The sequence below is a fragment of the Schistocerca gregaria genome, unplaced genomic scaffold, assembly GCF_023897955.1.
Source record: "Schistocerca gregaria isolate iqSchGreg1 unplaced genomic scaffold, iqSchGreg1.2 ptg000265l, whole genome shotgun sequence".
In the NCBI taxonomy this organism is placed as follows: Eukaryota; Metazoa; Arthropoda; class Insecta; order Orthoptera; family Acrididae; genus Schistocerca; species Schistocerca gregaria.
In genome coordinates this window covers 1,949,378-2,021,466 of record NW_026061767.1, presented here as the reverse complement: position 1 = coordinate 2,021,466, position 72,089 = coordinate 1,949,378, and positions in this window count along the sequence as shown.

Here is a 72,089-nt window from a genome sequence, read left to right as displayed (position 1 = left end):
AGTACAACCGTTTCAGAGAGAAGAGCGGCCAATGTGACGATCTGGCTTTAAGTCGATTCGATAACAAATGACGAAAACTTACAGGATTTCTCATGTTTTTACTACATATGAACACTTTTCTCATTCTCCCGTGCAACTCGGCTGCTAGTCCTCCGTTCATGCAGAATCTTAAGTTCCTAGCTCATGTCCAAGGCACCAAAAAAGGGTAAAAGTTCAATAATCGATAGCTTAAACTTCAATTTTACTACTTCTTACTGGCTATTACATCAACTTAGAAGCTTCATCTGTGTTCTACTATGGTGCTTTTAGTGTCTCCGCATACCGCAGCACGCGACATAGCCTTGCGGATGATAAGGACAACCGTTTCAGAAAGAAGAGCGGCCAATGTGACGAACTGGATTTAAGTCGATTCGATAACAAATTACGAAAACAAACAGATTTCTCATTTTTTTACTACATATGAACACTTTTCTCATTCTCCCGTGCAACTCGGCTGCTAGTCCTCCTTTCATGGAGAATCTTAAGGTCCTAGCTCATGTCCAAGGCACCAAAGCCAGCTAAAAAGTCAATAATCGATACTTAAAACTTGAATTGTACTACTTCTTAATGGCTATTACTTCAAATTAGAAGCTTCATCTGTGTTCTACTATGGTGCTTTTAGTGTCTCCGCAAACCGCAGCACGCGACATAGCATTGCGGACGATAAGTACAACCGTTTCAGAGAGAAGAGCGGCCAATGTGACGATCTGGCTTTAAGTCGATTCGATAACAAATGACGAAAACGGACAGGATTTCTCATGTTTTTACTACATATGAACACTTTTCACATTCTCCCATGCAACTCTCTTGCTAGTCCTCCTTTCATGCAGAATCTTAAGTTCCTAGCTCATGTCCAAGGCACCAAAGCCAGCTAAAACGTCAATAATCGATACCTAAAACTTGAATTTTACTACTTCTTTCTAGCTATTACATCAACTTAGATGCTTCATCTGTGTTCTACTATGGTGCTTTTAGTGTCTCCGCATACCGCAGCACGCGACATAGCCTGGCGGACGATAAGGACAACCGTTTCAGAGAGAAGAGCAGCCAATGTGACGATCTCGATTTAAGTCGATTTCATAACAAATGACGAAAACGGAAGGATTTCTCAGGTTTTTACTACATATGAACACTTTTCACATTCTCCCGAGCAACTCGGCTGCTAGTCCTCCTTTGATGCAGAATCTGAAGGTCCTAGCTCATGTCCAAGGCACCAAAGCCAGCTAAAAAGTCAATAATCGATACCTATAACTTGAATTGTTCTACTTCTTAATGGCTATTACATCAACTTAGAAGCTTCATCTGTGTTCTACTATGGTGCTTTTAGTGTCTCCGCATACCGCAGCACGCGACATAGCTTTGCGGACGATAAGTACAACCGTTTCAGGAGAAGAGCGGCGAATGTGACGATCTGGCTTTAAGTCGATTCGATAACAAATTACGAAAACGGACATATTTCTCATGTGTTTACTACATATGAACACTTTTCTCATTCTCCCGTGCAACTCGGCTGCTAGTCCTCCTTTCATGCAGAATCTTAAGGTCCTAGCTCATGGCCAAGGCACCAAAGCCAGCTAAAAAGTCAATAATCGATACCTAAAACTTGAATTGTACTACTTCCTAATGGCTATTACTTCAAATTAGAAGCTTCATCTGTGTTCTACTATGGTGCTTTTAGTGTCTCCGCATTCCGCAGCACGCGACATAGCCTTGCGGACGATAAGGACAACCGTTTCAGAGAGAAGAGCAGCCAATGTGACGATCTGAATTTAAGTCGATTTCATAACAAATGACGAAAACGGAAGGATTTCTCAGGTTTTTACTACATATGAACACTTTTCACATTCTCCCGAGCAACTCGGCTGTAGTCCTCCTTTGATGCAGAATCTGAAGGTCCTAGCTCATGTCCAAGGCACCAAAGCCAGCTAAAAAGTCAATAATCGATACCTAAAACTTGAATTGTACTACTACTTAATGGCTATTACGAAAACGGACATATTTCTCATGTGTTTACTACATATGAACACTTTTCTCATTCTCCCGTGCAACTCGGCTGCTAGTCCTCCTTTCATGCAGAATCTTAAGGTCCTAGCTCATGGCCAAGGCACCAAAGCCAGCTAAAAAGTCAATAATCGATACCTAAAACTTGAATTGTACTACTTCCTAATGGCTATTACTTCAACTTAGAAGCTTCATCTGTGTTCTACTATGGTGCTTTTAGTGTCTCCGCATATCGCAGCACGCGACATAGCTTTGCGGACGATAAGTACAACCGTTTCAGGAGAAGAGCGGCGAATGTGACGATCTGGCTTTAAGTCGATTCGATAACAAATTACGAAAACGGACAGATTTCTCAGGTGTTTACTACATATGAACACTTTTCTCATTCTCCCGTGCAACTCGGCTGCTTGTCCTCCTTTCATGCAGAATCTTAAGGTCCTAGCTCATGTCCAAGGCACCAAAGCCAGCTAAAACGTCAATCATCGATACCTAAAACTTGAATTGTACTACTTCTTAATGGCTATTACTTCAAATTAGAAGCTTCATCTGTGTTCTACTATGGTGCTTTTAGTGTCTCCGCATACCGCAGCACGCGACATAGCTTTGCGGACGATAAGTACAACCGTTTCAGAGAGAAGAGCGGCCAATGTGACGATCTGGGTTTAAGTCGATTCGATAACAAATAACGAAAACGGACGGATTTCTCAGGTTTTTACTACATATGAACACTTTTCACATTCTCCCATGCAACTCTGCTGCTAGTCCTCCTTTCATGCAGAGTCTTAAGCTCCTAGCTCATGTCCAAGTCACCAAAGCCAGCTAAAACGTCAATAATCGATACCTAAAACTTGAATTTTACTACTTCTTTCTAGCTATTACATCAACTTAAATGCTTCATCTGTGTTCTACTATGGTGCTTTTAGTGTCTCCGCGTACCGCACCACGCGACATAGCTTTGCAGACGATAAATGTAACCGTTTCAGTCAGAAGAGCGGCCAATGTGACGATCTGGGTTTAAGTCGATTCGATAACAAATGACGAAAACGGACGGATTTCTCAGGTTTTTACTACATATGATCACTTTTCACATTGTCCCATGCAACGCGGCTGCTAGTCCTCCTTTCATGCAAAATCTTTAGTTTCTAGCTCATGTCCAAGGCAACAAAGATGGGTAAAAAGTCAATAATCGATAACAGAACTTTAACTATACTACTTCATACTAACTATTATATCAACTTAGAAGCTTCATCTGTGTTCTACTACGGTGCCTTTTAGTGTCTCCGCATACCGCAGCACGCGACATAGCTTTGCAGACGATAAGTACAACCGTTTCAGAGAGAAGAGCGGCAAATGTGACGATCTGGCTTTAAGTCGATTCGATAACAAATGACGAAAACGGACGGATTTCTCAGGTTTTTACTACATATGAACACTTTTCACATTCTCCCGTGCAACGCGGCTGCTAGTCTTCCTTTCATGCAAAATCTTAAGGTCCTAGGTCATGTCCAAGCCACCAAAGCCGTCTAAAAAGTGAATAATCGACAACTAAAACTTGAATTGTACTACTGCTTACTGACTATTACATCAACTTATAAGCTTCATCTGTGTTCTACTATGGTGCTTTTAGTGTCTCTGCATACCGCAGCACGCGACATAGCTTTGCAGACGATAAGTAAAACCGTTTCAGAGAGAAGAGTGGCCAATGTGACGATCTGGCATTAAGTTGATTTGATAACTAATGACGAAAACGGACGGATTTCTCAGGTTTGTACTACATATGAACACTTTTCACATTCTCCCGTGCAACGCGGCTGCTAGTCCTCCTTTCATGAAGAAACTTAAGTTCCTAGCTCATGTCCAAAGCACCAAAGCCAGCTAAAAAGTCAATAATCGATACCTAAAACTTGAATTGTACTATTTCTTACTAGCTATTACATCAACTTAGATGCTTCATCTGTGTTCTACTATGGTGCTTTTAATGTCTCCGCATACCGCATTACGCGTCATAGTTTTGCAGACGATAAGTACAATCGTTTCAGAGAGAAGAGCGGCAAATGTGACGATCTGGCTTTAAGTCGATTCGATAACAAATGAAGAAAACGGACGGATTTCTCAGGTTTTTACTACATATGAACACTTTTTACATTCTCCCATGCACACGTGGCTGCTAGTCCTCCTTTCATGAAAAATCTTAATATCCTAACTCATGTCCAAGGCACCAAAGAAGGGTAAAAAGTCAATAATCGATACCTAAAACTTGAATTGTACTACTTCTTACTGGCTATTACATCAACTTAGAAGCTTCATCTGTGTTCTACTATGGTGCTTTTAGTGTCTCCGCATACCGCAGCACGCGACATAGCCTTGCGGACGATAAGGACAACCGTTTCAGAGAGAAGAGCAGCCAATGTGACGATCTCGATTTAAGTCGATTTCATAACAAATGACGAAAACGGAAGGATTTCTCAGGTTTTTACTACATATGAACACTTTTCACATTCTCCCGAGCAACTCGGCTGCTAGTCCTCCTTTGATGCAGAATCTGAAGGTCCTAGCTCATGTCCAAGGCACCAAAGCCAGCTAAAAAGTCAATAATCGATACCTATAACTTGAATTGTTCTACTTCTTAATGGCTATTACATCAACTTAGAAGCTTCATCTGTGTTCTACTATGGTGCTTTTAGTGACTCCGCATATCGCAGCACGCGACATAGCATTGCGGACGATAACTACAACCGTTTCAGGAGAAGAGCGGCGAATGTGACGATCTGGCTTTAAGTCGATTCGATAACAAATTACGAAAACGGACATATTTCTCATGTGTTTACTACATATGAACACTTTTCTCATTCTCCCGTGCAACTCGGCTGCTAGTCCTCCTTTCATGCAGAATCTTAAGGTCCTAGCTCATGGCCAAGGCACCAAAGCCAGCTAAAAAGTCAATAATCGATACCTAAAACTTGAATTGTACTACTTCCTAATGGCTATTACTTCAAATTAGAAGCTTCATCTGTGTTCTACTATGGTGCTTTTAGTGTCTCCGCATTCCGCAGCACGCGACATAGCCTTGCGGACGATAAGGACAACCGTTTCAGAGAGAAGAGCAGCCAATGTGGCGATCTGAATTTAAGTCGATTTCATAACAAATGACGAAAACGGAAGGATTTCTCAGGTTTTTACTACATATGAACACTTTTCACATTCTCCCGAGCAACTCGGCTGTAGTCCTCCTTTGATGCAGAATCTGAAGGTCCTAGCTCATGTCCAAGGCACCAAAGCCAGCTAAAAAGTCAATAATCGATACCTAAAACTTGAATTGTACTACTACTTAATGGCTATTACATCAACTTAGAAGCTTCATCTGTGTTCTACTATGGTGCTTTTAGTGTCTCCGCATATCGCAGCACGCGACATAGCTTTGCGGACGATAAGTGCAACCGTTTCAGGAGAAGAGCGGCGAATGTGACGATCTGGCTTTAAGTCGATTCGATAACAAATTACGAAAACGGACAGATTTCTCAGGTGTTTACTACATATGAACACTTTTCTCATTCTCCCGTGCAACTCGGCTGCTTGTCCTCCTTTCATGCAGAATCTTAAGGTCCTAGCTCATGTCCAAGGCACCAAAGCCAGCTAAAACGTCAATAATCGATACCTAAAACTTGAATTGTACTACTTCTTAATGGCTATTACTTCAAATTAGAAGCTTCATCTGTGTTCTACTATGGTGCTTTTAGTGTCTCCGCATACCGCAGCACGCGACATAGCTTTGCGGACGATAAGTACAACCGTTTCAGAGAGAAGAGCGGCCAATGTGACGATCTGGGTTTAAGTCGATTCGATAACAAATAACGAAAACGGACGGATTTCTCAGGTTTTTACTACATATGAACACTTTTCACATTCTCCCATGCAACTCTGCTGCTAGACCTCCTTTCATGCAGAGTCTTAAGCTCCTAGCTCATGTCCAAGTCACCAAAGCCAGCTAAAACGTCAATAATCGATACCTAAAACTTGAATTTTACTACTTTTTTCTAGCTATTACATCAACTTAAATGCTTCATCTGTGTTCTACTATGGTGCTTTTAGTGTCTCCGCGTACCGCACCACGCGACATAGCATTGCAGACGATAAATGTAACCGTTTCAGTCAGAAGAGCGGCCAATGTGACGATCTGGGTTTAAGTCGATTCGATAACAAATGACGAAAACGGACGGATTTCTCAGGTTTTTACTACATATGATCACTTTTCACATTGTCCCATGCAACGCGGCTGCTAGTCCTCCTTTCATGCAAAATCTTTAGTTTCTAGCTCATTTCCAAGGCAACAAAGATGGGTAAAAAGTCAATAATCGATAACAGAACTTGAATTATACTACTTCATACTAACTATTATATCAACTTAGAAGCTTCATCTGTGTTCTACTATGGTGCTTTTAGTGTCTCCGCATACCGCAGCACGCGACATAGCTTTGCAGACGATAAGTACAACCGTTTCAGAGAGAAGAGCGGCAAATGTGACGATCTGGCTTTAAGTTGATTCGATAACAAATGACGAAAACGGACGGATTTCTCAGGTTTTTACTACATATGAACACTTTTCACATTCTCCCGTGCAACGCGGCTGCTAGTCTTCCTTTCATGCAAAATCTTAGGGTCCTAGGTCATGTCCAAGCCACCAAAGCCGGCTAAAAAGTGAATAATCGACAACTAAAACTTGAATTGTACTACTTCTTACTGACTATTACATCAACTTAGAAGCTTCATCTGTGTTCTACTATGGTGCTTTTAGTGTCTCCGCATACCGCAGCACGCGACATAGCTTTGCAGACGATAAGTAAAACCGTTTCAGAGAGAAGAGTGGCCAATGTGACGATCTGGCTTTAAGTCGATTTCATAACAAATGACGAAAACGGAAGGATTTCTCAGGTTTTTACTACATATGAACACTTTTCACATTCTCCCGAGCAACTCGGCTGTAGTCCTCCTTTGATGCAGAATTTGAAGGTCCTAGCTCATGTCCAAGGCACAAAAGCCAGCTAAAAAGTCATTAATCGATACCTATAACTTGAATTGTACTACTACTTAATGGCTATTACATCAACTTAGAAGCTTCATCTGTGTTCTACTACGGTGCCTTTTAGTGTCTCCGCATACCGCAGCACGCGACATAGCTTTTCAGACGATAAGTACAACCGTTTCAGAGAGAAGAGCGGCAAATGTGACGATCTGGCTTTAAGTCGATTCGATAACAAATGACGAAAACGGACGGATTTCTCAGGTTTTTACTACATATGAACACTTTTCACATTCTCCCGTGCAACGCGGCTGCTAGTCTTCCTTTCATGCAAAATCTTAAGGTCCTAGGTCATGTCCAAGCCACCATAGCCGTCTAAAAAGTGAATAATCGACAACTAAAACTTGAATTGTACTACTTCTTACTGACTATTACATCAACTTAGAAGCTTCATCTGTGTTCTACTATGGTGCTTTTGGTGTCTCCGCATACCGCAGCACGCGACATAGCTTTGCAGACGATAAGTACAATCGTTTCAGAGAGAAGAGCGGCAAATGTGACGATCTGGCTTTAAGTCGATTCGATAACAAATGACGAAAACGGACGGATTTCTCAGGTTTTTACTACATATGAACACTTTTTACATTCTCCCATGCACACGTGGCTGCTAGTCCTCCTTTCATGAAAAATCTTAATATCTTAACTCATGTCCAAGGCACCAAAGAAGGGTAAAAATTCAATAATCGATACCTAAAACTTGAATTGTACTACTTCTTACTGGCTATTACATCAACTTAGAAACTTCATCCGTGTTCTACTATGGTGCTTTTAGGGTCTCCACATACCGCAGCACGCGACATAGCTTTGCAGACGATAAGTACTACCGTTTCAGAGAGAAGAGCGGCCAATGTGGCGATCTGGCTTTAAGTCGATTCGATAACAAATGACGAAAACGGACGGATTCTCAGGTTTTTACTACATATGAACACTTTTCACATTCTCCTGTGCAACTCGGCTACTAATCCTCCTTTCATGCAGAATCTTAAGGTCCTAGCTCATGTCCAAGGCACCAAAGAAGGGAAAAAGTCAATAATCGATAACTAAAACTTGAATTGTACTACTTCATACTGACTATTACATCAACTTAGAAGCTTCATCTGTGTTCTACTATGGTGCTTTTAGTGTCTCCGCATACCGCAGCACGCGACATAGCTTTGCAGACGATAAGTAAAACCGTTTCAGAGAGAAGAGCGGCCAATGTGACGATCTGGCTTTAAGTCGATTCGATAACAAATGACGAAATCGGACGGATTTCTCAGGTTTTTACTACATATGAACACTTTTCACATGCTCCCGTGCAACTCGGCTGCTAGTCCTCCTTTCATGCAGAATCTGAAGGTCCTAGCTCATGTCCAAGGCACCAAAGCCAGCTAAAAAGTCAATAATCGATACCAAAAACTTGAATTGTACTACTTCTTAATGGCTATTACTTCAAATTAGAAGCTTCATCTGTGTTCTACTATGGTGCTTTTAGTGTCTCCGCATACCGCAGCACGCAACATAGCTTTGCGGACTATAAGTACGACCGTTTCAGAGAGAAGAGCGGCCAATGTGACGATCTGGCTTTAAGTCGATTCGATAAGAAATGACGAAAACGGACGGATTTCTCAGGTTTTTACTACGTATGAACACTTTTCACATTCTCCTGTGCAACTCGGCTGCTAGTCCTCCTTTCATGCACAATCTTAAGTTCCTAGCTCATGTCCAAGGCACCAAAGAAGGGTAAAAAGTCAATAATCGATACCTAAAACTTGAATTGTACTACTTCTTACTGGCTATTACATCAACTTAGAACTTCATCTGTGTTCTACTATGGTGCTTTTAGTGTCTCCCCATACCGCAGCACGCGACATACTTCTGCAGATGATAAGTACAACCGTTTCAGAGAGAAGAGCGGCCAATGTGACGATCTGGCTTTAAGTCGATTCTATAACAAATGACGAAAACGGACGGATTTCTCAGGTTTTTACTACATATCAACACTCTTCACATTCTCCCGTGCAACTCGGCTGCTAGTCCTCCTTTCATGAAGAAACTTAAGTTCCTAGCTCATGTCCAAGGCACCAAAGCCAGCTAAAAAGTCAATAATCGATACCTAAAACTTGAATTGTACTACTACTTAATGGCTATTACATCAACTTAGAAGCTTCATCTGTGTTCTACTATGGTGCTTTTAGTGTCTCCGCATATCGCAGCACGCGACATAGCTTTGCGGACGATAAGTACAACCGTTTCAGGAGAAGAGCGGCGAATGTGACGATCTGGCTTTAAGTCGATTCGATAACAAATTACGAAAACGGACATATTTCTCATGTGTTTACTACATATGAACACTTTTCTCATTCTCCCGTGCAACTCGGCTGCTAGTCCTCCTTTCATGCAGAATCTTAAGGTCCTAGCTCATGGCCAAGGCACCAAAGCCAGCTAAAAAGTCAATAATCGATACCTAAAACTTGAATTGTACTACTTCCTAATGGCTATTACTTCAAATTAGAAGCTTCATCTGTGTTCTACTATGGTGCTTTTAGTGTCTCCGCATTCCGCAGCACGCGACATAGCCTTGCGGACGATAAGGACAACCGTTTCAGAGAGAAGAGCAGCCAATGTGGCGATCTGAATTTAAGTCGATTTCATAACAAATGACGAAAACGGAAGGATTTCTCAGGTTTTTACTACATATGAACACTTTTCACATTCTCCCGAGCAACTCGGCTGTAGTCCTCCTTTGATGCAGAATCTGAAGGTCCTAGCTCATGTCCAAGGCACCAAAGCCAGCTAAAAAGTCAATAATCGATACCTAAAACTTGAATTGTACTACTACTTAATGGCTATTACATCAACTTAGAAGCTTCATCTGTGTTCTACTATGGTGCTTTTAGTGTCTCCGCATATCGCAGCACGCGACATAGCTTTGCGGACGATAAGTACAACCGTTTCAGGAGAAGAGCGGCGAATGTGACGATCTGGCTTTAAGTCGATTCGATAACAAATTACGAAAACGGACAGATTTCTCAGGTGTTTACTACATATGAACACTTTTCTCATTCTCCCGTGCAACTCGGCTGCTTGTCCTCCTTTCATGCAGAATCTTAAGGTCCTAGCTCATGTCCAAGGCACCAAAGCCAGCTAAAACGTCAATAATCGATACCTAAAACTTGAATTGTACTACTTCTTAATGGCTATTACTTCAAATTAGAAGCTTCATCTGTGTTCTACCATGGTGCTTTTAGTGTCTCCGCATACCGCAGCACGCGACATAGCTTTGCGGACGATAAGTACAACCGTTTCAGAGAGAAGAGCGGCCAATGTGACGATCTGGGTTTAAGTCGATTCGATAACAAATAACGAAAACGGACGGATTTCTCAGGTTTTTACTACATATGAACACTTTTCACATTCTCCCATGCAACTCTGCTGCTAGACCTCCTTTCATGCAGAGTCTTAAGCTCCTAGCTCATGTCCAAGTCACCAAAGCCAGCTAAAACGTCAATAATCGATACCTAAAACTTGAATTTTACTACTTTTTTCTAGCTATTACATCAACTTAAATGCTTCATCTGTGTTCTACTATGGTGCTTTTAGTGTCTCCGCGTACCGCACCACGCGACATAGCATTGCAGACGATAAATGTAACCGTTTCAGTCAGAAGAGCGGCCAATGTGACGATCTGGGTTTAAGTCGATTCGATAACAAATGACGAAAACGGACGGATTTCTCAGGTTTTTACTACATATGATCACTTTTCACATTGTCCCATGCAACGCGGCTGCTAGTCCTCCTTTCATGCAAAATCTTTAGTTTCTAGCTCATTTCCAAGGCAACAAAGATGGGTAAAAAGTCAATAATCGATAACAGAACTTGAATTATACTACTTCATACTAACTATTATATCAACTTAGAAGCTTCATCTGTGTTCTACTATGGTGCTTTTAGTGTCTCCGCATACCGCAGCACGCGACATAGCTTTGCAGACGATAAGTACAACCGTTTCAGAGAGAAGAGCGGCAAATGTGACGATCTGGCTTTAAGTTGATTCGATAACAAATGACGAAAACGGACGGATTTCTCAGGTTTTTACTACATATGAACACTTTTCACATTCTCCCGTGCAACGCGGCTGCTAGTCTTCCTTTCATGCAAAATCTTAGGGTCCTAGGTCATGTCCAAGCCACCAAAGCCGGCTAAAAAGTGAATAATCGACAACTAAAACTTGAATTGTACTACTTCTTACTGACTATTACATCAACTTAGAAGCTTCATCTGTGTTCTACTATGGTGCTTTTAGTGTCTCCGCATACCGCAGCACGCGACATAGCTTTGCAGACGATAAGTAAAACCGTTTCAGAGAGAAGAGTGGCCAATGTGACGATCTGGCTTTAAGTCGATTTCATAACAAATGACGAAAACGGAAGGATTTCTCAGGTTTTTACTACATATGAACACTTTTCACATTCTCCCGAGCAACTCGGCTGTAGTCCTCCTTTGATGCAGAATTTGAAGGTCCTAGCTCATGTCCAAGGCACAAAAGCCAGCTAAAAAGTCATTAATCGATACCTATAACTTGAATTGTACTACTACTTAATGGCTATTACATCAACTTAGAAGCTTCATCTGTGTTCTACTACGGTGCCTTTTAGTGTCTCCGCATACCGCAGCACGCGACATAGCTTTTCAGACGATAAGTACAACCGTTTCAGAGAGAAGAGCGGCAAATGTGACGATCTGGCTTTAAGTCGATTCGATAACAAATGACGAAAACGGACGGATTTCTCAGGTTTTTACTACATATGAACACTTTTCACATTCTCCCGTGCAACGCGGCTGCTAGTCTTCCTTTCATGCAAAATCTTAAGGTCCTAGGTCATGTCCAAGCCACCATAGCCGTCTAAAAAGTGAATAATCGACAACTAAAACTTGAATTGTACTACTTCTTACTGACTATTACATCAACTTAGAAGCTTCATCTGTGTTCTACTATGGTGCTTTTGGTGTCTCCGCATACCGCAGCACGCGACATAGCTTTGCAGACGATAAGTACAATCGTTTCAGAGAGAAGAGCGGCAAATGTGACGATCTGGCTTTAAGTCGATTCGATAACAAATGACGAAAACGGACGGATTTCTCAGGTTTTTACTACATATGAACACTTTTTACATTCTCCCATGCACACGTGGCTGCTAGTCCTCCTTTCATGAAAAATCTTAATATCTTAACTCATGTCCAAGGCACCAAAGAAGGGTAAAAATTCAATAATCGATACCTAAAACTTGAATTGTACTACTTCTTACTGGCTATTACATCAACTTAGAAACTTCATCCGTGTTCTACTATGGTGCTTTTAGGGTCTCCACATACCGCAGCACGAGACATAGCTTTGCAGACGATAAGTACTACCGTTTCAGAGAGAAGAGCGGCCAATGTGGCGATCTGGCTTTAAGTCGATTCGATAACAAATGACGAAAACGGACGGATTCTCAGGTTTTTACTACATATGAACACTTTTCACATTCTCCTGTGCAACTCGGCTACTAATCCTCCTTTCATGCAGAATCTTAAGGTCCTAGCTCATGTCCAAGGCACCAAAGAAGGGAAAAAGTCAATAATCGATAACTAAAACTTGAATTGTACTACTTCATACTGACTATTACATCAACTTAGAAGCTTCATCTGTGTTCTACTATGGTGCTTTTAGTGTCTCCGCATACCGCAGCACGCGACATAGCTTTGCAGACGATAAGTAAAACCGTTTCAGAGAGAAGAGCGGCCAATGTGACGATCTGGCTTTAAGTCGATTCGATAACAAATGACGAAATCGGACGGATTTCTCAGGTTTTTACTACATATGAACACTTTTCACATGCTCCCGTGCAACTCGGCTGCTAGTCCTCCTTTCATGCAGAATCTGAAGGTCCTAGCTCATGTCCAAGGCACCAAAGCCAGCTAAAAAGTCAATAATCGATACCAAAAACTTGAATTGTACTACTTCTTAATGGCTATTACTTCAAATTAGAAGCTTCATCTGTGTTCTACTATGGTGCTTTTAGTGTCTCCGCATACCGCAGCACGCAACATAGCTTTGCGGACTATAAGTACAACCGTTTCAGAGAGAAGAGCGGCCAATGTGACGATCTGGCTTTAAGTCGATTCGATAAGAAATGACGAAAACGGACGGATTTCTCAGGTTTTTACTACGTATGAACACTTTTCACATTCTCCTGTGCAACTCGGCTGCTAGTCCTCCTTTCATGCACAATCTTAAGTTCCTAGCTCATGTCCAAGGCACCAAAGAAGGGTAAAAAGTCAATAATCGATACCTAAAACTTGAATTGTACTACTTCTTACTGGCTATTACATCAACTTAGAACTTCATCTGTGTTCTACTATGGTGCTTTTAGTGTCTCCCCATACCGCAGCACGCGACATACTTTTGCAGATGATAAGTACAACCGTTTCAGAGAGAAGAGCGGCCAATGTGACGATCTGGCTTTAAGTCGATTCTATAACAAATGACGAAAACGGACGGATTTCTCAGGTTTTTACTACATATCAACACTCTTCACATTCTCCCGTGCAACTCGGCTGCTAGTCCTCCTTTCATGAAGAAACTTAAGTTCCTAGCTCATGTCCAAGGCACCAAAGCCAGCTAAAAAGTCAATAATCGATACCTAAAACTTGAATTGTACTACTACTTAATGGCTATTACATCAACTTAGAAGCTTCATCTGTGTTCTACTATGGTGCTTTTAGTGTCTCCGCATATCGCAGCACGCGACATAGCTTTGCGGACGATAAGTACAACCGTTTCAGGAGAAGAGCGGCGAATGTGACGATCTGGCTTTAAGTCGATTCGATAACAAATTACGAAAACGGACAGATTTCTCAGGTGTTTACTACATATGAACACTTTTCTCATTCTCCCGTGCAACTCGGCTGCTAGTCCTCCTTCCATGCAGAATCTTAAGGTCCTAGCTCATGTCCAAGGCACCAAAGCCAGCTAAAAAATCAATAATCGATACATAAAACTTGAATTGTACTACTTCTTAATGGCTATTACTTCAAATTAGAAGCTTCATCTGTGTTCTACTATGGTGCTTTTAGTGTCTCCGCATACCGCAGCACGCGACATAGCTTTGCGGACGATAAGTACAACCGTTTCAGAGAGAAGAGCGGCCAATGTGACGATCTGGGTTTAAGTCGATTCGATAACAAATAACGAAAACGGACGGATTTCTCAGGATTTTACTACATATGAAGACTTTTCACATTTTCCCATGCAACTCTGCTGCTAGTCCTCCTTTCATGCAGAATCTTAAGCTCCTAGCTCATGTCCAAGACACCAAAGCCAGCTAAAACGTCAATAATCAATACCTAAAACTTGAATTTTACTACTTCTTTCTAGCTATTACATCAACTTAGATGCTTCATCTGTGTTCTACTATGGTGCTTTTAGTGTCTCCGCGTACCGCACCACGCGACATAGCTTTGCAGACGATAAATGTAACCGTTTCAGTCAGAAGAGCGGCCAATGTGACGATCTGGGTTTAAGTCGATTCGATAACAAATGACGAAAACGGACGGATTTCTCAGGTTTTTACTACATATGATCACTTTTCATATTGTCCCATGCAACGCGGCTGCTAGTCCTCCTTTCATGCAAAATCTTTAGTTTCTAGCTCATGTCCAAGGCACCAAAGATGGGTAAAAAGTCAACAATCGATAACAGAACTTGAATTATACTATTTCATACTAACTATTATATCAACTTAGAGGCTTCATCTGTGTTCTACTATGGTGCTTTTAGTGTCTCCGCATACCGCAGCACGCGACATAGCTTTGCAGACGATAAGTACAACCGTTTCAGAGAGAAGAGCGGCAAATGTGACGATCTGGCTTTAAGTCGATTCGATTACAAATGACGAAAACGGACGGATTTCTCAGGTTTTTACTACATATGAACACTTTTCACATTCGCCCGTGCAACGCGGCTGCTAGTCTTCCTTTCATGCAAAATCTTAAGGTCCTAGGTCATGTCCAAGCCACCAAAGCCGGCTAAAAAGTGAATAATCGACAACTAAAACTTGAATTGTACTACTTCTTACTGACTATTACATCAACTTAGAAGCTTCATCTGTGTTCTACTATTGTGCTTTTAGTGTCTCCGCATACCGCAGCACGCGACATAGCTTTGCAGACGATAAGTAAAACCGTTTCAGAGAGAAGAGTGGCCAATGTGACGATCTGGCTTTAAGTTGATTTGATAACTAATGACGAAAACGGACGGATTTCTCAGGTTTGTACTACATATGAACACTTTTCACATTCTCCCGTGCAACTCGGCTGCTAGTCCTCCTTTCATGAAGAAACTTAAGTTCCTAGCTCATGTCCAAAGCACCTAAGCCAGCTAAAAAGTCAATAATCGATACCTAAAACTTGAATTGTACTATTTCTTACTAGCTATTACATCAACTTAGATGCTTCATCTGTGTTCTACTATGGTGCTTTTAATGTCTCCGCATACCGCAGCACGCGTCATAGCTTTGCAGACGATAAGTACAATCGTTTCAGAGAGAAGAGCGGCAAATGTGACGACCTGGCTTTAAGTCGATTCGATAACAAATGACGAAAACGGACGGATTTCTCAGGTTTTTACTACATATGAACACTTTTTACATTCTCCCATGCACACGTGGCTGCTAGTCCTCCTTTCATGCAAAATCTTAATATCCTAACTCATGTCCAAGGCACCAAAGAAGGGTAAAAAGTCAATAATCGATACCTAAAACTTGAATTGTACTACTTCTTACTGGCTATTACATCAACTTATGAACTTCATCCGTGTTCTACTATGGTGCTTTTAGGGTCTCCACATACCGCAGCACGCGACATAGCTTTGCAGACGATAAGTACTACCGTTTCAGAGAGAAGAGCGGCCAATGTGGCGATCTGGCTTTAAGTCGATTCGATAACAAATGACGAAAACGGACGGATTCTCAGGTTTTTACTACATATGAACACTTTTCACATTCTCCTGTGCAACTCGGCTACTAATCCTCCTTTCATGCAGAATCTTAAGGTCCTAGCTCATGTCCAAGGCACCAAAGAAGGGAAAAAGTCAATAATCGATAACTAAAACTTGAATTGTACTACTTCATACTGACTATTACATCAACTTAGAAGCTTCATCTGTGTTCTACTATGGTGCTTTTAGTGTCTCCGCATACCGCAGCACGCGACATAGCTTTGCAGACGATAAGTAAAACCGTTTCAGAGAGAAGAGCGGCCAATGTGACGATCTGGCTTTAAGTCGATTCGATAACAAATGACGAAATCGGACGGATTTCTCAGGTTTTTACTACATATGAACACTTTTCACATGCTCCCGTGCAACTCGGCTGCTAGTCCTCCTTTCATGCAGAATCTGAAGGTCCTAGCTCATGTCCAAGGCACCAAAGCCAGCTAAAAAGTCAATAATCGATACCAAAAACTTGAATTGTACTACTTCTTAATGGCTATTACTTCAAATTAGAAGCTTCATCTGTGTTCTACTATGGTGCTTTTAGTGTCTCCGCATACCGCAGCACGCAACATAGCTTTGCGGACTATAAGTACAACCGTTTCAGAGAGAAGAGCGGCCAATGTGACGATCTGGCTTTAAGTCGATTCGATAAGAAATGACGAAAACGGACGGATTTCTCAGGTTTTTACTACGTATGAACACTTTTCACATTCTCCTGTGCAACTCGGCTGCTAGTCCTCCTTTCATGCACAATCTTAAGTTCCTAGCTCATGTCCAAGGCACCAAAGAAGGGTAAAAAGTCAATAATCGATACCTAAAACTTGAATTGTACTACTTCTTACTGGCTATTACATCAACTTAGAACTTCATCTGTGTTCTACTATGGTGCTTTTAGTGTCTCCCCATACCGCAGCACGCGACATACTTTTGCAGATGATAAGTACAACCGTTTCAGAGAGAAGAGCGGCCAATGTGACGATCTGGCTTTAAGTCGATTCTATAACAAATGACGAAAACGGACGGATTTCTCAGGTTTTTACTACATATCAACACTCTTCACATTCTCCCGTGCAACTCGGCTGCTAGTCCTCCTTTCATGAAGAAACTTAAGTTCCTAGCTCATGTCCAAGGCACCAAAGCCAGCTAAAAAGTCAATAATCGATACCTAAGACTTGAATTGTACTACTACTTAATGGCTATTACATCAACTTAGAAGCTTCATCTGTGTTCTACTATGGTGCTTTTAGTGTCTCCGCATATCGCAGCACGCGACATAGCTTTGCGGACGATAAGTACAACCGTTTCAGGAGAAGAGCGGCGAATGTGACGATCTGGCTTTAAGTCGATTCGATAACAAATTACGAAAACGGACAGATTTCTCAGGTGTTTACTACATATGAACACTTTTCTCATTCTCCCGTGCAACTCGGCTGCTAGTCCTCCTTCCATGCAGAATCTTAAGGTCCTAGCTCATGTCCAAGGCACCAAAGCCAGCTAAAAAATCAATAATCGATACATAAAACTTGAATTGTACTACTTCTTAATGGCTATTACTTCAAATTAGAAGCTTCATCTGTGTTCTACTATGGTGCTTTTAGTGTCTCCGCATACCGCAGCACGCGACATAGCTTTGCGGACGATAAGTACAACCGTTTCAGAGAGAAGAGCGGCCAATGTGACGATCTGGGTTTAAGTCGATTCGATAACAAATAACGAAAACGGACGGATTTCTCAGGATTTTACTACATATGAAGACTTTTCACATTTTCCCATGCAACTCTGCTGCTAGTCCTCCTTTCATGCAGAATCTTAAGCTCCTAGCTCATGTCCAAGACACCAAAGCCAGCTAAAACGTCAATAATCAATACCTAAAACTTGAATTTTACTACTTCTTTCTAGCTATTACATCAACTTAGATGCTTCATCTGTGTTCTACTATGGTGCTTTTAGTGTCTCCGCGTACCGCACCACGCGACATAGCTTTGCAGACGATAAATGTAACCGTTTCAGTCAGAAGAGCGGCCAATGTGACGATCTGGGTTTAAGTCGATTCGATAACAAATGACGAAAACGGACGGATTTCTCAGGTTTTTACTACATATGATCACTTTTCATATTGTCCCATGCAACGCGGCTGCTAGTCCTCCTTTCATGCAAAATCTTTAGTTTCTAGCTCATGTCCAAGGCACCAAAGATGGGTAAAAAGTCAACAATCGATAACAGAACTTGAATTATACTATTTCATACTAACTATTATATCAACTTAGAGGCTTCATCTGTGTTCTACTATGGTGCTTTTAGTGTCTCCGCATACCGCAGCACGCGACATAGCTTTGCAGACGATAAGTACAACCGTTTCAGAGAGAAGAGCGGCAAATGTGACGATCTGGCTTTAAGTCGATTCGATTACAAATGACGAAAACGGACGGATTTCTCAGGTTTTTACTACATATGAACACTTTTCACATTCGCCCGTGCAACGCGGCTGCTAGTCTTCCTTTCATGCAAAATCTTAAGGTCCTAGGTCATGTCCAAGCCACCAAAGCCGGCTAAAAAGTGAATAATCGACAACTAAAACTTGAATTGTACTACTTCTTACTGACTATTACATCAACTTAGAAGCTTCATCTGTGTTCTACTATTGTGCTTTTAGTGTCTCCGCATACCGCAGCACGCAACATAGCTTTGCGGACTATAAGTACAACCGTTTCAGAGAGAAGAGCGGCCAATGTGACGATCTGGCTTTAAGTCGATTCGATAAGAAATGACGAAAACGGACGGATTTCTCAGGTTTTTACTACGTATGAAAACTTTTCACATTCTCCTGTGCAACTCGGCTGCTAGTCCTCCTTTCATGCACAATCTTAAGTTCCTAGCTCATGTCCAAGGCACCAAAGAAGGGTAAAAAGTCAATAATCGATACCTAAAACTTGAATTGTACTACTTCTTACTGGCTATTACATCAACTTAGAACTTCATCTGTGTTCTACTATGGTGCTTTTAGTGTCTCCCCATACCGCAGCACGCGACATACTTTTGCAGATGATAAGTACAACCGTTTCAGAGAGAAGAGCGGCCAATGTGACGATCTGGCTTTAAGTCGATTCTATAACAAATGACGAAAACGGACGGATTTCTCAGGTTTTTACTACATATCAACACTCTTCACATTCTCCCGTGCAACTCGGCTGCTAGTCCTCCTTTCATGAAGAAACTTAAGTTCCTAGCTCATGTCCAAGGCACCAAAGCCAGCTAAAAAGTCAATAATCGATACCTAAAACTTGAATTGTACTACTACTTAATGGCTATTACATCAACTTAGAAGCTTCATCTGTGTTCTACTATGGTGCTTTTAGTGTCTCCGCATATCGCAGCACGCGACATAGCTTTGCGGACGATAAGTACAACCGTTTCAGGAGAAGAGCGGCGAATGTGACGATCTGGCTTTAAGTCGATTCGATAACAAATTACGAAAACGGACAGATTTCTCAGGTGTTTACTACATATGAACACTTTTCTCATTCTCCCGTGCAACTCGGCTGCTAGTCCTCCTTCCATGCAGAATCTTAAGGTCCTAGCTCATGTCCAAGGCACCAAAGCCAGCTAAAAAATCAATAATCGATACATAAAACTTGAATTGTACTACTTCTTAATGGCTATTACTTCAAATTAGAAGCTTCATCTGTGTTCTACTATGGTGCTTTTAGTGTCTCCGCATACCGCAGCACGCGACATAGCTTTGCGGACGATAAGTACAACCGTTTCAGAGAGAAGAGCGGCCAATGTGACGATCTGGGTTTAAGTCGATTCGATAACAAATAACGAAAACGGACGGATTTCTCAGGATTTTACTACATATGAAGACTTTTCACATTTTCCCATGCAACTCTGCTGCTAGTCCTCCTTTCATGCAGAATCTTAAGCTCCTAGCTCATGTCCAAGACACCAAAGCCAGCTAAAACGTCAATAATCAATACCTAAAACTTGAATTTTACTACTTCTTTCTAGCTATTACATCAACTTAGATGCTTCATCTGTGTTCTACTATGGTGCTTTTAGTGTCTCCGCGTACCGCACCACGCGACATAGCTTTGCAGACGATAAATGTAACCGTTTCAGTCAGAAGAGCGGCCAATGTGACGATCTGGGTTTAAGTCGATTCGATAACAAATGACGAAAACGGACGGATTTCTCAGGTTTTTACTACATATGATCACTTTTCATATTGTCCCATGCAACGCGGCTGCTAGTCCTCCTTTCATGCAAAATCTTTAGTTTCTAGCTCATGTCCAAGGCACCAAAGATGGGTAAAAAGTCAACAATCGATAACAGAACTTGAATTATACTATTTCATACTAACTATTATATCAACTTAGAGGCTTCATCTGTGTTCTACTATGGTGCTTTTAGTGTCTCCGCATACCGCAGCACGCGACATAGCTTTGCAGACGATAAGTACAACCGTTTCAGAGAGAAGAGCGGCAAATGTGACGATCTGGCTTTAAGTCGATTCGATTACAAATGACGAAAACGGACGGATTTCTCAGGTTTTTACTACATATGAACACTTTTCACATTCGCCCGTGCAACGCGGCTGCTAGTCTTCCTTTCATGCAAAATCTTAAGGTCCTAGGTCATGTCCAAGCCACCAAAGCCGGCTAAAAAGTGAATAATCGACAACTAAAACTTGAATTGTACTACTTCTTACTGACTATTACATCAACTTAGAAGCTTCATCTGTGTTCTACTATTGTGCTTTTAGTGTCTCCGCATACCGCAGCACGCGACATAGCTTTGCAGACGATAAGTAAAACCGTTTCAGAGAGAAGAGTGGCCAATGTGACGATCTGGCTTTAAGTTGATTTGATAACTAATGACGAAAACGGACGGATTTCTCAGGTTTGTACTACATATGAACACTTTTCACATTCTCCCGTGCAACTCGGCTGCTAGTCCTCCTTTCATGAAGAAACTTAAGTTCCTAGCTCATGTCCAAAGCACCTAAGCCAGCTAAAAAGTCAATAATCGATACCTAAAACTTGAATTGTACTATTTCTTACTAGCTATTACATCAACTTAGATGCTTCATCTGTGTTCTACTATGGTGCTTTTAATGTCTCCGCATACCGCAGCACGCGTCATAGCTTTGCAGACGATAAGTACAATCGTTTCAGAGAGAAGAGCGGCAAATGTGACGACCTGGCTTTAAGTCGATTCGATAACAAATGACGAAAACGGACGGATTTCTCAGGTTTTTACTACATATGAACACTTTTTACATTCTCCCATGCACACGTGGCTGCTAGTCCTCCTTTCATGCAAAATCTTAATATCCTAACTCATGTCCAAGGCACCAAAGAAGGGTAAAAAGTCAATAATCGATACCTAAAACTTGAATTGTACTACTTCTTACTGGCTATTACATCAACTTATGAACTTCATCCGTGTTCTACTATGGTGCTTTTAGGGTCTCCACATACCGCAGCACGCGACATAGCTTTGCAGACGATAAGTACAACCGTTTCAGAGAGAAGAGCGGCCAATGTGACGATCTGGCTTTAAGTCGATTCGATAACAAATGACGAAAACGGACGGATTCTCAGGTTTTTACTACATATGAACACTTTTCACATTCTCCTGTGCAACTCGGCTACTAATCCTCCTTTCATGCAGAATCTTAAGGTCCTAGCTCATGACCAAGGCACCAAAGAAGAGAAAAAGTCAATAATCGATAACAAAAACTTGAATTGTACTACTTCATACTGACTATTACATCAACTTGGAAGCTTCATCTGTGTTTTACTATGGTGCTTTTAGTGTCTCCGCATACCGCAGCACGCGACATAGCTTTGCAGACGATAAGTACAACCGTTCCAGAGAGAATAGCGGCAAATGTGACGATCTGGCTTTAAGTCGATTCGATAACAAATGACGAAAACGGACGGATTTCTCAGGTTTTTACTACATATGAACACTTTTCACATTCTCCCATGCACACGCGGCTGCTAGTCCTCCTTTCATGCAAAATCTTAATATCCTAACTCATGTCCAAGGCACAAAAGAAGGGTAAAAAGTCAATAATCGATACCTAAAACTTGAATTGTATTACTTCTTACTGGCTATTACATCAACTTAGAAACTTCATCCGTGTTCTACTATGGTGCTCTTAGGGTCACCACATACCGCAGCACGCGACATAGCTTTGCAGACGATAAGTACAACCGTTTCAGAGAGAAGAGCGGCCAATGTGACGATCTTGCTTTAAATCGATTCGATAACAAATGACGAAAACGGATGGATTTCTCAGGTTTTTACTACATATGAACATTTTTCACATTATCCCGTGCAACGCGGCTGCTAGTCTTCCTTTCATGCAAAATCTTAAGGTCCTAGGTCATGTCCAAGCCACCAAAGCCGGCTAAAAAGTTGATAATCGACAACTAAAACTTAAATAGTACTACCTCTTACTGGCTATTACTTCAACTTAGAAGCTTCTTCTGTGTTCTAATATGGTGCTTTTAGTGTCTCCGCATACCGCAGCACGCGACATAGCTTTGCAGACGATAAATCGTCTCAGAGAGAAAACCGGCCAATGTGACGATCTGGCTTTATGTCGATACGATAACAAATGACGAAAACCCACGGATTTCTCAGGTTTTTACTACATATGAATACTTTTCACATTCTCCCGTGCAACGCGGCTGCTAGTCCTCCTTTCATGTAAAATCTTAAGGTTCCACCTCATGTCCAAGCCACCAAAGCCGGCTAAAAAGTGAATAATCGATAAGTAAAACTTGAATTGTACTACTTCTTACTGGCTATTACTTCGACTTAGAAGCTTCTTCTCTGTTCTACTATGGTGCTTTTAGTGTCTCCGCATACCGCAGCACGCGACATAGCTTTGCAGACGATAAATGTAACCGTTTCAGAGAGAAGAGCGGCCATTGTGACGATCTGGCTTTAAATCGATTCGATAACAAATGACGAAAACGGACGGATTTCTCAGATTTTTACTACATATGAACACTTTTCACATTCTCCCGTGCAACGCGGCGCTAGTCTTCCTTTCATGCAAAATCTTAAGGTCCTAGGTCATGTCCAACCCACCAAAGCCAGCTAAAAAGTGATTAATCGACAACTAAAACTTGAATTGTACTACTTCTTACTGGCTATTACTTCAACTTAGAAGCTTCTTCTGTGTTCTAATATGGTGCTTTTAGTGTCTCCGCATACCGCAGCACGCGACATAGCTTTGCAGACGATAAATCGTCTCAGAGAGAAAAGCGGCCAATGTGATGATCTGGCTTTAAGTCGATACGATAACAAATGACGAAAACGGACGGATTTCTCAGGTTTTTACTACATATGAACACTTTTCACATTCTCCCGTGCAACGCGGCTGCTAGTCCTCCTTTCATGTAAAATCTTAAGGTCCACCTCATGTCCAAGCCACCAAAGCCGGCTAAAAAGTGAATAATCTATAATTAAAACTTGAATTGTACTACTTCTTACTGGCTATTACTTCAACATATAAGCTTCTTCTGTGTTCTAATATGGTGCTTTTAGAGTCTCCGCATACCGCAGCAAGCGACATAGCTTTGCAGACGATTAATGTAACCGTCTCAGAGAGAATGGGGCCAATATGACGATCTGGCTTTAAGTCGATTCGATAACAAATGCCGAAAAGGGACGGATTTCTCACGTTTTTACTACATATGAACACTTTTCACATTATCCCGTGCAACGCGGCTGCTAGTCCTCCTTTCATGCAAAATCTTAAGGTCCTAGGTCATGTCCAAGCCACCAAAACCGGCTAAAAAGTGAATAATCGACAACTAAAACTTGAAATGTACTACTTCTTACTGGCTATTACTTCAACTTAGAAGCTTCTTCTGGGTTCTACTATGGTGCTTTTAGTGTTTCCGCATACCGCAGCACGCGACATAGCTTTGCAGACGATAAATGTAACCGTTTCGGAGAGAAGAGCGGCCACTGTGACGATCTGGCTTTAAATCGATTCGATAACAAATGACGAAAACGGACGGATTTCTCAGGTTTTGACTACATATGAACACTTTTCACATTCTCCCGTGCAACGCGGCTGCTAGTCTTCCTTTCATGCAAAATCTTAATGTCCTAGGACCTGTCCAAGCCACCAAAGCCGGTTAAAAAGTGATTAATCGACAACTAAAACTTAAATAGTGCTACTTCTTACTGGCTATTACTTCAACTTAGAAGCATCTTCTGTGTTCTAATATGGTGCTTTTAGTGTCTCCGCATACCGCAGCACGCGACATAGCTTTGCAGACGATAAATGTAACCGTTTCAGAGAGAAGAGCGGCCATTGTGACGATCTGGCTTTAAATCGATTCGATAACAAATGACGAAAACGGACGGATTTCTCAGGTTTTTACTACATATGAAAACTTTTCACATTCTCCCGTGCAAAGCGGCTGCTAGTCTTATTTTCATGCAAAATCTTAAGGTCCTAGGACATGTCAAAGCCACCAAAGCCGGTTAAAAAGTGATTAAACGACAACTAAAACTTAAATATTACTACTTCTTACTGGCTATTACTTCAACTTAGAAGCTTCTTCTTTGTTCTACTATGGTGCTTTTAGTGTCTCCGCATACCGCAGCACGCGACATAGCTTTGCAGACGATTAATGTAACCGTCTCAGAGAGAAAAGCGGCCAATATGACGATCTGGCTTTAAGTCGATTCGATAAAAAATGACGAAAACGGACGGATTTCTCAGGTAATTACTACATATGAACACTTTTCACATTCTCCCGTGCAACACGGCTGCTAGTCTTCCTTTCATGCAAAATCTTAAGGTCCTAGGACAGGTCCAAGCCACCAAAGCCGGTTAAAAAGTGATTAATCGACAACTACAACTTGTATTGTACTACTTCTTACTGGCTATTACTTCAACATATAAGCTTCTTCTGTGTACTAATATGGTGCTTTTAGTGTCTCCGCATACCGCAGCACGCGACGTAGCTTTGCAGACGATAAATATAACCGTTTCAGAGAGAAGAGCGGCCAATGTGACGATCTGACTTTAAATCGATTCGATAACAAATGACGAAAACGGACGGATTTCTCAGGTTTTTACTACATATGAACACTTTTCACATTCTCCCGTGCAACGCGGCTGCTAGTCCTCCTTTCATGCAAATTCTTAAGGTCCTAGGTCATATCCAAGCCACCAAACCCGGCTAAAATGTGAATAATCTATAATTAAAACTTTAATTGTACTACTCCTTACTGGCTATTACTTCAACTTAGAAGCTTATTCTGAGTTCTACTGTGGTGCTTTTAGTGTTTCCGCATACCGCAGCACGCGACATAGCTTTGCAGACGATAAATGTAACCGTTTCAGATAGAAGAGCGGCCAATGTGACGATCTGGCTTTAAATCGATTCGATAACAAATGACGAAAACGGACGGATTTCTCAGGTTTTTACTACATATGAACACTTTTCACATTCTCCCGTGCAACGCGGCTGCTAGTCTTCCTTTCATGCAAAATCTTAAGGTCCTAGGACAGGTCCAAGCCACCAAAGCCGGTTAAAAAGTGATTAATCGACAACTAAAACTTAAATAGTACTACTTCTTACTGCCTATTACTTCAACTTAGAAGCTTCTTCTGTGTTCTAATATGGTGCTTTTAGTGTCTCCGCATTCCGCAGCACGCGACATAGCTTTGCAGACGATAAATGTAACCGTCTCAGAGAGAAAAGCGGCCAATGTGACGATCTGGCTTTAAGTCGATACGATAACAAATGACGAAAACCCACGGATTTCTCAGTTTTTTGCTACATATGACCACTTTTCACATTCTCCCGTGCTACGCGGTTGCTAGTCCTCTTTTCATGCAAAATCTTAAGCTTCCACCTCATGTCCAAGCCACCAAAGCCGGCTAAAAAGTGAATAATCGATAACTAAATCTTGAATTGTACTACTTCTTACTGGCTATTACTTCAACTTAGAAGCTTCTTCTGCGTTCTACTATGGTGCTTTTAGTGTCTCCGCATACCGCAGCATGCGACATAGCTTTGCAGACGATTAATGTAACCGTCTCAGAGAGAAAAGCGGCCAATGTGTCGATCTGAATTTAAGTCGATTCGATAACAAATGACGAAAACGGACGGATTTCTCAGGTTTTTACTACATATGAACACTTTTCACATTCTGCCGTGCAACGCGGCTGCTAGTCCTCCTTTCATGCAAATTCTTAAGCTCCTAGGTCATATCCAAGCCACCAAACCCGGCTAAAATGTGAATAATCTATAATTCAAACTTGAATTGTACTACTTCTTACTATCTATTATTTCAACATATAAGCTTCTTCTGTGTTCTAATATGGTGCTTTTAGTGTCTCCGCATACCGCAGCACGCGACATAGCTTTGCAGACGATAAATGTAACCGTTTCAGAGAGAAGAGCGGCCAATGTGACGATCTGACTTTAAATCGATTCGATAACAAATGACGAAAACGGACGGATTTCTCAGGTTTTTACTACATATGAACACTTTTCACATTCTCCCGTGCAACGCGGCTGCTAGTCCTCCTTTCATGCAAATTCTTAAGTTCCTAGGTCATATCCAAGCCACCAAACCCGGCTAAAATGTGAAAACTCTATAATTAAAACTTGAATTGTACTACTCCTTACTGGCTATTACTTCAACTTAGAAGCTTATTCTGAGTTCTACTGTGGTGCTTTTAGTGTTTCCGCATTCCGCAGCACGCGACATAGCTTTGCAGACGATAAATGTAACCGTTTCAGATAGAAGAGCGGCCAATGTGACGATCTGGCTTTAAATCGATTCGATAACAAATGACGAAAACGGACGGATTTCTCAGGTTTTTACTACATATGAACACTTTTCACATTCTCCCGTGCAACGCGGCTGCTAGTCTTCCTTTCATGCAAAATCTTAAGGTCCTAGGACAGGTCCAAGCCACCATAGCCGGTTAAAAAGTGATTAATCGACAACTAAAACTTAAATAGTACTACTTCTTACTGCCTATTACTTCAACTTAGAAGCTTCTTCTGTATTCTAATATGGTGCTTTTAGTGTCTCCGCATTCCGCAGCACGCGACATAGCTTTGCAGACGATAAATGTAACCGTTTCAGAGAGAAGAGCGGCCATTGTGACGATCTGGCTTTAAATCGATTCGATAACAAATGACGAAAACGGACGGATTTCTCAGGTTTTGACTACATATGAACACTTTTCACATTCTCCCGTGCAACGCGGCTGCTAGTCTTCCTTTCATGCAAAATCTTAATGTCCTAGGACCTGTCCAAGCCACCAAAGCCGGTTAAAAAGTGATTAATCGACAACTAAAACTTAAATAGTGCTACTTCTTACTGGCTATTACTTCAACTTAGAAGCATCTTCTGTGTTCTAATATGGTGCTTTTAGTGTCTCCGCATACCGCAGCACGCGACATAGCTTTGCAGACGATAAATGTAACCGTTTCAGAGAGAAGAGCGGCCATTGTGACGATCTGGCTTTAAATCGATTCGATAACAAATGACGAAAACGGACGGATTTCTCAGGTTTTTACTACATATGAAAACTTTTCACATTCTCCCGTGCAAAGCGGCTGCTAGTCTTATTTTCATGCAAAATCTTAAGGTCCTAGGACATGTCAAAGCCACCAAAGCCGGTTAAAAAGTGATTAAACGGCAACTAAAACTTAAATATTACTACTTCCTACTGGCTATTACTTCAACTTAGAAGCTTCTTCTTTGTTCTACTATGGTGCTTTTAGTGTCTCCGCATACCGCAGCACGCGACATAGCTTTGCAGACGATTAATGTAACCGTCTCAGAGAGAAAAGCGGCCAATGTGTCGATCTGAATTTAAGTCGATTCGATAACAAATGTCGAAAACGGACGGATTTCTCAGGTTTTTACTACATATGAACACTTTTCACATTCTGCCGTGCAACGCGGCTGCTAGTCCTCCTTTCATGCAAATTCTTAAGCTCCTAGGTCATATCCAAGCCACCAAACCCGGCTAAAATGTGAATAATCTATAATTAAAACTTGAATTGTACTACTTCTTACTATCTATTACTTCAACATATAAGCTTCTTCTGTGTTCTAATATGGTGCTTTTAGTGTCTCCGCATACCGCAGCACGCGACATAGCTTTGCAGACGATAAATGGAACCGTTTCAGATAGAAGAGCGGCCAATGTGACGATCTGGCTTTAAATCGATTCGATAACAAATGACGAAAACGGACGGATTTTTCAGGTTTTTACTACATATGAACACTTTTCACATTCTCCCGTGCAACGCGGCTGCTAGTCTTCCTTTCATGCAAAATCTTAAGGTCCTAGGACAGGTCCAAGCCACCATAGCCGGTTAAAAAGTGATTAATCGACAACTAAAACTTAAATAGTACTACTTCTTACTGCCTATTACTTCAACTTAGAAGCTTCTTCTGTATTCTAATATGGTGCTTTTAGTGTCTCCGCATTCCGCAGCACGCGACATAGCTTTGCAGACGATAAATGTAACCGTCTCAGAGAGAAAAGCGGCCAATGTGACGATCTGGCTTTAAGTCGATACGATAATAAATGACGAAAACCCACGGATTTCTCAGTTTTTTACTACATATGACCACTTTTCACATTCTCCCGTGCAACGCGGTTGCTAGTCCTCCTTTCATGCAAAATCTTAAGGTTCCACCTCATGTCCAAGCCACCAAAGCCGGCTAAAAAGTGAATAATCGATAACTAAATCTTGAATTGTACTACATTTTACTGGCTATTACTTCAACTTAGAAGCTTCTTCTGTGTTCTACTATGGTGCTTTTAGTGTCTCCGCATACCGCAGCATGCGACATAGCTTTGCAGACGATTAATGTAACCGTCTCAGAGAGAAAAGCGGCCAATGTGATGATCTGGCTTTAAGTCGATACGATAACAAATGACGAAAACGGACGGATTTCTCAGGTTTTTACTACATATGAACACTTTTCACATTCTCCCGTGCAACGCGGCTGCTAGTCCTCCTTTCATGTAAAATCTTAAGGTCCACCTCATGTCCAAGCCACCAAAGCCGGCTAAAAAGTGAATAATCTATAATTAAAACTTGAATTGTACTACTTCTTACTGGCTATTACTTCAACATATAAGCTTCTTCTGTGTTCTAATATGGTGCTTTTAGAGTCTCCGCATACCGCAGCACGCGACATAGCTTTGCAGACGATTAATGTAACCGTCTCAGAGAGAATGCGGCCAATATGACGATCTGGCTTTAAGTCGATTCGATAACAAATGCCGAAAAGGGACGGATTTCTCACGTTTTTACTACATATGAACACTTTTCACATTCTCCCGTGCAACGCGGCTGCTAGTCCTCCTTTCATGCAAAATCTTAAGGTCCTAGGTCATGTCCAAGCCACCAAACCCGGCTAAAAAGTGAATAATCGACAACTAAAACTTGAAATGTACTACTTCTTACTGGCTATTACTTCAACTTAGAAGCATCTTCTGGGTTCTACTATGGTGCTTTTAGTGTTTCCGCATACCGCAGCACGCGACATTGCTTTGCAGACGATAAATGTAACCGTTTCGGAGAGAAGAGCGGCCACTGTGACGATCTGGCTTTAAATCGATTCGATAACAAATGACGAAAACGGACGGATTTCTCAGGTTTTGACTACATATGAACACTTTTCACATTCTCCCGTGCAACGCGGCTGCTAGTCTTCCTTTCATGCAAAATCTTAATGTCCTAGGACCTGTCCAAGCCACCAAAGCCGGTTAAAAAGTGATTAATCGACAACTAAAACTTAAATAGTGCTACTTCTTACTGGCTATTACTTCAACTTAGAAGCATCTTCTGTGTTCTAATATGGTGCTTTTAGTGTCTCCGCATACCGCAGCACGCGACATAGCTTTGCAGACGATAAATGTAACCGTTTCAGAGAGCCAATGTGACGATCTGGCTTTAAATCGATTCGATAACAAATGACGAAAACGGACGGATTTCTCAGGTTTTTACTACATATGAACACTTTTCACATTCTCCCGTACAACGCGGCTGCTAGTCTTCCTTTCATGCAAATACTTAAGGTCCCAGGACATGTCCAAGCCACCAAAGCCGGCTAAAAAGTGAATAATCGACAACTAAAACTTGAATTGTACTACTTCTTACTGGCTATTACTTCAACTTAGAAGCTTCTTCTGTGTTCTACTATGGTGCTTTTAGTGTCTCCGCACACCGCAGCACGCGACATAGCTTTGCAAACGATATATGTAACCGTGTCAGAGAGAAAAGCGGCCAATATAACGATCTGGCTTTAAGTCGATACGATAACAAATGACTTAAACGGACGGATTTCTCAGGTTTTTACTACATATGAACACTTTTCACATTCTCCCATGCAACGCGGCTGCTAGACCTCCTTTCATGCAAAATCTTAAGGTCCTAGGTCATGTCCAAGCCACCAAAGCCGGCTAAAAAGTGAATAATCGATAACTAAAACTTGAATTGTACTACTTCTTACTGGCTATTACTTCAACTTAGAAGCTTCTTCTATGTTCTACTATGGTGCTTTTAGTGTGTCCGCATACCGCTGCACGCGACATAGCTTTGCAGACGATAAATGTAACCGTCTCAGAGAGAAAAGCGGCCAATATAACGATCTGCCTTTAAGTCGATTCGATAACAAATGACGAAAACGGACGGATTTCTCAGGTTTTTACTACATATGAACACTTTTCACATTCTCCCGTGCAACGCGGCTGCTAGTCCTCCTTTCATGCAAAATCTTAATGTCCTAGGTCATGTCCAAGCCACCAAAGCCGGCTAAAAAGTGAATAATCGACAACTAAAACTTGAATTGTACTACTTCTTACTGGCTATTACTTCAACTTAGAAGTTTCTTCTGTGTTCTACTATGGTGCTTTTAGTGTCTACGCATACGGCAGCACGCGACATAGCTTTGCAGACGATAAATGTAACCGTCTCAGAGAGAAAAGCGGCCAATGTGACGATTTGGCTTAAAGTCGATTCGATAACAAATGGCGAAAACGGACGGATTTCTCAGGTTTTTACTCCATATGAACACTTTTCACATTCTCCCGTGCAACCCGGCTGCTAGTCCTCCTTTCATGCAAAATCGTAAGGTCCTAGTTCATATCCAAGCCACCAAAGCCGGCTAGAAAGTGAATACTCGATAATTTAAACTTGAATTGTACTACTTCTTCCTGGCTATTACTTCAACTTAGAAGCGTGTGTGTGTGTGTGTGTTTGAGGTTTACGAGCGCTAAACATCGTGGTCATCAGCGCCCAAGCGCATAGAAACAGGAACAGAGGCGGTGAAGGGACGAAGACGGATGCCGAACAAGGAGAACGGCTAAAAGACACAGGCCTGACGCAGTTCCAAATGCGCACATACAGAGGCAAAACAAGAGGAGAAGAAACACACTAAAAAAGGAAAGGAAACACAAGGAAAAGAGAACAGATACCGAAGTGAAACAAGGAGGTAATCGTGACTGGCGGACCTCTTACCTAAAAACTGGGTGAGCCAGTCACCCAGCAGCACATTAAAACCTTCTCCCTAAAATCCGAGGCAACAGATTGGACAGGACACAAAACCGTAAAACCTTAACCACAGTCGCTGCGTCGTCTTGCAAAATAGAGGGCAAATCCGGTGGCAAGGAAACCACCGCCCTCTGGTCAGAGAATAAAAGACAGTCAAGTAAAATGTGGCGGACAGTAATCTGGACGCCACAAGCACTGCAGATTGGGGGGTCCTCCCGCCAGAGTAAAAAACCATGCGTGAAGGGACTGTGTCCAATGCGGAGGCGAGTGAGGAGAACCTCATCCCGCCTGTATGACTGGTAGGACGTACGCCATGGTCGCGTAGTGGCCTTTACCATACGCAGCTTATTGTCAGAAACTGCCAACCACTCCTCTTCCCATTGATGCATAACACGAAAACGCAAAAGGGAGGTTACAGCATGGAGGGGGACGGCACATTCAACAACGTGAGGGAGGGAACATGCATCTTTGGCAGCCACATCCGCCAGTTCGTTGCCCCTAATACCCACGTGCCCCGGCACCCAGCAGAAAGAAACCTCCTTCCCCTGCCGTTGCAGGTGGAGTAGGGCATCATGGATGTTCTGGACGACCGTATCCGCTGGGTACAAGTGTTGAATGGTCTGAAGGGCACTCAGGGAGTCAGAACAGATGAGGAACTTAATACTGGGAACACATCTCATCTGCTCCAATGCCCGCAGTATTGCAAACAATTCGGCATCGAGGATGGTAAACACCGCAGGAAGCCGTAACTTGACGACTCGATCAGGGAAAACAACAGCACAACCAACAGTGTCCCCCTGTTTAGAGCCATCTGTGAATACAGGTACATGGTCCGGATGTTGGTTTAAAATATCGTAAAATAAGGAGGTAAAAACAAACGCCGGAGTGCAGTTCCTCCGGTTCTCCGACAAGTCTAAAAGGATGCTGGGCCTCTGGAGCAACCAGGGAGGCAGGCGAGTAAAACCTTGTCGTTGGGGGGCCACACGCTCCACACCAAGGGACTCAAGCAAATGCTTGGCACGAATCCCAAATGGTTTTGTTGCCCTGGGACGACTGGAAAAGAGACGTTCCATAGGCGGTCGGGCAACGGTAGGGTACGCAGGGGAGGTAGGACAGGCAAGGAAATGACACACCCGTCGCACCATGAGGAGTTTCCGCCGGATGGCGAGCGGCGGTTCCCCTGCCTCAGCACACAGGCTGGGGATGGGACTGGTACGGAAGGCACCAGTGGCCAGCCTGATACCCTCATGGTGTGTACTGCGTCAAGGATCTTCAGATACGAAGGCCTTGCTGACCCATACACGGTGCAAGCATAGTCAAGACGCGATCGGACGAAAGCCCTATAAAACTGCAGCAGACGCGCCCGATCTGCTCCCCAGGACTGATGGCTCAGACACTTCAAAATATTCAGTGCCTTCAGGGCCCGCACCTTGAGGTCTTTAAGGTGAGGCAACCACGACAACTTGGAATCAAAAGTGAGGCCCAGGAACCTCACAGTGTCTCTAAAAGGAAGAACGGTGTCCCTCAGACGCAATTCAGGGGAGGTAAAAAGACGCCGAGAACGATTAAAATGAACACACACAGATTTGTCTGCAGAAAAGGTAAAACCCGTCTTTGCAGTCCATGCCTCTAAGCGCTTTATCGTAAGCTGTAATTGCCGACTAGCACTGACAAGACTGGAGGAAGAACAGAAAACAGCAAAATCGTCCACAAACAAGGAGCATTGGGCAGGACTCCGGATAGTGGACGTGATACTGTTAATAGCAACGGCAAAGAGGGTGACACTTAAAACGCTGCCCTGAGGAACACCATTCTCCTGCACGTACAAATCCGATAGCACATTACCAACCCGATATCGAAAGAGGCGGTGAGAAAGAAAGGACCGAATGAAGATGGGGAGACGGCCACGAAAGCCCCACTCATGGAGTTGATTGAGGATAAGGCGGCGCCAAGTAGTGTCATACGCCTTATTAATGTCAAAGAAGACCCCTAGACAATGATGGTTACGTAGAAAGGCCTGCTGGATGGCGGCCTCAAGCAGGGTCAAGTTGTCTATAGTGGAACGACATCTCCGAAAGCCACACTGAGAGGGGCTAAGGAGCTGCCTGGTCTCGAGCAGCCAAACCAGGCGGCGGTTGACCATGCGTTCCAACGTCTTCCCAACACAGCTCGTCAAGGCAATACCCCGATAACTACTGGGATGCGTTCGGTCCTTCTCTGGTTTGAGGAGGGGAATCAAAATTGCCTCCCTCCACGAGTCAGGGTACGTGCCAGATAACCATATCATATTGAAACAGTTCAGGAGAACTTCCTTGGATGGCAGCGACAGGTGCCGCAGCATGCTGTACCGGATTTGATCATGACCAGGCGCAGTATCATGAGCCACAGACAGCGCAGAATCCAGCTCCCACATTGTGAAGGGGCAGTTATAGGGTTCAGAATTTAGAGACCGGAAGTCCAAGTGACCCCTTTCGACGGCAGTGCGGTAGCGGCAGAAATCTGGATCACAGTTAATAGTGGCGGTAGATTCCGCAAAATGCATGGCCAGTGTCTGGGCAATGTCTCTCGGCGCCGTGAGGAGACATCCCTGATGCAGCAATGCCGTGATAGGTAGCTGGCTGAGTTTCCCGGAAATCCTCCTGATGGCTTCCCATACTTTCGTAGAACTAGTGGAGCGAGAGATGGAATTCAAGAACGATTGCCATGACCGTCGTTTGCTCTCTTTAATCACCCGCCGCGCTCTGGCCCTTGCCACTCGAAAGGCCGCAAGATTGTCAGCTGAGGGACGGCACTTGAAGCGGCGCAGTGCTGCACGGCGGGCGCGGATGGCTGAGTGGCACTCAGTGGTCCACCAAGGGACAGGACGCCTCTTGGGATGACCGGATGACCGTGGGATGGACGATTCAGCAGCATGAGAGATCACGGCTGCAACATGGTCTACCCATTCGTGGACGCTGGCACGGTGTTCCAAAACAGCCAGTTGACTGAAAAGTGTCCAGTCAGCTCTGCAAAGGTGCCACCGGGGCGGCACTGGTAATGCCACAGCCTCATCCAGGAGGCGAATCCAGAGGGGGAAGTGGTCACTAGAATGGAGGTCAGCAGCAGCCTCCCACAGAGCAGAATCCGCGAGTGCTGGAGAGCAAAAGGAAAGGTCAATAGCCGATGACGATCCGGAAGCAGTACAGAAATGAGTGGGAGCACCAGAGTTGAGGAGGCACAGTTCTTCAGACATCATGACGCTTTCCAGAATGCGACCCCTGGGGCAAGTAGTCGGAGAGCCCCATAAGACATTATGAGCGTTGAAGTCCCCCAGAAGAAGAAATGGGCGAGGGAGTTGGCTAATAAGGTCCGTGAGAGCCTGAGTGTCTATCGCATCCGGAGGTGGTAAATAAACAGAACAGACTGTGAGCCTCCGACCCACAAGAATGTCAACTGCAACTGCTTGCAAGTCGGTGACGAGAGGGAGCTCAGATGAGGGGTGCACATCACGGACAAAAACTGCAACACCACCCTTTGCCCTTTGCCCCGTCAGATCATCTTTTCGATATGCGGTATAGCCGCGTAAAGAAGGAGAATCAGTGGCCCGAAAATGTGTCTCTTGGAGACATAAGCACAAGGGGCACTCTCGTATGAGGAGTTGTAATTCGGCCACATGCGTCCTGAAACCATTCAGGTTCCACTGTAATATGGGAGCCAGTGATGAGGGTGGCTGAACTTTCACCCTGCCTCTGTGCTTTGGAGGAGAGACCGTACTGGCCGGAGATTTATTCCTGGGGCGAGAAGATCGCCCCCGGTCGACATCAATGTCCATAGGATCCGATGACGACCCACGGGAGATGTCAGACAGTACAATGGCATCATCATCGGACCGACGCTGACTAGTCTCCTCAGGTGGCAGAACCTTCATCTTCTGAGGCTTTGTCTTGGGGAACTTGGAATGCAGAGCCTTGTCAACAGTTGGAGGTTGACTCGCCTGGGCAGAAGGCGCCATATGGGGGGAGGCTGGAAGTACCTCAATGTCAGCAACCACGGCCTTGTCCGATGTAGTGGGGAGAGCCGCAGATTGCAAAACAACCGCAGCAGCACAAGTGCACTGGCAAGCGCAGGTTTTAGTGCTAACGCTAGCAACCTCCGTTTGTGTAGCAACAGTGGCCAGTTGTACCGGTTTTTTGAGAGCGGAAGCGAAAGATGTGGAAAACACAGGAGGTTGCATGGCCTTAAAGATCTTCTTGGCCTCACCATAGGGGATGCGCTTAGATGTTTTAATCTCCTGTACCTTCCGCTCTTCGAGATAGATGGGGCAGATCCGGCTCCAGACAGGGTGACTCCCAGAGCAATTCACGCACTTCACAGGCGATGAACAATCGGCTCCATCATGGGCAGGCTGACCACATTTACCACACGTGGCTATTCCATTGCACCCCAACGTAGTATGCCCAAAGCGCTGACATTTAAAACAGCGCATTGGGTTGGGGAAATATGGCCGTACGGACAAACGTAAGAACCCCGCTTTAACATGCTCCGGGAGTCTCGGGCAACTGAATGTGAGAATAAACGAGTCAGATTTGACGAGGTCCCCATTGACTCGTTTCATAATGTGCTGCACGTCAACAATTCCTTCGTCAGCCCACTCAGATTTTAGCACATCTATGTGGGATATCCACCAAGTCCCTACACGTCACAACACCCTTACTATAGTTCAAAGTGGAGTGGAGCTCGGTCTCGACAGCGTACTCTCCTAGACAATTTGCTTTCCGAAGGGCAGCGACTTGACGGGAACTAGAAGTTTCAACTAACAGAGTCCCATTGCGCAGTCGCTTTACAGATTTCAGTGTTCCTGCAATTCCCTCAAGACCCTTGTGGATGTAAAAGGGAGAAACCCTCTCAAAGCTACCCTCCTTCCTTTTAATAATCAAAAACACATTCTGATTATCAGCATGTGCTCCGTTACTACATTCTGTTAAATCTCTAGCAACACCAGGCGCTGGAGGACTCGCAGCGCGTAGCCGCTTTTTCGATTGGGTGTGTTTTCCTACCAGCGGCCCACCCAAGCCACTGGTAGGGGGAAAAGTAGAGGTCGAAGGGTCCATTGTGGTCCTACGAGCAGCTAGGGAACTAAAAGTCCGCTCAGACAGAGCCCCGCGTGCCTGAGTAAGCCTTATACAACTGGGGTGCGGCAGGTGCCCCAGAGGTTGCCCACTTGCGACTGTTCCACCCCAACAGCCATGCATCTTCTAGGCGCGGAGCACACCGAAAGATTGAGGGGTTTTTATAGAGGTTGGCCTTCCTCGCAATCCAGACGGTCAAGCCATGATTACCATTCCCCGCAGCACACAACGTTTCACCGCCGCGCCGTACGGTGGTCGCTGAAGCATGTCCGGGGGTTACGGTGACAGGACACCGGCGGCGCAGACCAGTCCCCAGCTCAGGACCCCGGGGTCGCCAAGCCCGTACTCAGCAAGTGAATGCTGAGCCGATGGGGGGAACTTAGAAGCTTCTTCTGTGTTCTACTATGGTGGTTTTAGTGTTTCCGCATACCGCAGCACGCAACATAGCTTTGCAGACGATAAATGTAACCGCTACAGAGAGAAGAGCGGCCATTGTGACGATCTGGCTTTAAAACGATTCGATGACAAATGACGAAAACGGACGGATTTCTCAGGTTTTTACTACATATGAACACTTTTCACATTCTCCCATGCAACGCGGCTGCTAGTCTCCCTTTCATGCAAAATCTTAAGGTCCTAGGTCATGTCCAAGCCACCAAAGCCGGCTAAAAAGTGATTAATCGACAACTAAAACTTAAATAGTACTACTTCTTACTGGCTATTACTTCAACTTAGAAGCTTCTTCGGTGTTCTACTATGGTGCTTTTAGTGTTTCCGCATACCCCAGCACGCGACATATCTTTGCAGACGATAAATGTAACCGTCTCAGAGAGAAAAGCGGCCAATGTGACGATCTGGCTTAAAATCGATTCGATAACAAATGACGAAAACGGACGGGTTTCTCAGGTATTTACTACATATGAACACTTTTCACATTCTCCCATGCAACGCGGCTGCTACTCCTCCTTTCATGCAAAATCTTAAGGTCCTAGGTCATGTCCAAGCCACCAAAGACGGTAAAAAGTGAATAATCGATAATTAAAACTTGAATTGTACTACTTCTTACTGGCTATTACTTCAACTTAGAAGCTTCTTCTGTGTTCTACTATGGTGCTTTTAGTGTCTCCGCATACCGCAGCACGCGACATAGCTTTGCAGACGATAAATGTAACCGTCTCAGAGAGAAAAGCGGCCAATGTGACGATCTGGCTTTGAGTCGATTCGATAACAAATGACGAAAACGGACTGATTTCTCAGGTTTTTACTACATATGAACGCTTTTCACATTCTCCCGTGCAAAGCGGCTGCTAGTCCTACTTTCATGCAAAATCTTAAGGTCCTAGGTCATGTCCAAGCCACCAAAGCCGGCTAAAAAGTGAATAATCGACAACTAAAACTTGAATTGTACTACTTCTTACTGGCTATTACTTCAACTTAGAAGCTTCTTCTGTGTTCTACTATGGTGCTTTTAGTGTCTCCACATACCGCAGCACGCGACATAGCTTTGCAGACGATTAATGTAACCGTCTCAGAGAGAAAAGCGGCCAATGTGACGATCTGGCTTTAAGTCGATTCGATAACAAAGACGAAACCGGACGGATTTCTCAGGTTGTTACTACATATGAACACTTTTCACATTCTCCCGTGCAACGCGGCTGCTAGTCCTTCTTTCATGCAAAATCTTAAGGTCCTAGGTCATGTCCAAGCCACCAAAGCCGGCTAAAAAGTGAATAATCGACAACTAAAACTTGAATTGTACTACTTCTTACTGGCTATTACTTCGACTTAGAAGCTTCTTCTGTGTTCTACTATGGTGCTTTTAGTGTTCCCGCATACCGCAGCAAGCGACATAGCTTTGCAGACGATAAATGTAACCGTTTCAGAGAGAAGAGCGGCCAACGTGACGATCTGGCTTTGAGTCGATTCGATAACAAATGACGAAAACGGACTGATTTCTCGGGTTTTTATTCCATATGAACACTTTTCACAATCTCCCGTGTAACGCGGCTGCTAGTCCTCCTTTCATGCTAAATCTTAAGGTCCTAGGTCATGTCCAAGCCACCAAAGCCGGCTAAAAAGTGAATAATCGGCAACTAAAACTTGAATTGTACTACTTCTTACTGGCTATTACTTCAACTTAGAAGCTCCTTCTGTGTTCTACTATGGTGCTTTTAGTGTCTCCACATACCGCAGCACGCGACATAGCTTTGCAGACGATAAATGTAACCGTCTCAGAGAGAAAAGCGGCCAATGTGACGATCTGGCTTTAAGTCGATTCGATAACAAATGACGAAAATGGACAGATTTCTCAGGTTTTTACTACATATGAACACTTTTCACATTCTCCCATGCAACGCGGCTGCTAGTCCTCCTTTCATCAAAATCTAATGTCCTAGGTCATGTCCAAGCCACCAAAGCCGGCTAAAAAGTGAATAATCGAAAACTAAAACTTGAATTGTACTACTTCTTACTGGCTATTACTTCAACTTAGAAGCTTCTTCTGTGTTCTACTATGGTGCTTTTAGTGTTTCCGCATACCCCAGCACGCGACATATCTTTGCAGACGATAAATGTAACCGTCTCAGAGAGAAAAGCGGCCAATGTGACGATCTGGCTTAAAATCGATTCGATAACAAATGACGAAAACGGACGGATTTCTCAGGTTTTTACTCCATATGAACACTTTTCACATTCTCCCGTGCAACGCGGCTGCTACTCCTCCTTTCATGCAAAATCTTAACGTCCTAGGTCATATCCAAGCCACCAAAGCCGGCTAAAAAGTGAATAATCGATAATTAAAAATTGAATTGTACTATTTCTTACTGGCTATTACTTCAACTTAGAAGCTTCTTCTGTGTTCTACTATGGTGCTTTTAGTGTCTACGCATACGGCAGCACGCGACATAGCTTTGCAGTCGATTAATGTAACCGTTTCAGAGAGAAGAGAGGCCAATGTGACGATCTGGCTTTAAATCGACTCGATAACAAATGACGAAAACGGACGGATTTCTCAGGTTTTTACTCCATATGAACACTTATCACATTCTCCCGTGCAACGCGGCTGCTAGTCCTCCTATAATGCAAAATCTTAAGGTTCCACCTCATGTCCAAGCCACCAAATCCGGCTAAAAAGTGAATAATCAATAACTAAAACTTAAATTGTACTACTTCTTACTGGCTATTACTTCAACTTAGAATCTTCTTCTGTGTTCTACTATGGTGCTTTTAGTGTTCCGCATACCGCAGCACGCGACATAGCTTTGCAGACGATAAATGTAACCGTCTCAGAGAGAAAAGTGGCCAATATAACGATCTGGCTTTAAGTCGATTCGATAACAAATGACGAAAACGGACGGATTTCTCAGGTTTTCACTACATATGAACACTTTTCACATTCTCCCGTGCAACGCGGCTGCTAGTCCTCCTTTCATGCAAAATCTTAAGGTCCTAGGTCATGTCCAAGCCACCAAAGCCGGCTAAAAAGTGAATAATCGACAACTAAAACTTGAATTGTACTACTTCTTACTGGCTATTACTTCAACTTAGAAGCTTCTTCTGTGTTCTACTATGGTGCTTTTAGTGTCTCCACATACCGCAGCACGCGACATAGCTTTGCAGACGATAAATGTAACCGTCTCAGAGAGAAAAGCGGCCAATGTGACGATCTGGCTTTAAGTCGATTCAATAACAAATGACGAAAATGGACAGATTTCTCAGGTTTTTACTACATATGAACACTTTTCACATTCTCCCGTGCAACGCGGCTGCTGGTCCTCCTTTCATGCAAAATCTTAAGATCCTAGGTCATGTCCAAGCCACCAAAGCCGGCTAAAAAGTGAATAATCGACAACTAAAACTTGAATTGTACTACTTCTTACTGGCTATTACTTCAACTTAGAAGCTCCTTCTGTGTTCTACTATGGTGCTTTTAGTGTCTCCACATACGGCAGCACTCGACATAGCTTTGCAGACGATAAATGTAACCGTCTCAGAGAGAAAAGCGGCCAATGTGACGATCTGGCTTCAAGTCGATTCGATAACAAATGACGAAAATGGACAGATTTCTCAGGTTTTTACTACATATGAACACTTTTCACATTCTCCCATGCAACGCGGCTGCTAGTCCTCCTTTCATGCAAAATCGTAAGATCCTTGGTCATGTCCAAGCCACCAAAGCCGGCTAAAAAGTGAATAATCGATAACTAAAACTTGAATTGTACTACTTCTTACTGCCTATTACTTCAACTTAGAAGCTTCTTCTGTGTTCTACTATGGTGCTTTTAGTGTCTCCGCATACCGCAGCACGCGACATAGCTTCGCAGTCGATAAATGTAACCGTTTCAGAGAGAAAAGCGGCCAATGTGACAATCTGGCTTTAAATCGATTCGATAACAAATGACGAAAACGGCCGGGTTTCTCAGTTTTTTACTACATACGAACACTTTTCACATTCTCCCGTGCAACGCGGCTGCTAGTCCTCCTATAATGCAAGATCTTAAGGTTCCACCTCATGTCCAAGCCACCAAATCCGGCTAAAAAGTGAATAATCATTAACTAAAACTTGAATTGTACTACTTCTTACTGGCTATTACTTCAACTTAGAATCTTCTTCTGTGTTCTACTATGGTGCTTTTAGTATTCCGCATACCGCAGCACGCGACTTAGCTTTGCAGACGATAAATGTAACCGTTTCAGAGAGAAGAGCGGCCAATATAACGATCTGGCTTTAAGTCGATTCGATAACAAAAAACGAAAACGGACGGATTTCCCAGGTTTTCACTACATATGAACACTTTTCACAGTCTCCCGTGCAACGCGGCTGCTAGTCTTCCTTTCATGCAAAATCTTAAGGTCCTAGGTCATGTCCAAGCCACCAAAGCCGGCTAAAAAGTGAACAATCGACAACTAAAACTTGAATTATACTAGTTCTTACTGGCTATTACTTCAATTTAGAAGCTTCTTCTGTGTTCTACTATGGTGCTTTTAGTGTCTCCACATACCGCATCACGCGACATAGCTTTGCAGACGATAAATGTAACCGTCTCAGACAGAAAAGCGGCCAATGTGACGACCTGGCTTTAAGTCGATTCGATAACAAATGACGAAAATGGACAGATTTCTCAGGTTTTTACTACATATGAACACTTTTCACATTCTCCCGTGCAACGCGGCTGCTAGTCCTCCTTTCATGCAAAATCTTAAGGTCCTAGATCATGTCCAAGCCACCAAAGCCGGCTAAAAAGTGAATAATCGACAACTAAAACTTGAATTGTACTACTTCTTACTGGCTATTACTTCAACTTAGAAGCTGATTCTGTGTTCTACTATGGTGCTTTTAGTGTCCCCACATACCGCAGCACGCGACATAGCTTTGCAGACGATAAATGTAACCGTCTCAGAGAGAAAAGCGGCCAATGTGACGATCTGGCTTTAAATCGATTCGATAACAAATGACGAAAACGGACGGGTTTCTCAGGTTTTTACTCCATATGAACACTTTTCACATTCTCCCGTGCAACGCGGCTGCTAGTCCTCCTTTCATGCAAAATCTTAAGGTCCTAGGTCATGTCCAAGCCACCAAAGCCGGCTAAAAGGTGAATAATCAATAACTAAAACTTGAATTGTACTACTTCTTACTGGCTATTACTTCAACTTAGAATCTTCTTCTGTGTTCTACTATGGTGCTTTTAGTGTTCCGCATACCGCAGCACGCGACATAGCTTTGCAGACGATAAATGTAACCGTCTCAGAGAGAAAAGCGGCCAATATAACGATCTGGCTTTAAGTCGATTCGATAACAAATGACGACAATGGACAGATTTCTCAGGTTTTTACTACATATGAACACTTTTCACATTCTCCCATGCAACGCGGCTGCTAGTCTTCCTTTCATGCAAAATCGTAAGGTCCTTGGTCGTGTCCAAGCCACCAAAGCCGGCTAAAAGGTGAATAATCGATAACTAAAACTTGAATTGTACTACTTCTTACTGGCTATTACTTCAACTGAGAAGCTTCTTCTGTGTTCTACTATGGTGCTTTTAGTGTTCCCGCATACCGCAGCACGCGACATAGCTTTGCAGGCCATAAATGTAACCGTCTCAGAGAGAAAAGCGGCCAATGTGACGATCGGGCTTTAAGTCGATTCGATAACAAATGACGAAAACGGACGGATTTCTCAGGTTTTCACTACATATGAACACTTTTCACATTCTCCCGTGCAACGCGGCTGCTAGTCCTCCTTTCATGCAAAATCTTAAGGTCCTAGGTCATGTCCAAGCCACCAAAGCCGGCTAAAAAGTGAATAATCGACAACTAAAACTTGAATTGTACTACTCCTTACTGGCTATTACTTCAACTTAGAAGCCTCTTCTGTGTTCTACTATGGTGCTTTTAGTGTCTCCACATACCGCAGCATGTGCCATAGCTTTGCAGACGATAAATGTAACCGTCTCAGAGAGAAAAGCGGCCAATGTGACGATCTGCCTTTAAGTCGAATCAATAACAAATGACGAAAATGGACAGATTTCTCAGGTTTTTACTACATATGAACACTTTTCACATTCTCCCGTGCAACGCGGCTGCTGGTCCTCCTTTCATGCAAAATCGTAAGGTCCTAGGTCATGTCCAAGCCACCAAAGCCGGCTAAAAAGTGAATAATCGACAACTAAAACTTGAATTGTACTACTTCTTACTGGCTATTACTTCAACTTAGAAGCTCCTTCTGTGTTCTACTGTGGTGCTTTTAGTGTCGCCACATACCGCAGCACGCGACATAGCTTTGCAGACGATAAATGTAACCGTCTCAGAGAGAAAAGCGGCCAATGTGACGATCTGGTTTTAAGTCGATTCGATAACAAATGACGAAAAAGGACAGATTTCTCAGGTTTTTACTACATATGAACACTTTTCACATTCTCCCATGCCACGCGGCTGCTAATCCTCCTTTCATGCAAAATCTAAAGGTCCTAGGTCATGTCCAAGCCACCAAAGCCGGCTAAAAGGTGAATAATCGATAACTAAAACTTTAATTGTACTACTTCTTACTGTCTATTACTTCAACTTAGAAGTTTCTTCTGTGTTCTAATATGGTGCTTTTAGTGTCTCCGCATACCGCAGCACGCGACATAGCTTTGCAGACGATAAATGTAACCGTCTCAGAGAGAAAAGCGGCCAATGTGACGACCTGGCTTTAAGTCGATTCGATAACAAATGACGAAAATGGACAGATTTCTCAGGTTTTTACTACATATGAACACTTTTCACATTCTCCCGTGCAACGCGGCTGCTAGTCCTCCTTTCATGCAAAATCTTAAGGTCCTAGGTCATGTCCAAGCCACCAAAGCCGGCTAAAAAGTGAATAATCGACAACTAAAACGTGAATTGTACTACTTCTTACTGGCTATTACTTCAACTTAGAAGCTGATTCTGTGTTCTACTATGGTGCTTTTAGTGTCCCCACATACCGCAGCACGCGACATAGCTTTGCAGACGATAAATGTAACCGTCTCAGAGAGAAAAGCGGCCAATGTGACGATCTGGCTTTAAATCGATTCGATGACAAATGACGAAAACGGACGGGTTTCTCAGGTTTTTACTCCATATGAACACTTTTCACATTCTCCCGTGCAACGCGGCTGCTAGTCCTCCTTTCATGCAAAATCTTAAGGTCCTAGGTCATGTCCAAGCCACCAAAGCCGGCTAAAAGGTGAATAAACAATAACTAAAACTTGAATTGTACTACTTCTTACTGGCTATTACTTCAACTTAGAATCTTCTTCTGTGTTCTACTATGGTGCTTTTAGTGTTCCCCATACCGCAGCACGCGACATAGCTTTGCAGACGATAAATGTAACCGTCTCAGAGAGAAAAGCGGCCAATATAACGATCTGGCTTTAAGTCGATTCGATAACAAATGACGACAATGGACAGATTTCTCAGGTTTTTACTACATATGAACACTTTTCACATTCTCCCATGCAACGCGGCTGCTAGTCTTCCTTTCATGCAAAATCGTAAGGTCCTTGGTCATGTCCAAGCCACCAAAGCCGGCTAAAAGGTGAATAATCGATAACTAAAACTTGAATTGTACTACTTCTTACTGGCTATTACTTCAACTGAGAAGCTTCTTCTGTGTTCTACTATGGTGCTTTTAGTGTTCCCGCATACCGCAGCACGCGACATAGCTTTGCAGACGATAAATGTAACCGTCTCAGAGAGAAAAGCGGCCAATGTGACGATCTGGCTTTAAGTCGATTCGATAACAAATGACGAAAACGGACGGATTTCTCAGGTTTTCACTACATATGAACACTTTTCACATTCTCCCGTGCAACGCGGCTGCTAGTCCTCCTTTCATGCAAAATCTTAAGGTCCTAGGTCATGTCCAAGCCACCAAAGCCGGCTAAAAAGTGAATAATCGACAACTAAAACTTGAATTGTACTACTCCTTACTGGCTATTACTTCAACTTAGAAGCTTCTTCTGTGTTCTACTATGGTGCTTTTAGTGTCTCCACATACCGCAGCAAGTGCCATAGCGTTGCAGACGATAAATGTAACCGTCTCAGAGAGAAAAGCGGCCAATGTGACGATCTGCCTTTAAGTCGAATCAATAACAAATGACGAAAATGGACAGATTTCTCAGGTTTTTACTACATATGAACACTTTTCACATTCTCCCGTGCAACGCGGCTGCTGGTCCTACTTTCATGCAAAATCGTAAGGTCCTAGGTCATGTCCAAGCCACCAAAGCCGGCTAAAAAGTGAATAATCGACAACTAAAACTTGAATTGTACTACTTCTTACTGGCTATTACTTCAACTTAGAAGCTCCTTCTGTGTTCTACTGTGGTGCTTTTAGTGTCGCCACATACCGCAGCACGCGACATAGCTTTGCAGACGATAAATGTAACCGTTTCAGAGAGAAAAGCGGCCAATGTGACGATCTGGTTTTAAGTCGATTCGATAACAAATGACGAAAATGGACAGATTTCTCAGGTTTTTACTACATATGAACACTTTTCACATTCTCCCATGCCACGCGGCTGCTAATCCTCCTTTCATGCAAAATCTAAAGGTCCTAGGTCATGTCCAAGCCACCAAAGCCGGCTAAAAGGTGAATAATCGATAACTAAAACTTTAATTGTACTACTTCTTACTGGCTATTACTTCAACTTAGAAGTTTCTTCTGTGTTCTAATATGGTGCTTTTAGTGTCTCCGCATACCGCAGCACGCGACATAGCTTTGCAGACGATAAATGTAACAGTCTCAGAGAGAAAAGCGGCCAATGTGACGATCTGGCTTTAAGTCGATTCGATAACAAATGACGATAACGGACGGATTTTTCAGGTTTTTACTCCATATGAACACTTTTCACATTCTCCCGCGCAACGCGGCTGCTAGTCCTCCTTTTCATGCAAAATCTTAAGGTCCTAGGTCTTATCCAAGCCACCAAAGCCGGCTAAAAAGTGAATAATCGATAATTAAAACTTGAATTGTACTACTTCTTACTGGCTATTACTTCAACTTAGAAGCTTCTTCTGTGTTCTACTATGGTGCTTTTAGTGTTCCCGCATACCGCAGCACGCGACATAGCTTTGCAGACGATAAATGTAACCGTTTCAGAGAGAAGAGCGGCCAATGTGACGATCTGGTTTTAAATCGATTCGATAACAAATGACGAAAACGGCCGGGTTTCTCAGGTTTTTACTACATATGAACACTTTTCACATTCTCCCGTGCAACGCGGCTGATAGTCCTCCTATCATGCAAAATCTTAAGGTTCCACCTCATGACCAAGCCACCAAATCCGGCTAAAAAGTGAATAATCAATAACTAAAACTTGAATTGTACTACTTCTTACTGGCTATTACTTCAACTTAGAATCTTCTTCTGTGTTCTACTATGGTGCTTTTAGTGTTCCGCATACCGCAGCACGCGACATAGCTTTGCAGACGATAAATGTAACCGTCTCAGAGAGAAAAGCGGCCAATGTGACGATCTGGCTTCAAGTCGATTCGATAACAAATGACGAAAATGGACAGATTTCTCAGGTTTTTACTACATATGAACACTTTTCACATTCTCCCATGCAACGCGGCTGCTAGTCCTCCTTTCATGCAAAATCGTAAGATCCTTGGTCATGTCCAAGCCACCAAAGCCGGCTAAAAAGTGAATAATCGATAACTAAAACTTGAATTGTACTACTTCTTACTGCCTATTACTTCAACTTAGAAGCTTCTTCTGTGTTCTACTATGGTGCTTTTAGTGTCTCCGCATACCGCATCACGCGACATAGCTTTGCAGACGATAAATGTAACCGTCTCAGACAGAAAAGCGGCCAATGTGACGACCTGGCTTTAAGTCGATTCGATAACAAATGACGAAAATGGACAGATTTCTCAGGTTTTTACTACATATGAACACTTTTCACATTCTCCCGTGCAACGCGGCTGCTAGTCCTCCTTTCATGCAAAATCTTAAGGTCCTAGGTCATGTCCAAGCCACCAAAGCCGGCTAAAAAGTGAATAATCGACAACTAAAACTTGAATTGTACTACTTCTTACTGGCTATTACTTCAACTTAGAAGCTGATTCTGTGTTCTACTATGGTGCTTTTAGTGTCCCCACATACCGCAGCACGCGACATAGCTTTGCAGACGATAAATGTAACCGTCTCAGAGAGAAAAGCGGCCAATGTGACGATCTGGCTTTAAATCGATTCGATAACAAATGACGAAAACGGACGGGTTCCTCAGGTTTTTACTCCATATGAACACTTTTCACATTCTCCCGTGCAACGCGGCTGCTTGTCCTCCTTTCATGCAAAATCTTAAGGTCCTAGGTCATGTTCAAGCCACCAAAGCCGGCTAAAAGGTGAATAATCAATAACTAAAACTTGAATTGTACTACTTCTTACTGGCTATTACTTCAACTTAGAATCTTCTTCTGTGTTCTACTATGGTGCTTTTAGTGTTCCGCATACCGCAGCACGCGACATAGCTTTGCAGACGATAAATGTAACCGTCTCAGAGAGAAAAGCGGCCAATATAACGATCTGGCTTTAAGTCGATTCGATAACAAATGACGACAATGGACAGATTTCACAGGTTTTTACTACATATGAACACTTTTCACATTCTCCCATGCAACGCGGCTGCTAGTCTTCCTTTCATGCAAAATCGTAAGGTCCTTGGTCATGTCGAAGCCACCAAAGCCGGCTAAAAAGTGAATAATCGACAACTAAAACGTGAATTGTACTACTTCTTACTGGCTATTACTTCAACTTAGAAGCTGATTCTGTGTTCTACTATGGTGCTTTTAGTGTCCCCACATACCGCAGCACGCGACATAGCTTTGCAGACGATAAATGTAACCGTCTCAGAGAGAAAAGCGGCCAATGTGACGATCTGGCTTTAAATCGATTCGATGACAAATGACGAAAACGGACGGGTTTCTCAGGTTTTTACTCCATATGAACACTTTTCACATTCTCCCGTGCAACGCGGCTGCTAGTCCTCCTTTCATGCAAAATCTTAAGGTCCTAGGTCATGTCCAAGCCACCAAAGCCGGCTAAAAGGTGAATAATCAATAACTAAAACTTGAATTGTACTACTTCTTACTGGCTATTACTTCAACTTAGAATCTTCTTCTGTGTTCTACTATGGTGCTTTTAGTGTTCCCCATACCGCAGCACGCGACATAGCTTTGCAGACGATAAATGTAACCGTCTCAGAGAGAAAAGCGGCCAATATAACGATCTGGCTTTAAGTCGATTCGATAACAAATGACGACAATGGACAGATTTCTCAGGTTTTTACTACATATGAACACTTTTCACATTCTCCCATGCAACGCGGCTGCTAGTCTTCCTTTCATGCAAAATCGTAAGGTCCTTGGTCATGTCCAAGCCACCAAAGCCGGCTAAAAGGTGAATAATCGATAACTAAAACTTGAATTGTACTACTTCTTACTGGCTATTACTTCAACTGAGAAGCTTCTTCTGTGTTCTACTATGGTGCTTTTAGTGTTCCCGCATACCGCAGCACGCGACATAGCTTTGCAGACGATAAATGTAACCGTCTCAGAGAGAAAAGCGGCCAATGTGACGATCTGGCTTTAAGTCGATTCGATAACAAATGACGAAAACGGACGGATTTCTCAGGTTTTCACTACATATGAACACTTTTCACATTCTCCCGTGCAACGCGGCTGCTAGTCCTCCTTTCATGCAAAATCTTAAGGTCCTAGGTCATGTCCAAGCCACCAAAGCCGGCTAAAAAGTGAATAATCGACAACTAAAACTTGAATTGTACTACTCCTTACTGGCTATTACTTCAACTTAGAAGCTTCTTCTGTGTTCTACTATGGTGCTTTTAGTGTCTCCACATACCGCAGCAAGTGCCATAGCGTTGCAGACGATAAATGTAACCGTCTCAGAGAGAAAAGCGGCCAATGTGACGATCTGCCTTTAAGTCGAATCAATAACAAATGACGAAAATGGACAGATTTCTCAGGTTTTTACTACATATGAACACTTTTCACATTCTCCCGTGCAACGCGGCTGCTGGTCCTCCTTTCATGCAAAATCGTAAGGTCCTAGGTCATGTCCAAGCCACCAAAGCCGGCTAAAAAGTGAATAATCGACAACTAAAACTTGAATTGTACTACTTCTTACTGGCTATTACTTCAACTTAGAAGCTCCTTCTGTGTTCTACTGTGGTGCTTTTAGTGTCGCCACATACCGCAGCACGCGACATAGCTTTGCAGACGATAAATGTAACCGTTTCAGAGAGAAAAGCGGCCAATGTGACGATCTGGTTTTAAGTCGATTCGATAACAAATGACGAAAATGGACAGATTTCTCAGGTTTTTACTACATATGAACACTTTTCACATTCTCCCATGCCACGCGGCTGCTAATCCTCCTTTCATTCAAAATCTAAAGGTCCTAGGTCATGTCCAAGCCACCAAAGCCGGCTAAAAGGTGAATAATCGATAACTAAAACTTTAATTGTACTACTTCTTACTGGCTATTACTTCAACTTAGAAGTTTCTTCTGTGTTCTAATATGGTGCTTTTAGTGTCTCCGCATACCGCAGCACGCGACATAGCTTTGCAGACGATAAATGTAACAGTCTCAGAGAGAAAAGCGGCCAATGTGACGATCTGGCTTTAAGTCGATTCGATAACAAATGACGATAACGGACGGATTTTTCAGGTTTTTACTCCATATGAACACTTTTCACATTCTCCCGCGCAACGCGGCTGCTAGTCCTCCTTTTCATGCAAAATCTTAAGGTCCTAGGTCTTATCCAAGCCACCAAAGCCGGCTAAAAAGTGAATAATCGATAATTAAAACTTGAATTGTACTACGTCTTACTGGCTATTACTTCAACTTAGAAGCTTCTTCTGTGTTCTACTATGGTGCTTTTAGTGTTCCCGCATACCGCAGCACGCGACATAGCTTTGCAGACGATAAATGTAACCGTTTCAGAGAGAAGAGCGGCCAATGTGACGATCTGGTTTTAAATCGATTCGATAACAAATGACGAAAACGGCCGGGTTTCTCAGGTTTTTACTACATATGAACACTTTTCACATTCTCCCGTGCAACGCGGCTGCTAGTCCTCCTATCATGCAAAATCTTAAGGTTCCACCTCATGACCAAGCCACCAAATCCGGCTAAAAAGTGAATAATCAATAACTAAAACTTGAATTGTACTACTTCTTACTGGCTATTACTTCAACTTAGAATCTTCTTCTGTGTTCTACTATGGTGCTTTTAGTGTTCCGCATACCGCAGCACGCGACATAGCTTTGCAGACGATAAATGTAACCGTCTCAGAGAGAAAAGCGGCCAATGTGACGATCTGGCTTCAAGTCGATTCGATAACAAATGACGAAAATGGACAGATTTCTCAGGTTTTTACTACATATGAACACTTTTCACATTCTCCCATGCAACGCGGCTGCTAGTCCTCCTTTCATGCAAAATCGTAAGATCCTTGGTCATGTCCAAGCCACCAAAGCCGGCTAAAAAGTGAATAATCGATAACTAAAACTTGAATTGTACTACTTCTTACTGCCTATTACTTCAACTTAGAAGCTTCTTCTGTGTTCTACTATGGTGCTTTTAGTGTCTCCGCATACCGCATCACGCGACATAGCTTTGCAGACGATAAATGTAACCGTCTCAGACAGAAAAGCGGCCAATGTGACGACCTGGCTTTAAGTCGATTCGATAACAAATGACGAAAATGGACAGATTTCTCAGGTTTTTACTACATATGAACACTTTTCACATTCTCCCGTGCAACGCGGCTGCTAGTCCTCCTTTCATGCAAAATCTTAAGGTCCTAGGTCATGTCCAAGCCACCAAAGCCGGCTAAAAAGTGAATAATCGACAACTAAAACTAGAATTGTACTACTTCTTACTGGCTATTACTTCAACTTAGAAGCTGATTCTGTGTTCTACTATGGTGCTTTTAGTGTCCCCACATACCGCAGCACGCGACATAGCTTTGCAGACGATAAATGTAACCGTCTCAGAGAGAAAAGCGGCCAATGTGACGATCTGGCTTTAAATCGATTCGATAACAAAAGACGAAAACGGACGGGTTCCTCAGGTTTTTACTCCATATGAACACTTTTCACATTCTCCCGTGCAACGCGGCTGCTTGTCCTCCTTTCATGCAAAATCTTAAGGTCCTAGGTCATGTTCAAGCCACCAAAGCCGGCTAAAAGGTGAATAATCAATAACTAAAACTTGAATTGTACTACTTCTTACTGGCTATTACTTCAACTTAGAATCTTCTTCTGTGTTCTACTATGGTGCTTTTAGTGTCTCCACATACCGCAGCAAGTGCCATAGCTTTGCAGACGATAAATGTAACCGTCTCAGAGAGAAAAGCGGCCAATGTGACGATCTGCCTTTAAGTCGAATCAATAACAAATGACGAAAATGGACAGATTTCTCAGGTTTTTACTACATATGAACACTTTTCACATTCTCCCGTGCAACGCGGCTGCTGGTCCTCCTTTCATGCAAAATCGTAAGGTCCTAGGTCATGTCCAAGCCACCAAAGCCGGCTAAAAAGTGAATAATCGACAACTAAAACTTGAATTGTACTACTTCTTACTGGCTATTACTTCAACTTAGAAGCTCCTTCTGTGTTCTACTGTGGTGCTTTTAGTGTCGCCACATACCGCAGCACGCGACATAGCTTTGCAGACGATAAATGTAACAGTCTCAGAGAGAAAAGCGGCCAATGTGACGATCTGGTTTTAAGTCGATTCGATAACAAATGACGAAAATGGACAGATTTCTCAGGTTTTTACTACATATGAACACTTTTCACATTCTCCCATGCCACGCGGCTGCTAATCCTCCTTTCATGCAAAATCTAAAGGTCCTAGGTCATGTCCAAGCCACCAAAGCCGGCTAAAAGGTGAATAATCGATAACTAAAACTTTAATTGTACTACTTCTTACTGGCTATTACTTCAACTTAGAAGTTTCTTCTGTGTTCTAATATGGTGCTTTTAGTGTCTCCGCATACCGCAGCACGCGACATAGCTTTGCAGACGATAAATGTAACAGTCTCAGAGAGAAAAGCGGCCAATGTGACGATCTGGCTTTAAGTCGATTCGATAACAAATGACGATAACGGACGGATTTTTCAGGTTTTTACTCCATATGAACACTTTTCACATTCTCCCGTGCAACGCGGCTGCTAGTCCTCCTTTCATGCAAAATCTTAAGGTCCTAGGTCATGTCCAAGCCACCAAAGCCGGCTAAAAAGTGAATAATCGATAATTAAAACTTGAATTGTACTACTTCTTACTGGCTATTACTTCAACTTAGAAGCTTCTTCTGTGTTCTACTATGGTGCTTTTAGTGTTCCCGCATACCGCAGCACGCGACATAGCTTTGCAGACGATAAATGTAACCGTTTCAGAGAGAAGAGCGGCCAATGTGACGATCTGGTTTTAAATCGATTCGATAACAAATGACGAAAACGGCCGGGTTTCTCAGGTTTTTACTACATATGAACACTTTTCACATTCTCCCGTGCAACGCGGCTGCTAGTCCTCCTATCATGCAAAATCTTAAGGTTCCACCTCATGACCAAGCCACCAAATCCGGCTAAAAAGTGAATAATCAATAACTAAAACTTGAATTGTACTACTTCTTACTGGCTATTACTTCAACTTAGAATCTTCTTCTGTGTTCTACTATGGTGCTTTTAGTGTTCCGCATACCGCAGCACGCGACATAGCTTTGCAGACGATAAATGTAACCGTCTCAGAGAGAAAAGCGGCCAATATAACGATCTGGCTTTAAGTCGATTCGATAACAAATGACGACAATGGACAGATTTCACAGGTTTTTACTACATATGAACACTTTTCACATTCTCCCATGCAACGCGGCTGCTAGTCTTCCTTTCATGCAAAATCGTAAGGTCCTTGGTCATGTCCAAGCCACCAAAGCCGGCTAAAAGGTGAATAATCGATAACTAAAACTTGAATTGTACTACTTCTTACTGGCTATTACTTCAACTGAGAAGCTTCTTCTGTGTTCTACTATGGTGCTTTTAGTGTTCCCGCATACCGCAGCACGCGACATAGCTTTGCAGACGATAAATGTAACCGTCTCAGAGAGAAAAGCGGCCAATGTGACGATCTGGCTTTAAGTCGATTCGATAACAAATGACGAAAACGGACGGATTTCTCAGGTTTTCACTACATATGAACACTTTTCACATTCTCCCGTGCAACGCGGCTGCTAGTCCTCCTTTCATGCAAAATCTTAAGGTCCTAGGTCATGTCCAAGCCACCAAAGCCGGCTAAAACGTGAATAATCGACAACTAAAACTTGAATTGTACTACTCCTTACTGGCTATTACTTCAACTTAGAAGCTTCTTCTGTGTTCTACTATGGTGCTTTTAGTGTCTCCACATACCGCAGCAAGTGCCATAGCTTTGCAGACGATAAATGTAACCGTCTCAGAGAGAAAAGCGGCCAATGTGACGATCTGCCTTTAAGTCGAATCAATAACAAATGACGAAAATGGACAGATTTCTCAGGTTTTTACTACATATGAACACTTTTCACATTCTCCCATGCCACGCGGCTGCTAATCCTCCTTTCATGCAAAATCTAAAGGTCCTAGGTCATGTCCAAGCCACCAAAGCCGGCTAAAAGGTGAATAATCGATAACTAAAACTTTAATTGTACTACTTCTTACTGGCTATTACTTCAACTTAGAAGTTTCTTCTGTGTTCTAATATGGTGCTTTTAGTGTCTCCGCATACCGCAGCACGCGACATAGCTTTGCAGACGATAAATGTAACAGTCTCAGAGAGAAAAGCGGCCAATGTGACGATCTGGCTTTAAGTCGATTCGATAACAAATGACGATAACGGACGGATTTTTCAGGTTTTTACTCCATATGAACACTTTTCACATTCTCCCGCGCAACGCGGCTGCTAGTCCTCCTTTTCATGCAAAATCTTAAGGTCCTAGGTCTTATCCAAGCCACCAAAGCCGGCTAAAAAGTGAATAATCGATAACTAAAACTTGAATTGTACTACTTCTTACTGCCTATTAATTCAACTTAGAAGCTTCTTCTGTGTTCTACTATGGTGCTTTTAGTGTCTCCGCATACCGCATCACGCGACATAGCTTTGCAGACGATAAATGTAACCGTCTCAGACAGAAAAGCGGCCAATGTGACGACCTGGCTTTAAGTCGATTCGATAACAAATGACGAAAATGGACAGATTTCTCAGGTTTTTACTACATATGAACACTTTTCACATTCTCCCGTGCAACGCGGCTGCTAGTCCTCCTTTCATGCAAAATCTTAAGGTCCTAGGTCATGTCCAAGCCACCAAAGCCGGCTAAAAAGTGAATAATCGATAATTAAAACTTGAATTGTACTACTTCTTACTGGCTATTACTTCAACTTAGAAGCTTCTTCTGTGTTCTACTATGGTGCTTTTAGTGTTCCCGCATACCGCAGCACGCGACATAGCTTTGCAGACGATAAATGTAACCGTTTCAGAGAGAAGAGCGGCCAATGTGACGATCTGGTTTTAAATCGATTCGATAACAAATGACGAAAACGGCCGGGTTTCTCAGGTTTTTACTACATATGAACACTTTTCACATTCTCCCGTGCAACGCGGCTGCTAGTCCTCCTATCATGCAAAATCTTAAGGTTCCACCTCATGACCAAGCCACCAAATCCGGCTAAAAAGTGAATAATCAATAACTAAAACTTGAATTGTACTACTTCTTACTGGCTATTACTTCAACTTAGAATCTTCTTCTGTGTTCTACTATGGTGCTTTTAGTGTTCCGCATACCGCAGCACGCGACATAGCTTTGCAGACGATAAATGTAACCGTCTCAGAGAGAAAAGCGGCCAATATAACGATCTGGCTTTAAGTCGATTCGATAACAAATGACGACAATGGACAGATTTCACAGGTTTTTACTACATATGAACACTTTTCACATTCTCCCATGCAACGCGGCTGCTAGTCTTCCTTTCATGCAAAATCGTAAGGTCCTTGGTCATGTCCAAGCCACCAAAGCCGGCTAAAAGGTGAATAATCGATAACTAAAACTTGAATTGTACTACTTCTTACTGGCTATTACTTCAACTGAGAAGCTTCTTCTGTGTTCTACTATGGTGCTTTTAGTGTTCCCGCATACCGCAGCACGCGACATAGCTTTGCAGACGATAAATGTAACCGTCTCAGAGAGAAAAGCGGCCAATGTGACGATCTGGCTTTAAGTCGATTCGATAACAAATGACGAAAACGGACGGATTTCTCAGGTTTTCACTACATATGAACACTTTTCACATTCTCCCGTGCAACGCGGCTGCTAGTCCTCCTTTCATGCAAAATCTTAAGGTCCTAGGTCATGTCCAAGCCACCAAAGCCGGCTAAAACGTGAATAATCGACAAATAAAACTTGAATTGTACTACTCCTTACTGGCTATTACTTCAACTTAGAAGCTTCTTCTGTGTTCTACTATGGTGCTTTTAGTGTCTCCACATACCGCAGCAAGTGCCATAGCTTTGCAGACGATAAATGTAACCGTCTCAGAGAGAAAAGCGGCCAATGTGACGATCTGCCTTTAAGTCGAATCAATAACAAATGACGAAAATGGACAGATTTCTCAGGTTTTTACTACATATGAACACTTTTCACATTCTCCCGTGCAACGCGGCTGCTGGTCCTCCTTTCATGCAAAATCGTAAGGTCCTAGGTCATGTCCAAGCCACCAAAGCCGGCTAAAAAGTGAATAATCGACAACTAAAACTTGAATTGTACTACTTCTTACTGGCTATTACTTCAACTTAGAAGCTCCTTCTGTGTTCTACTGTGGTGCTTTTAGTGTCGCCACATACCGCAGCACGCGACATAGCTTTGCAGACGATAAATGTAACCGTCTCAGAGAGAAAAGCGGCCAATGTGACGATCTGGTTTTAAGTCGATTCGATAACAAATGACGAAAATGGACAGATTTCTCAGGTTTTTACTACATATGAACACTTTTCACATTCTCCCATGCCACGCGGCTGCTAATCCTCCTTTCATGCAAAATCTAAAGGTCCTAGGTCATGTCCAAGCCACCAAAGCCGGCTAAAAGGTGAATAATCGATAACTAAAACTTTAATTGTACTACTTCTTACTGGCTATTACTTCAACTTAGAAGTTTCTTCTGTGTTCTAATATGGTGCTTTTAGTGTCTCCGCATACCGCAGCACGCGACATAGCTTTGCAGACGATAAATGTAACAGTCTCAGAGAGAAAAGCGGCCAATGTGACGATCTGGCTTTAAGTCGATTCGATAACAAATGACGATAACGGACGGATTTTTCAGGTTTTTACTCCATATGAACACTTTTCACATTCTCCCGCGCAACGCGGCTGCTAGTCCTCCTTTTCATGCAAAATGTTAAGGTCCTAGGTCTTATCCAAGCCACCAAAGCGGCTAAAAAGTGAATAATCGATAATTAAAACTTGAATTGTACTACTTCTTACTGGCTATTACTTCAACTTAGAAGCTTCTTCTGTGTTCTACTATGGTGCTTTTAGTGTTCCCGCATACCGCAGCACGCGACATAGCTTTGCAGACGATAAATGTAACCGTTTCAGAGAGAAGAGCGGCCAATGTGACGATCTGGTTTTAAATCGATTCGATAACAAATGACGAAAACGGCCGGGTTTCTCAGGTTTTTACTACATATGAACACTTTTCACATTCTCCCGTGCAACGCGGCTGCTAGTCCTCCTATCATGCAAAATCTTAAGGTTCCACCTCATGACCAAGCCACCAAATCCGGCTAAAAAGTGAATAATCAATAACTAAAACTTGAATTGTACTACTTCTTACTGGCTATTACTTCAACTTAGAATCTTCTTCTGTGTTCTACTATGGTGCTTTTAGTGTTCCGCATACCGCAGCACGCGACATAGCTTTGCAGACGATAAATGTAACCGTCTCAGAGAGAAAAGCGGCCAATATAACGATCTGGCTTTAAGTCGATTCGATAACAAATGACGACAATGGACAGATTTCTCAGGTTTTTACTACATATGAACACTTTTCAAATTCTCCCATGCAACGCGGCTGCTAGTCTTCCTTTCATGCAAAATCTTAAGGTTCTAGGTCTTATTCAAGCCACCAAAGCCGGCTAAAAAGTGAATAATCGATAATTAAAACTTGAATTGTACTACTTCTTACTGGCTATTACTTCAACTTAGAAGCTTCTTCTGTGTTCCACTATGGTGCTTTTAGTGTTCCCGCATACCGCAGCACGCGACATAGCTTTGCAGACGATAAATGTAACCGTTTCAGAGAGAAGAGCGGCCAATGTGACGATCTGGCTTTAAATCGATTCGATAACAAATGACGAAAACGGCCGGGTTTCTCAGGTTTTTACTACATATGAACACTTTTCACATTCTCCCGTGCAACGCGGCTGCTAGTCCTTCTTTCATGCAAAATCTTAAGGTCCTAGGTCATGTCCAAGCCACCAAAGCCGGCTAAAAAGTGAATAATCGACAACTAAAACTTGAATTGTACTACTTCTTACTGGCTATTACTTCGACTTAGAAGCTTCTTCTGTGTTCTACTATGGTGCTTTTAGTGTTCCCGCATACCGCAGCAAGCGACATAGCTTTGCAGACGATAAATGTAACCGTTTCAGAGAGAAGAGCGGCCAACGTGACGATCTGGCTTTGAGTCGATTCGATAACAAATGACGAAAACGGACTGATTTCTCGGGTTTTTATTACATATGAACACTTTTCACAATCTCCCGTGTAACGCGGCTGCTAGTCCTCCTTTCATGCTAAATCTTAAGGTCCTAGGTCATGTCCAAGCCACCAAAGCCGGCTAAAAAGTGAATAATCGGCAACTAAAACTTGAATTATACTACTTCTTACTGGCTATTACTTCAACTTAGAAGCTCCTTCTGTGTTCTACTATGGTGCTTTTAGTGTCTCCACATACCGCAGCACGCGACATAGCTTTGCAGACGATAAATGTAACCGTCTCAGAGAGAAAAGCGGCCAATGTGACGATCTGGCTTTAAGTCGATTCGATTACAAATGACGAAAATGGACAGATTTCTCAGGTTTTTACTACATATGAACACTTTTCACATTCTCCCATGCAACGCGGCTGCTAGTCCTCCTTTCATCAAAATCTAATGTCCTAGGTCATGTCCAAGCCACCAAAGCCGGCTAAAAAGTGAATAATCGACAACTAAAACTTGAATTGTACTACTTCTTACTGGCTATTACTTCGACTTAGAAGCTTCTTCTGTGTTCTACTATGGTGCTTTTAGTGTTCCCGCATACCGCAGCAAGCGACATAGCTTTGCAGACGATAAATGTAACCGTTTCAGAGAGAAGAGCGGCCAACGTGACGATCTGGCTTTGAGTCGATTCGATAACAAATGACGAAAACGGACTGATTTCTCGGGTTTTTATTACATATGAACACTTTTCACAATCTCCCGTGTAACGCGGCTGCTAGTCCTCCTTTCATGCTAAATCTTAAGGTCCTAGGTCATGTCCAAGCCACCAAAGCCGGCTAAAAAGTGAATAATCGGCAACTAAAACTTGAATTGTACTACTTCTTACTGGCTATTACTTCAACTTAGAAGCTCCTTCTGTGTTCTACTATGGTGCTTTTAGTGTCTCCACATACCGCAGCACGCGACATAGCTTTGCAGACGATAAATGTAACCGTCTCAGAGAGAAAAGCGGCCAATGTGACGATCTGGCTTTAAGTCGATTCGATTACAAATGACGAAAATGGACAGATTTCTCAGGTTTTTACTACATATGAACACTTTTCACATTCTCCCATGCAACGCGGCTGCTAGTCCTCCTTTCATCAAAATCTAATGTCCTAGGTCATGTCCAAGCCACCAAAGCCGGCTAAAAAGTGAATAATCGACAACTAAAACTTGAATTGTACTACTTCTTACTGGCTATTACTTCAACTTAGAAGCTTCTTCTGTGTTCTACTATGGTGCTTTTAGTGTTTCCGCATACCCCAGCACGCGACATATCTTTGCAGACGATAAATGTAACCGTCTCAGAGAGAAAAGCGGCCAATGTGACGATCTGGCTTAAAATCGATTCGATAACAAATGACGAAAACTGACGGATTTCTCGGGTTTTTACTCCATATGAACACTTTTCACATTCTCCCGTGCAACGCGGCTGCTACTCCTCCTTTCATGCTAAATCTTAACGTCCTAGGTCATATCCAAGCCACCAAAGCCGGCTAAAAAGTGAATAATCGATAATTAAAAATTGAATTGTACTATTTCTTACTGGCTATTACTTCAACTTAGAAGCTTCCTCTGTGTTCTACTATGGTGCTTTTAGTGTCTACGCATACGGCAGCACGCGACATAGCTTTGCAGACGATTAATGTAACCGTTTCAGAGAGAAGAGAGGCCAATGTGACGATCTGGCTTTAAATCGATTGGATAACAAATGACGAAAACGGACGGATTTCTCAGGTTTTTACTCCATATGAACACTTTTCACATTCTCCCGTGCAACGCGGCTGCTAGTCCTCCTATAATGCAAAATCTTAAGGTTCCACCTCATGTCCAAGCCACCAAATCCGGCTAAAAAGTGAATAATCAATAAATAAAACTTAAATTGTACTACTTCTTACTGGCTATTACTTCAACTTAGAATCTTCTTCTGTGTTCTACTATGGTGCTTTTACTGTTCCGCATACCGCAGCACGCTACATAGCTTTGCAGACGATAAATGTAACCGTCTCAGAGAGAAAAGTGGCCAATTTAACGATCTGGCTTTAAGTCGATTCGATAACAAATGACGAAAACAGACGGATTTCTCAGGTTTTCACTACATATGAACACTTTTCACATTCTCCCGTGCAACGCGGCTGCTAGTCCTCCTTTCATCCAAAATCTTAAGGTCCTAGGTCATGTCCAAGCCACCAAAGCCGGCTAAAAAGTGAATAATCGACAACTAAAACTTGAATTGTACTACTTCTTACTGGCTATTACTTCAACTTAGAAGCTTCTTCTGTGTTCTACTATGGTGCTTTTAGTGTCTCCACATACCGCAGCACGCGACATAGCTTTGCAGACGATAAATGTAACCGTCTCAGAGAGAAAAGCAGCCAATGTTACGATCTGGCTTTAAGTCGATTCAATAACAAATGACGAAAATGGACAGATTTCTCACGTTTTTACTACATATGAACACTTTTCACATTCTCCCGTGCAACGCGGCTGCTGGTCCTCCTTTCATGCAAAATCTTAAGATCCTAGGTCATGTCCAAGCCACCAAAGCCGGCTAAAAAGTGAATAATCGACAACTAAAACTTGAATTGTACTACTTCTTACTGGCTATTACTTCAACTTAGAAGCTCCTTCTGTGTTCTACTATGGTGCTTTTAGTGTCTCCACATACGGCAGCACGCGACATATCTTTGCAGACGATAAATGTAACCGTCTCAGAGAGAAAAGCGGCCAATGTGACGATCTGGCTTCAAGTCGATTCGATAACAAATGACGAAAATGGACAGATTTCTCAGGTTTTTACTACATATGAACACTTTTCACATTCTCCCATGCAACGCGGCTGCTAGTCTTCCTTTCATGCAAAATCGTAAGGTCCTTGGTCATGTCCAAGCCACCAAAGCCGGCTAAAAGGTGAATAATCGATAACTAAAACTTGAATTGTACTACTTCTTACTGGCTATTACTTCAACTGAGAAGCTTCTTCTGTGTTCTACTATGGTGCTTTTAGTGTTCCCGCATACCGCAGCACGCGACATAGCTTTGCAGACGATAAATGTAACCGTCTCAGAGGGAAAAGCGGCCAATGTGACGATCTGGCTTTAAGTCGATTCGATAACAAATGACGAAAACGGACGGATTTCTCAGGTTTTCACTACATATGAACACTTTTCACATTCTCCCGTGCAACGCGGCTGCTAGTCCTCCTTTCATGCAAAATCTTAAGGTCCTAGGTCATGTCCAAGCCACCAAAGCCGGCTAAAAAGTGAATAATCGACAACTAAAACTTGAATTGTACTACTCCTTACTGGCTATTACTCAACTTAGAAGCTTCTTCTGTGTTCTACTATGGTGCTTTTAGTGTCTCCACATACCGCAGCAAGTGCCATAGCTTTGCAAACGATAAATGTAACCGTCTCAGAGAGAAAAGCGGCCAATGTGACGATCTGCCTTTAAGTCGAATCAATAACAAATGACGAAAACGGACAGATTTCTCAGGTTTTTACTACATATGAACACTTTTCACATTCTCCCGTGCAACGCGGCTGCTGGTCCTCCTTTCATGCAAAATCGTAAGGTCCTAGGTCATGTCCAAGCCACCAAAGCCGGCTAAAAAGTGAATAATCGACAACTAAAACTTGAATTGTACTACTTCTTACTGGCTATTACTTCAACTTAGAAGCTCCTTCTGTGTTCTACTGTGGTTCTTTTAGTGTCGCCACATACCGCAGCACGCGACATAGCTTTGCAGACGATAAATGTAACCGTCTCAGAGAGAAAAGCGGCCAATGTGACGATCTGGTTTTAAGTCGATTCGATAACAAATGACGAAAATGGACAGATTTCTCAGGTTTTTACTACATATGAACACTTTTCACATTCTCCCATGCCACGCGGCTGCTAATCCTCCTTTCATGCAAAATCTAAAGGTCCTAGGTCATGTCCAAGCCACCAAAGCCGGCTAAAAGGTGAATAATCGATAACTAAAACTTTAATTGTACTACTTCTTACTGGCTATTACTTCAACTTAGAAGTTTCTTCTGTGTTCTAATATGGTGCTTTTAGTGTCTCCGCATACCGCAGCACGCGACATAGCTTTGCAGACGATAAATGTAACAGTCTCAGAGAGAAAAGCGGCCAATGTGACGATCTGGCTTTAAGTCGATTCGATAACAAATGACGATAACGGACGGATTTTTCAGGTTTTTACTCCATATGAACACTTTTCACATTCTCCCGCGCAACGCGGCTGCTAGTCCTCCTTTTCATGCAAAATCTTAAGGTCCTAGGTCTTATCCAAGCCACCAAAGCCGGCTAAAAAGTGAATAATCGATATTTAAAACTTGAATTGTACTACTTCTTACTGGCTATTACTTCAACTTAGAAGCTTCTTCTGTGTTCTACTATGGTGCTTTTAGTGTTCCCGCATACCGCAGCACGCGACATAGCTTTGCAGACGATAAGGTAACCGTTTCAGAGAGAAGAGCGGCCAATGTGACGATCTGGTTTTAAATCGATTCGATAACAAATGACGAAAACGGCCGGGTTTCTCAGGTTTTTACTACATATGAACACTTTTCACATTCTCCCGTGCAACGCGGCTGCTAGTCCTCCTATCATGCAAAATCTTAAGGTTCCACCTCATGACCAAGCCACCAAATCCGGCTAAAAAGTGAATAATCAATATCTAAAACTTGAATTGTACTACTTCTTACTGGCTATTACTTCAACTTAGAAGCTTCTTCTGTGTTCTACTATGGTGCTTTTAGTGTTCCGCATACCGCAGCACGCGACATAGCTTTGCAGACGATAAATGTAACCGTCTCAGAGAGAAAAGCGGCCAATATAACGATCTGGCTTTAAGTCGATTCGATAACAAATGACGACAATGGACAGATTTCTCAGGTTTTTACTACATATGAACACTTTTCACATTCTCCCATTCAACGCGGCTGCTAGTCTTCCTTTCATGCAAAATCGTAAGGTCCTTGGTCATGTCCAAGCCACCAAAGCCGGCTAAAAGGTGAATAATCGATAACTAAAACTTGAATTGTACTACTTCTTACTGGCTATTACTTCAACTGAGAAGCTTCTTCTGTGTTCTACTATGGTGCTTTTAGTGTTCCCGCATACCGCAGCACGTGACATAGCTTTGCAGACGATAAATGTAACCGTCTCAGAGAGAAAAGCGGCCAATGTGACGATCTGGCTTTAAGTCGATTCGATAACAAATGACGATAACGGACGGATTTCTCAGGTTTTTACTCCATATGAACACTTTTCACATTCTCCCGCGCAACGCGGCTGCTAGTCCTCCTTTCATGCAAAATCTTAAGGTCCTAGGTCTTATTCAAGCCACCAAAGCCGGCTAAAAAGTGAATAATCGATAATTAAAACTTGAATTGTACTACTTCTTACTGGCTATTACTTCAACTTAGAAGCTTCTTCTGTGTTCCACTATGGTGCTTTTAGTGTTCCCGCATACCGCAGCACGCGACATAGCTTTGCAGACGATAAATGTAACCGTTTCAGAGAGAAGAGCGGCCAATGTGACGATCTGGCTTTAAATCGATTCGATAACAAATGACGAAAACGGCCGGGTTTCTCAGGTTTTTACTACATATGAACACTTTTCACATTCTCCCGTGCAACGCGGCTGCTAGTCCTTCTTTCATGCAAAATCTTAAGGTCCTAGGTCATGTCCAAGCCACCAAAGCCGGCTAAAAAGTGAATAATCGACAACTAAAACTTGAATTGTACTACTTCTTACTGGCTATTACTTCGACTTAGAAGCTTCTTCTGTGTTCTACTATGGTGCTTTTAGTGTTCCCGCATACCGCAGCAAGCGACATAGCTTTGCAGACGATAAATGTAACCGTTTCAGAGAGAAGAGCGGCAACGTGACGATCTGGCTTTGAGTCGATTCGATAACAAATGACGAAAACGAACTGATTTCTCGGGTTTTTATTACATATGAACACTTTTCACATTCTCCCGTGCAACGCGGCTGCTAGTCCTCCTTTCATGCTAAATCTTAAGGTCCTAGGTCATGTCCAAGCCACCAAAGCCGGCTAAAAAGTGAATAATCGGCAACTAAAACTTGAATTGTACTACTTCTTACTGGCTATTACTTCAACTTAGAAGCTCCTTCTGTGTTCTACTATGGTGCTTTTAGTGTCTCCACATACCGCAGCACGCGACATAGCTTTGCAGACGATAAATGTAACCGTCTCAGAGAAAAAAGCGGCCAATGTTACGATCTGGCTTTAAGTCGATTCGATTACAAATGACGAAAATGGACAGATTTCTCAGGTTTTTACTACATATGAACACTTTTCACATTCTCCCATGCAACGCGGCTGCTAGTCCTCCTTTCATCAAAATCTAATGCCCTAGGTCATGTCCAAGCCACCAAAGCCGGCTAAAAAGTGAATAATCGACAACTAAAACTTGAATTGTACTACTTCTTACTGGCTATTACTTCAACTTAGAAGCTTCTTCTGTGTTCTACTATGGTGCTTTTAGTGTTTCCGCATACCCCAGCACGCGACATATCTTTGCAGACGATAAATGTAACCGTCTCAGAGAGAAAAGCGGCCAATGTGACGATCTGGCTTAAAATCGATTCGATAACAAATGACGAAAACGGACGGATTTCTCGGGTTTTTACTCCATATGAACACTTTTCACATTCTCCCGTGCAACGCGGCTGCTACTCCTCCTTTCATGCAAAATCTTAACGTCCTAGGTCATATCCAAGGCACCAAAGCCGGCTAAAAAGTGAATAATCGATAATTAAAAATTGAATTGTACTATTTCTTACTAGCTATTACTTCAACTTAGAATCTTCTTCTGTGTTCTACTATGGTGCTCTTAGTGTCTACGCATACGGCAGCACGCGACATAGCTTTGCAGACGATTAATGTAACCGTTTCAGAGAGAAGAGAGGCCAATGTGACGATCTGGCTTTAAATCGATTCGATAACAAATGACGAAAACGGACGGATTTCTCAGGTTTTTACTCCATATGAACACTTTTCACATTCTCCCGTGCAACGCGGCTGCTAGTCCTCCTATAATGCAAGATCTTAAGGTTCCACCTCATGTCCAAGCCACCAAATCCGGCTAAAAAGTGAATAATCAATAACTAAAACTTAAATTGTACTACTTCTTACTGGCTATTACTTCAACTTAGAATCTTCTTCTGTGTTCTACTATGGTGCTTTTAGTGTTCCGCATACCGCAGCACGCGACATAGCTTTGCAGACGATAAATGTAACCGTCTCAGAGAGAAAAGTGGCCAATATAACGATCTGGCTTTAAGTCGATTCGATAACAAATGACGAAAACGGACGGATTTCTCAGGTTTTCACTACATATGAACACTTTTCACATTCTCCCGTGCAACGCGGCTGCTAGTCCTCCTTTCATGCAAAATCTTAAGGTCCTAGGTCATGTCCAAGCCACCAAAGCCGGCTAAAAAGTGAATAATCGACAACTAAAACTTGAATTGTACTACTTCTTACTGGCTATTACTTCAACTTAGAAGCTTCTTCTGTGTTCTACTATGGTGCTTTTAGTGTCTCCACATACCGCAGCACGCGACATAGCTTTGCAGACGATAAATGTAACCGTCTCAGAGAGAAAAGCAGCCAATGTGACGATCTGGCTTTAAGTCGATTCAATAACAAATGACGAAAATGGACAGATTTCTCAGGTTTTTACTACATATGAACACTTTTCACATTCTCCCGTGCAACGCGGCTGCTGGTCCTCCTTTCATGCAAAATCTTAAGATCCTAGGTCATGTCCAAGCCACCAAAGCCGGCTAAAAAGTGAATAATCGACAACTAAAACTTGAATTGTACTACTTCTTACTGGCTATTACTTCAACTTAGAAGCTCCTTCTGTGTTCTACTATGGTGCTTTTAGTGTCTCCACATACGGCAGCACGCGACATAGCTTTGCAGACGATAAATGTAACCGTCTCAGAGAGAAAAGCGGCCAATGAGACGATCTGGCTTCAAGTCGATTCGATAACAAATGACGAAAATGGACAGATTTCTCAGGTTTTTACTACATATGAACACTTTTCACATTCTCCCATGCAACGCGGCTGCTAGTCCTCCTTTCATGCAAAATCGTAAGATCCTTGGTCATGTCGAAGCCACCAAAGCCGGCTAAAAAGTGAATAATCGATAACTAAAACTTGAATTGTACTACTTCTTACTGCCTATTACTTCAACTTAGAAGCTTCTTCTGTGTTCTACTATGGTGCTTTTAGTGTCTCCGCATACCGCAGCACGCGACATAGCTTCGCAGACGATAAATGTAACCGTTTCAGAGAGAAGAGCGGCCAATGTGACAATCTGGCTTTAAATCGATTCGATAACAAATGACGAAAACGGCCGGGTTTCTCAGTTTTTTACTACATACGAACACTTTTCACATTCTCCCGTGCAACGCGGCTGCTAGTCCTCCTATAATGCAAGATCTTAAGGTTCCACCTCATGTCCAAGCCACCAAATCCGGCTAAAAAGTGAATAATCATTAACTAAAACTTGAATTGTACTACTTCTTACTGGCTATTACTTCAACTTAGAATCTTCTTCTGTGTTCTACTATGGTGCTTTTAGTATTCCGCATACCGCAGCACGCGACTTAGCTTTGCAGACGATAAATGTAACCGTTTCAGAGAGAAGAGCGGCCAATATAACGATCTGGCTTTAAGTCGATTCGATAACAAAAAACGAAAACGGACGGATTTCCCAGGTTTTCACTACATATGAACACTTTTCACAGTCTCCCGTGCAACGCGGCTGCTAGTCCTCCTTTCATGCAAAATCTTAAGGTCCTAGGTCATGTCCAAGCCACCAAAGCCGGCTAAAAAGTGAACAATCGACAACTAAAACTTGAATTATACTACTTCTTACTGGCTATTACTTCAACTTAGAAGCTTCTTCTGTGTTCTACTATGGTGCTTTTAGTGTTTCCGCATACCCCAGCACGCGACATATCTTTGCAGACGATAAATGTAACCGTCTCAGAGAGAAAAGCGGCCAATGTGACGATCTGGCTTAAAATCGATTCGATAACAAATGACGAAAACGGACGGATTTCTCGGGTTTTTACTCCATATGAACACTTTTCACATTCTCCCGTGCAACGCGGCTGCTACTCCTCCTTTCATGCAAAATCTTAACGTCCTAGGTCATATCCAAGGCACCAAAGCCGGCTAAAAAGTGAATAATCGATAATTAAAAATTGAATTGTACTATTTCTTACTGGCTATTACTTCAACTTAGAATCTTCTTCTGTGTTCTACTATGGTGCTCTTAGTGTCTACGCATACGGCAGCACGCGACATAGCTTTGCAGACGATTAATGTAACCGTTTCAGAGAGAAGAGAGGCCAATGTGACGATCTGGCTTTAAATCGATTCGATAACAAATGACGAAAACGGACGGATTTCTCAGGTTTTTACTCCATATGAACACTTTTCACATTCTCCCGTGCAACGCGGCTGCTAGTCCTCCTATAATGCAAAATCTTAAGGTTCCACCTCATGTCCAAGCCACCAAATCCGGCTAAAAAGTGAATAATCAATAACTAAAACTTAAATTGTACTACTTCTTACTGGCTATTACTTCAACTTAGAATCTTCTTCTGTGTTCTACTATGGTGCTTTTAGTGTTCCGCATACCGCAGCACGCGACATAGCTTTGCAGACGATAAATGTAACCGTCTCAGAGAGAAAAGTGGCCAATATAACGATCTGGCTTTAAGTCGATTCGATAACAAATGACGAAAACGGACGGATTTCTCAGGTTTTCACTACATATGAACACTTTTCACATTCTCCCGTGCAACGCGGCTGCTAGTCCTCCTTTCATGCAAAATCTTAAGGTCCTAGGTCATGTCCAAGCCACCAAAGCCGGCTAAAAAGTGAATAATCGACAACTAAAACTTGAATTGTACTACTTCTTACTGGCTATTACTTCAACTTAGAAGCTTCTTCTGTGTTCTACTATGGTGCTTTTAGTGTCTCCACATACCGCAGCACGCGACATAGCTTTGCAGACGATAAATGTAACCGTCTCAGAGAGAAAAGCAGCCAATGTGACGATCTGGCTTTAAGTCGATTCAATAACAAATGACGAAAATGGACAGATTTCTCAGGTTTTTACTACATATGAACACTTTTCACATTCTCCCGTGCAACGCGGCTGCTGGTCCTCCTTTCATGCAAAATCTTAAGATCCTAGGTCATGTCCAAGCCACCAAAGCCGGCTAAAAAGTGAATAATCGACAACTAAAACTTGAATTGTACTACTTCTTACTGGCTATTACTTCAACTTAGAAGCTCCTTCTGTGTTCTACTATGGTGCTTTTAGTGTCTCCACATACGGCAGCACGCGACATAGCTTTGCAGACGATAAATGTAACCGTCTCAGAGAGAAAAGCGGCCAATGAGACGATCTGGCTTCAAGTCGATTCGATAACAAATGACGAAAATGGACAGATTTCTCAGGTTTTTACTACATATGAACACTTTTCACATTCTCCCATGCAACGCGGCTGCTAGTCCTCCTTTCATGCAAAATCGTAAGATCCTTGGTCATGTCGAAGCCACCAAAGCCGGCTAAAAAGTGAATAATCGATAACTAAAACTTGAATTGTACTACTTCTTACTGCCTATTACTTCAACTTAGAAGCTTCTTCTGTGTTCTACTATGGTGCTTTTAGTGTCTCCGCATACCGCAGCACGCGACATAGCTTCGCAGACGATAAATGTAACCGTTTCAGAGAGAAGAGCGGCCAATGTGACAATCTGGCTTTAAATCGATTCGATAACAAATGACGAAAACGGCCGGGTTTCTCAGTTTTTTACTACATACGAACACTTTTCACATTCTCCCGTGCAACGCGGCTGCTAGTCCTCCTATAATGCAAGATCTTAAGGTTCCACCTCATGTCCAAGCCACCAAATCCGGCTAAAAAGTGAATAATCATTAACTAAAACTTGAATTGTACTACTTCTTACTGGCTATTACTTCAACTTAGAATCTTCTTCTGTGTTCTACTATGGTGCTTTTAGTATTCCGCATACCGCAGCACGCGACTTAGCTTTGCAGACGATAAATGTAACCGTTTCAGAGAGAAGAGCGGCCAATATAACGATCTGGCTTTAAGTCGATTCGATAACAAAAAACGAAAACGGACGGATTTCCCAGGTTTTCACTACATATGAACACTTTTCACAGTCTCCCGTGCAACGCGGCTGCTAGTCCTCCTTTCATGCAAAATCTTAAGGTCCTAGGTCATGTCCAAGCCACCAAAGCCGGCTAAAAAGTGAACAATCGACAACTAAAACTTGAATTATACTACTTCTTACTGGCTATTACTTCAACTTAGAAGCTTCTTCTGTGTTCTACTATGGTGCTTTTAGTGTCTCCACATACCGCATCACGCGACATAGCTTTGCAGACGATAAATGTAACCGTCTCAGAGAGAAAAGCGGCTAATGTGACGATCTGGCTTTAAGTCGATTCGATAACAAATGACGAAAATGGACAGATTTCTCAGGTTTTTACTACATATGAACACTTTTCACATTCTCCCGTGCAACGCGGCTGCTAGTCCTCCTTTCATGCAAAATCTTAAGGTCCTAGGTCATGTCCAAGCCACAAAAGCCGGCTAAAAAGTGAATAATCGACAACTAAAACTTGAATTGTACTACTTCTTACTGGCTATTACTTCAACTTAGAAGCTGATTCTGTGTTCTACTATGGTGCTTTTAGTGTCCCCACATACCGCAGCACGCGACATAGCTTTGCAGACGATAAATGTAACCGTCTCAGAGAGAAAAGCGGCCAATGTGACGATCTGGCTTTAAATCGATTCGATAACAAATGACGAAAACGGACGGGTTTCTCAGGTTTTTACTCCATATGAACACTTTTCACATTCTCCCGTGCAACGCGGCTGCTAGTCCTCCTTTCATGCAAAATCTTAAGGTCCTAGGTCATGTCCAAGCCACGAAAGCCGGCTAAAAAGTGAATAATCGATAATTAAAAATTGAATTGTACTACTTCTTACTGGCTATTACTTCAATTTAGAAGCTTCTTCTGTGTTCTACTATGGTGCTTGTAGTGTCTACGCATACGGCAGCACGCGACATAGCTCTGCAGACGATAAATGTAACCGTTTCAGAGTGAAGAGAGGCCAATGTGACGATCTGGCTTTAAATCGATTCGATAACAAATGACGAAAACGGACGGATTTCACAGGTTTTTACTCCATATGAACACTTTTCACATTCTCCCGTGCAACGCGGCTGCTAGTCCTCCTTTCATCAAAATCTTAAGGTTCCACCTCATGTCCAAGCCACCAAATCCGGCTATAAAGTGAATAATCAATAACTAAAACTTGAATTGTACTACTTCTTACTGGCTATTACTTCAACTTAGAATCTTCTTCTGTGTTCTACTATGGTGCTTTTAGTGTTCCGCATACCGCAGCACGCGACATAGCTTTGCAGACGATAAATGTAACCATCTCAGAGAGAAAAGCGGCCAATATAACGATCTGTCTTTAAGTCGATTCGATAACAAATGACGAAAACGGACGGATTTCTCAGGTTTTCACTACATATGAACACTTTTCACATTCTCCCGTGCAACGCGGCTGCTAGTCCTCCTTTCATGCAAAATCTTAAGGTCCTAGGTCATGTCCAAGCCACCAAAGCCGGCTAAAAAGTGAATAATCGACAACTAAAACTTGAATTGTACTACTTCTTACTGGCTATTACTTCAACTTAGAAGCTTCTTCTGTGTTCTACTATGGTGCTTTTAGTGTCTCCACATACCGCAGCAAGTGCCATGGCTTTGCAGACGATAAATGTAACCGTCTCAGAGAGAAAAGCGGCTAATGTGACGATCTGCCTTTAAGTCGAATCAATAACAAATGACGAAAATGGACAGATTTCTCAGGTTTTTACTACATATGAACACTTCTCACATTCTCCCGTGCAACGCGGCTGCTAGTCCTCCTTTCATGCAAAATCGTAAGGTCCAAGGTCTTATCCAAGCCACCAAAGCCGGCTAAAAAGTGAATAATCTATAATTAAAACTTGAATTGAACTATTTCTTACTGGCTATTGCTTCAACTTAGAAGCTTCTTCTGTGTTCTACTATGGTGCTTTAAGTGTCTCCGTATACGGCAGCACGCGACATAGCTTTGCAGACGATAAATGTAACCGTCTCAGAGAGGAAAGCGGCCAATGTGACGATCTGGCTTTAAATGGATTCGATAACAAATACGAAACCGGACGGATTTTTCAGGGTTTTACTACATATGAATACTTTTCACATTCTCCCGTGCAACGCGGCTGCTAGTCCTCCTTTCATGCAAAATCTTAAGGTCCTAGGTCATGTCCAAGCCACCAAAGCCGGCTAAAAAGTGAATAATCGACAACTAAAACTTGAATTGTACTACTTCTTACTGGCTATTACTTCAACTTAGAAGTTTCTTCTGTGTTCTAATATGGTGCTTTTTGTGTCTCCGCATACCGCAGCACGCGACATAGCATTGCAGACGATAAATGTAACCGTCTCAGAGAGAAAAGCGGCCAATGTGACGATCTCGCTTTAAGTCGATTCGATAACAAATGACGAAAACGGACGGATTTCTCAGGTTTTTACTACATATGAACACTTTTCACATTCTCCCGTGCAACGCGGCTGCTAGTCTTCCTTTCATGCAAAATCTTAAGGTCCTAAGTCATGTCCAAGCGACCAAAGCCGGCATAAAAGTGATTAGTCGACAACTAAAACATAAATAGTACTACTTCTTACTGGCTATTACTTCAATTTAGAAGCTTCTTCTGTGTTCTAATATGGTGCTTTTAGTGTCTCCGCATACCGCAGCACGCGACATAGC